Raw genomic sequence first — 72089 nt, 5'->3', positions numbered from 1 at the left:
GTGTCCTAATGTGAGCTCGGGCAGGACAGAAACCTCCCATGGAGCAGAACAGCAAAAGCTTGTTTAATTTTCATTTTCAGTACGTATACAGACCGTAAAAATGGGGCTTCTGGCTTTTTGGGTTTTAAGCAGGAAGTGTCAGAAAAGTTACCACAGGGATAACTGACTTGTGGCGGCCAAGCGTTCATAGCGACGTCGCTTTTTGATCCTTCGATGTCGGCTCTTCCCATGATTGTGAAGCAGAATTCACCAAGCGTTGGGTTGTTCACTCACTAACAGGGAACGAGAGGTGAGTTTAGACCGTCATGAGACAGGTTAGTTTTACCCTACTGATGATGTGGTGTTGCAACAGTAATCCTGCTCAGTATGAGAGGAACCGCAGGTTCAGACATTTGGTGCGTGTGGGATTATGACTGAAGGCCTCCAAATCAGAATCCTCCCGGACCCCAGTGAGCAAAGACACGTGTGAACGGACCAGGGATTCAGCTGCAAAGCATGTTTGTGGAGAACCTGGTGCTAATTGACCTTAAATGACCTGATTCTGGGCCAGGTTCTTGTGAGTGGCAGAGCAGCTACGTTGCTGCGATCCATTGAAAATTAGCCCTTGATCCAATCTAAGAGATTTAGCCCGAGGATGGGGGCTTAAGTGTGGTCCCTAAAGGGTCGGCTGGTGCGCTGCATTCCTGGAGGTCTGGAGCTCCGGAATGTAGCGTGGGACATGGTGAGGAGTGTGTCCAGGTGAGTATGTGCTGTGCTGGGCATGAGTGATGGAGCGTAGTGCCCTGGAGGTATGGATGTTCCATAAGGGGAAATGATGTGGAGTGTGTCCAGGTGAGGATGCATTTAGTCGAAGCTTTCTCTCTCCTGCCGTATACTCCCCAACTCGTTGCAGTGCCGACGTAGAGCATGTGGCCGCACGTTTGCTTGCAGCGTCCAGTATTAGTATATCCTATACACACAAACCCCATTCAACCGCCCAGCACGGCTGTCAGAGGGGGTGTGTGACTGTCAATCTACAACAGGTGGTAGTAACACTGAAAGAACTTTTTTAAAGCCAGAATTTACCGAATTTATTTTTTCACATTACATTCTATATTACATAAAGTCATTTACTTCAGATCTCAAGGCAGAGCTGTATGGCAAATAGTAAATTGTTAATACAGATTTTTTTTTGTATTATTAATAGGTTAATAATATTAGTTTATTCGATCAAGTAGGCTAACGCTGGGTATTGTTAACACCATCAACTACAATGTGTTTATTTCCTTACCTTTATTTACATTCTGAGTGTAAAATCTCATATTTACGTAAACATTCACATAAAAGATTCACAATCTTTTCATCATGACTGGGCATACAGAGAAACCGCTTTCCCAACGCGTCAGTCCGGCGGGATCCCAGAGTTTAGAGCATGGACCCCTTCAGTGCACTGGTAGCCTTTACCAGAGCTGAGCTCAAGACCTGCACCACTGGGTTGAGCTCCGGTCCCGGTGACCAGAACAATTTAATCAAATGTGTTGTGTTTTTTGTTCCTCTCCAAGATGTTTCAGACGCGGATATTCAGATTTGAGTCTGAGCAAGTTGAGAAACCCACTATGAGGGTTTCTGGGTGCTCTGGAGGAGCATTCAGAAGTACTTGTGACTAGAGAAACACAGCCAATCACATAAACAAGAAATAATGTCAGTAATGTTTGCGGCAGGTGTTTCAAATGTGCCCAGACTCATATTCAAAAATATCCATGTTTCAAAAGTTTGAAGGAGGCCATGACACTAACAGTCTGGTGGAAATTCCACAAGATATCAAACTCCACACTCACACAAACTAGTCATTCTCCCATTTGGAACAGTCCAAACTTTACCATGAACAAAAATATTAAACTTTACCTCTTGGATAGAAAAAGGCATTACACACCTTAAACATATTTATCATAAGACTTCTTTCATGTCACGCCCACAACTAGCCCCAAAATATGGTATAGAAAGCCCCAGTTCCTACAATACCATCAGCTAAGATCACCTATGTGTTCAAAAATCAATTCCGATACCTACATCCATATCAGATTTTATAAACAAACATTCTTAATACAAAAAACCTATTATCTAAGATATACAAAATAATAGTGAAATCAAATCTCACAGTTACTCTCCCATCGAGACAATGGGAGGAAGATTTATTACTAGCCCCCGATGCCACAGTTTGGATTAAAATGTGTAATAATAATTACCACATGACAGCAACACTAACCCACAATGCATTCAGTACAAAATAATACAGAGTACATTATACTACACATTGGATGTTTAAAATTGGTTTCACAAGCTCAGCAATCTGTACATATTTTACTCAAAACACAGCTGACGATTACATTCACGCCACGTGGCAGAGCACACCTATCAAGCAATTTTGGCAAGTCATCATCACCAACATATCCCATGCTTTAAATAACCATATCCATCCAACACCATCTTTATTTCTCCTAGGAGATATATCATCAACCAATATGACAGGATACTATGTATAACATTATTATATTAATATAATAAAAATATTATTGCAAAAAAACAACAAACAAAAAAAACATACTCATGAACTGGAAAACAAAAAATAATATTAGTGTCACCCATTAGAAAAATCTATTGATAGACTATGTATCAATAGAATAATTCTATTAATTATTAATCAATAACAGAACCAATCATCTAGACTGGACACCATTGAGAAAATCCATACAGAGCCAATCCATAAACGATAAATATCACACTCTAATACGTGTACATATACAATCCAACATACATGTACTCGCACATAACCATATATATATATATATATATATATATATATATATATATATATATATATATATATATATATATATATATATATATATATATATATATACATACATACATACATACATACATACATACATAAACACACACACACACACACACACACACACACACATCATTCCTGTAATGGTGCAGATGGCGAATACTTAAAAATATTCTATATACATTTTGCGTTTTTCTGTTCATCTGTCTGTCTTTTTTTTATAATAAAGCTCTAAAGGTCCTCTGATGAGGGGTAATAAATTAATATATTTATTTCTCCAGATTTCTAACTCTGAGAGAAAAAAAATGTCCTTTTACAAATTGCACCTCGTTGTGGACCTCGGCTAGGTTTACATTCCAGGTGATTATTTTAGAATTCAAGGAGTTGGAAGAATTAATTAGGAAAAAAGAAGTTATCAGAGCAATAGAGGAATGAAACCCACGCAAGAATCCTAGAGCCGATGGTTTACCTGCTGAATTTCATAAGGTGTGCGTTAGTGAAATGGCTGATCTTCTAGCTGATGTTTTTAATGAAGCATTAGATGGGGGGCAATTGCATGATTCATTTTATCATAGTGTGATATCATTAATATATAAAAAAAGGAGATCCTTGTAAGTTGGATAATTGGAGACAGGTCAGCCTATTAAACTTGGAGTACAAAATTTGCGCAAAAATAATTGTTAATAGGATGTCAGAAATATTGACTGATATCATAGAGTTGGAACAGATATGTGCGATAAGAGTAAGATACATGGGGGATAGTTTAGGAGTAATAAGGAGTTTGGTTATTGAAGGGTCTGAGAGGGATTTTTATATAATAGGACTGGATCAGAAAAAGGCCTTTGATTATATTTCTAGAGACTACTTATGGTGTAGATTGGAACATTATGGATTTCCAGAGAGGTTTGTAAATATGATTAAATTATTGTATAGTAAATCAAAAGTCCAAATTAATGTTAATGGTGTGTTAACTGAAGATTTTGAAATACATAGAGGGGTTAAACAAGGATGCCCATTGAGTGCTGCATTATATGTCATCGCTATTAGCCCACTATTATATAAAATTAAAAATGATCAGCAATTACAAGGTGTTCACATGTTAGGTATGGAAAGATGGAAAATATCTGCGTACGCAGATGATGTGACGCCTTATGTCAAGAATCAAAATGAGTTTCATATAGTTAAGAGGCACTTTGAAATGTATGAAGTTGTGGCTGGAGCAAAATTAAATGAAAGTAAAAGTGAAGGGGTATGGATAGGAGATGGGCAACCTGTACCAATAGATGTAGAAATAAAAACTGAAATTAAAATATTAGGTTTGATGGTAGTAAATGGTAGATGTAGCGAACGGAATTGGGAGAAAAAGGAGTGTGAAATTAAACTAGAATTGGGAAAATGGAGGGTGTCAAACTATAAGACTAGAATACAGGAGGTTAAGACCTTTATTTTTTCGAAATTGTTGTTTTTGGCTACGGTTTTCCCTCCGGATGAGAAATGTATTAAGAGGTTGAATAAAATGTGTGTTCGTTTTATTTGGGGAAATAACAGAGAAGTGACAAAAAGGGAAATTATGTACAAGTCAAAAGATAAAGGCGGATTAGGGGGAGTTGAGTTAGCTCAGAAATTAGAAAATGCCTTTTGCAAAAATGTAATGAAAGCTATATTTCAGAAAGCAATTTGGGTAGGAGATGTAAATCAGTGTAAAGAAAAGAGGTAAGTCAAGGAAACATGCTCCTTATTTTAAATTACTATATGGAGATTTTTTGTTTAAATATAGGCATCTTAATATTGATTGGAATAAGTCCCCAAATAAAATGATATATAAAACAATACAAGACTGTGATTTTGGGGGAATGTCAATTATAAGGGTCTGACAGTGACAGAATGTGAAACCTGTGTTAAAAATGTACAGTCTAAAAGTATCTTGGAAAATGTTCGAGATACTGCATGGCTTATATCTGTTGGAAGATTGCCTGTACGATGTAAAATTGCATAGCTGATGAAATGATAGAACATATATTACTGCAGTGCGCAAGGACTATTGAAATTTGGGAGAAAATGAGAGGTATTGGGTTTAAATGGGATCGTAACAGGAAAAGTATTATGTATGGAGTGTTTAATGAGAATTTGACTGAGAATGTGAAGGACCTTTGTTGGATGATTGTTTGTGTGCCAAATTCGAAGATTTGGAAAACACGATGTAAGATGATTATTGAGCAATGTATAATACCTGCAGAAATAGTTTTTAAACAGATTGTGTGTGAGTTAAAAAGGTTGAAGACGTTTGATATGAGAGGAAAAATTCCCTGGACTCTTTTGGACATATAAATGGATGTATACCTAATTTACAGATGTAAATTGGATTGTTAATTATTAATGTATAGAGTGAAGGTAGTCTGTGTCCTCTGGTAGATATTGTTTGTGAGGTTTTTGTGATGGAGTGTTTGTATTGAATTGAATTGAATTTTCTTAATAAAGTCAATTTAAAAATGGAGAAAGGCGGTCCTAGAAACATTATTTATTTACATGAGCTTTGAACGAGAGAGTGGGATCCATAACTCCAAGATCTTTAACCGTTAGATAAGATGTGATTGGGAGACCATTGAGGTTCATTGAGTAATTAGACAGTGGGGACCTAGCTAACTCTGGGCCTAATAGAAACACCTCTGAATGTCTCCGAATGTTAGAAATTAATTAAAAATACTAATGTCAATGTATTTACCACACATGCATTTAGGACATGTAATTTTTTCAATTATGCTTGCTACAGAATTAACAGTCAAACGTTCAGTGACTTTGCATGCAGAGTTGTAACTCTGCTTATTACTAGAACTGTGGCTAGAATCAAAATCAACGCTAGTGTCGTTCCTAAAGCCATTAGACTCCTGAACTCTGGCTAACTCCAATTCCAATTCAGATTCCAAAATGGGCACTTTTATACATGCTTATAGACAGTCACATACACACACACACACACACACACACACACACACACACACACACACACACACACACACATACATACGTACATACATATCTATACACACACTCACACATTGTTTTGCATCGGACTAGTGCTGTACTAAACCAGCACTGTACTCTGAACTGTTCTGGCTGCTACCGGTGACTGCTATGTTCAGGGTAGCATATCACTGATTGCTATGCACAACTCGCTTTACATATGCCCAGTACTGTGTACTGTACTAAATTGCACTGTCTACTCATTCTGTATGTTGTATTTGTCCTGTCCTGTATTTATTATTGTTTATTTAATGTTTATTTAATGACATTTTGCAGTATATTGGACTGTTTGCACTTGTGTAGCATGTTGTCTGTTGCACTGTTGTTTTTATGTTGCACCATGGTCCTGGAGGAACATTGTCTTGTTTTTTTTGTGTACTTGTATATAGCTGAAATGACAATAAAACCTCTTGAACTTGAACTTTTTAACAAAATGTTTAATTAATAAAATATTTTATTGTTTAATCCTTTAATGAACCATCTTGTTCTTCAGGTCAGTGAAGACCTGCCAAAAATACTGCGGGTCATTGTTAATCTGCAGCATCTTGCCACTCATGCGGTTAGCAATGTCCAGGGATCGGGCCCAGAAGGCCCCTTTGTTTTCCTCCACCAGGAAAGCTTTGGCTGGGTAGCTGATCTCCTCACACATGTAGGAGCAAGACACATACAAGCATGTGAGCAGCACGGCCTGCAACTCCTCCTTGGTGGCCACCTCAGCTGAAATGATGTCACGGCACAGCATGTAGAGAAAGACCATGGTGCTTGGAATGAGGAAGCTTTGCTCCTGCCATTCTGTCAGTGTCACGTAGCGGTCCACAATGCGCAGCCACTGCACAGGCTGGTCAGCAGTCAGGTCCTTCAGCAGGCAGCAACGCCGGCACAAGAACACACCCAGGCATGTGAGCAGCTCGTTGGTGGAGGACTGCATGAGCAGTCTAGGCATGCTTTCAGTGCTGGCCTGGCCCAGCCTTTCAGGTTTACTCGCAGTGGGGGACTGGGTTAAAGAAACATCACAAAAGACAGTTCACAACTGAAACAGTGGGCTCCATTTAAACTCAACCCAAAATTATCCCAGTGATTCCAGACTAGATCTTTTTTTTGGTACAATCAAAAAGAATTGTGGTACAGCATTAAACAGATTTAGCCCCAGTATTTATAAATTGCTTCTTTGACACACTTACCATCGCTCGACCCAAGATAAATAGATGGTGTCCTGATAATGGAGGAAGACCCATGGATGGTGTCATCTGAACTGACTGACAGGTAACTTTTTTCACACCATTGTAAGCAGTCTACAGTGCTTCAATCTCCTATGAAAATGAAAACAAGGAGTTAACCAGGATATCACAAGTGCACAAAGCCATTCTTTTATAACATAACATGAAAGTGCTAGTTAGCTGCAATGATAGTGTGTGTGTGTGTGTGTGTGTGTGTGTGTGTGTGTGTGTATGTGTGTGTGTGTGTGTTTGAGAGAGAGTGAGTAATATATCCACTTTACCCTAAGCTGATGCAGGTTTTTCATCAGTCCCTCCATTCTTTGAAAGATTCCATCCACATTTTTTATCATGCGCTGCCGTATGCTTGCTCGTGATTGGCAGGGCCTCGTTTCATGCCTCAGCATCTCCAGGTGTGAACGGCCTTTTGGTGACTGGCAAGGCATCTCCTGCCCTTCTTGCTGTGAGGACAATGATGTCACTTTCTGCTTCTGACTGGCAGCCTCTAAAGGATCCAAGGATCCAAGGATCAACAGTCTTAGTGTCCTGACTGGCAGAACACAAAGGGTGCAAAAAAGTTGGTAAATATCTGAGCCTGCTAAAATTCTATTTATAAAAACACCACCACCACCACCAGAAATATACTGTTTAACTATCATAGTGCAACAATGACTGTGTAACAGAGTGTAACAAATTCTTACCATCTTGAAGAGCAGCATCAGCCACTTTAGCTTGTCCTCCCACATAACCCTGCCCACCAGTATGCATGTAGGCTTCTGATTGGTCAGTTGGGATAGTAGGTGTGAGAACATTTTCATCATCACTCTGTGAATCTCTCTCTATCGAACCAGACTCTTCTGATAGGGAGCCATCTAGGGACCAAAGGCATCAGCCATAAGTACCACAGAGAGCAAATCCTATGACATTGTATACAAACAAAAACAAACATGGGCTTACCTAGACGACCGACATGATTACCGTGCAACCGTAGAACCGCAGACCTAGAGGAGATGTCAGGAGTCCAATCATTGTAAGTGCATCTTTGAAATTCTGCCTTCTCTTAACAGCATTACAGCAGCATTAGAAAACTTTCAAAATCCTGAGTACTTACGGAGCTGTTGATCCTTGCTCGGTGGCTTCAATGCCTCCAGAGGCCGAGGAGATGGTCTTTTCTAACAGGTTCTTCCATCTGTGGAAACATCGCTAAAGCCATCAGGTCCCAATTTCTACAACAGCACAATGTTGTTAAAATCATCTGAACATATGGGCATAGTATTCAAAGAAATACTTGCCATATTTCTGAGCTGATTTTGCGGGAAATTCAAATGGTTATCCATTCATGCACAATATCTACTTCACTTAAGGCTTGGTTTCTATACTTCTGGGTGCCTGGTTTGTCATTTAAACCATAAATGGCCCGACACCATAAATGTAATCACAATACAGACACAGCAGTGCTGACTGGTTGACCTTGATGACAAGATGGTGGGTCAGAGAGAGGAAAAAAAACAAACTCACGTGTTTTTCTCAGAGGAAGTCCCAGCCACCAGCTCGTATATCTGTCTCTCTGATGTACTGATCACATACAAGGCCTTGTTATCTGATAGAGAAGAGCAGGTTGTCAAACAATGTATTCAAAGTAACCCACATGCAATTTCTAACTGGCTTCTTAATTTTTTAAAAATAAAATAAAGACATAGTTATTCCAGGCCCATTCATCTATTCTGGCTATTCATAGCTGTAAGAATAACTACAAATATACCTGTAGCCACAGATCTGACAAGAGATGAATCCAAGCGAACAACGGGGCAAAAGGTGGTTTTGAGGTGCGTGTTCCCACCCCAAACCCCACCCAGTGAGCGCGCTGGACATCGCAAGTTCAAACGGTCACCTGGACCCCTTTGGAGTAGCACCAACAGGTCTGAGAGAAGCAGAGCATGAATGTCTGGAACACACACACACACACACAGAGTGAGAATGGACCTGTCAAGTAATCATTTGCAAGAGGAAAAACAAAAATGTATGCAAGCTTGCACACAGATCACTGAAAGCATCCATTCACATTAAAAGTCCTTGAAACATGTGCATACACACGTATGAGCATACAGGCAGATGCAGGTGCACACACACACACACACACACACACACAGTTATTCAGACCATGTCATGTGTGAGGTAGCAGGGAACCAAATAACTCCAAGTCAGCATAGCACCATGCTCTCAATAGCTGCATTCCCCAGAGTGAACAGTGATTTGTTCAGCTGTGATGATCTCTTACCTATAGCTTTATCTTTACTAACTTTCCAAGTCAACGGTCCTTCGTGGATCATTTTCTTAGTGGTCAGGTCCAGATTCTACATAGAAAAAGAATATAGTTAATAATTCATACTCTGGATCAGGTGCTCCAAGACCAGAGAAGCTGTTTGGAAGGCAGATGGTGGATACATAGTAAGGCCGTACCTTGAACTGAGCAGCGACAGGACTGGCCTGCCTCTCCAGAGGGGACAAGTCTAGCCTGCGCTGATAACGGCTGAGCAGTCGCCGGTGCTCCGTCTCCCTGACGACCTCATTGACAGCTCGCAGTATCCCACGGCAGCACGCCTGTGCCCTCACCAATGGCTGCAGGTCTGGAGAACCAGCTGTTGTGGGGGCACATACTAGTGTTAATCCAGGAGAAAGGGTGTGTGTGCTTGCCTCCTTGGTAAACTGGTATGTGTGTGTATACTGAAGTGTTTTCATGGTTCAATACATTGTGTGTGAGTGTTTCTATACATGCCTTCTGTGTGTCTGATGATGTTATCCAGCAGCAAGGGGTATTTGGTGAGTCTCTGCATCTCAGACACTAGAAGGTCCTTTAATTGTAGTCGGCGGCAGTGAGGGCTGGCTTCACATTCCTAACACACACACACACACACACACACACACACACACACACACGAATGAGCCAAGGACATCTAAGTCCAAATGTGGATTCTGTTGACAGCAACACCAATTTATACCTAAAACAGCATCACTAGAAGTTATGTGCTGCAATAAAAGTCAAATATAAAAGACTGGATAGTCTCCAATTCAAAGTATGGGTCAACCAATTCACAACCCAGCCCACTAACAAATATGGCAGAAGCTCTAGTGTTTGTAGGTTTGTCCAAAGGCTTTATACCTCTAAAAAGTGTTACCTGTATAAGGTGCGCGAAACGCGGGTCTTTGCATTTATTTTTAATGAGCTCCAGTGCCTGACTCTGCTGACTGCACAGGTGAGACACCTGCTCCTGGAACTCCTCTCCTGCAGCGTCTTCAAACTATCACGCACACACACAAACACATGAGCTACTGACATATCAAGTAAAGCAACAAGTATATCCCACACTACACAGAACAACCCCTTCATTTTAGACAGCACCAAAAGATGATGTGAACTAGAAAGGGAGTAACACTAGCCAGCTCTCACTCTAGACACCATGATATCTCCGATGCCTTGAACTATAGAAGAGTCCCTCAGCCTCTTCATGGACTCACACAGATTCGCTGAAACACAAATGCAACACCACAAAACAGAATCTGTTTAAGCAAGCCAGTGTATATGTGGTTTGTTAGAAAGTTGTGTCAGTGGGCAACAGAACTCTACTTGTGTCATGAAGGCCACGGCAGAAACAACATGTACAGCCTCCAGTCCATACCTGCTCACAGTAATGGCATGGTGCCGATAGCTGATATTGTTCTGTCATTAAATTCTCAGTTTGGGTGGGTTTTACACTTCTTTAATCTTGATTATGATTTAGACACCAAGTAGGCTTCAGAAATTTAGGTTTGAAAACACACTAAGACAAATGGAGCGGATTTGCACGCACACACACACACTCGCACACAGAGAGACTGACCATGAAGATTGTAGACCTGGGGCAGGTTGGGGAAGATACAGGAAAGTTCTTCGACGGTCAAAAGATTCCTCATCTTCTGGAAGAACACCTGATCGAGAACCCTGAGAGTCCGCAAGTGAGATGCTTCCGTTGTGAACAGCTCTGAGGAAGAGGATATAGCAAAGTCACTACAATTTCTTACAAACGTTACACAATTCAGAATTCCACATTTTCATGAGTCAGGATAGAATTATCATATTTGCATAATAAATAGAATACTGTATGTTCAAAAGATTTAGTAGCTATTTAGTTTAAGTTAGATCAGTAAATAATTTTTTTCATTTTACATGTTAACTGTGTACTGGGAGTTGTCTTTTATAGTCAGTTGCTGTGCACCACATTTGCTGTTTTACCATATATGACAGCCTGCCGTTCGATCTCCCGGGAGCCGAGAGAGGCGAGTGTGTGCGGCTCCACTGTCTCCTGCCAGTTCTGACAGTGGACCGTGTCCTCTTCCAAAGGAGGTGCATCAGGCAACAACGCCAGTGGTGTATCCACACTCCTACAGGAAGGGAAGGAGGCATGGGGAAAGAGAGAAAGAGAGACAGAGCTTCAGCAGCAACTTACTAAGATAAATCAAGGTGACGGATATGGATGTTAAAGAACTGGACGGCAGGTGTGCATGTGTGCTCATTAGCATCAGACTAATGAGGTGTATATAGTTAGAATTACATCTCAGTCATGCTCATGGATCTCTGCGTCCTGGTGCAAGGCGGTGACATACCTGTCCAGAGTAGATGCTGGAGGCCGGACATTCATGGCTCAGGAACCTCAGCAGCTCTTCCACTAGTGTGTCTACTGAAATATCTTGAATGTTGGATGATCTCTTTAGTGTTCGTTTCAGTATCTGTTCATTCAGCTGAAGAACACCTTTTCTGAACGCGTTATCAGACGCAACAATGGTCCTTAAAAATTCCACATTACCTATTATGATGTAATAAACCGAGGTGTGAGAGCTGCAGTAGTGATCTAAGCCAGTTAGCTAGCTAGCTATGTTCTTGTCCAGACACTTTAATGCCTCATGGCTGGTGCAATGACACAATATTCAACATTTCCCTCTGATTCTACTTTTAATTATGTGACATTAGCTAAGCAACTATAAAGCTACTCTTGTCCAAAAATGCTAGTGTCGTTAGACATATCAAAACGTATCAAACATAGCTTTAGCTAGGCTAGCTAATCAGACCTTCTATGAAACAATCACAACTTAGTAAATTCATAGTTGTTAATCACAGTAAAGTGTTTTTTCTTTTTGTTGTTTAAAAAGAGTTACCTTGTTACCTTGCTAGCTAACAGTTAGCTAGTAACAATGCCTTCAAAAGTAGTTCTCCACTGATACAAGATACCTAAGAGAAGTTTGGCTCGGAATGTGACTGATTGAAAAACAAAAATACATCACAAATAGCGTTATGCAATAATACCTAAAGTGCATGCATCAAATACAAACAGTCCCCAATGCAAACCTCTTTTACAAGGCAGCTATTTAGCATCTGCTACTTCTGCAAAACAAACCCAGTCTTGCATGTTAGTGTTAGCTTTCCAGCTAGCTAGGCATTGCTCCAGGACAGGTTTTAGTATAGCCAAAATAATTTGATTGCCTGTTAATTTTTTTTAAAAAGTTGATGTAGAGATGTGACATTTTACTAAGCGTGCCCTGATAAAAAGCTAATAAAATAGCTAAGGGCCAGATTCTGTTATATCATTAGTTAGTGTCATGTCCGTTGATGCAGGAAAGAAGAGACAGGAAACAGTGTGTTACCCTGTGGCCTTTTATTAATGCAGAGCTCTGGAGATGTCACTTCACAACACAGTGCGAGTGAGATCTAAAGCATAACTTTGCAACAGACAGACATATTTCTCTCGCCTTGTGCCACTTCTGCTTTTGTGTTTTTCCATCTCAGCCGTCACCTCTGTTTGACCGTCTCGTACACATGTCTTCTTGCATAATCACACATATGCACGTCTAGGGCATTTCCTGTTATGTCTGGACATACAGTAATTATTTTATTTATTCAAGCATTAGTCCTATTCCATTCTGCACATTATTCTCTACTAGTGTAAGCTTAGCATTCATTTAATTTCTGAAACTCCACAATTCCCCCTTTTGATCTCTACAAAGAGATCACCAATCACACTCCTTTATTCTGGCATCTCCTGTCTCTACGTCCCTTTCCCCCTGTATCAGTGGCATCATCGTGGTACCCTCATGCACATCTTTCCTTTCTATCATAGCTGAAATTAGTCTAACCATTAACGCCCTAATACATGGAATACAGCAGCACCCGCATGTCACAGCAATTCCCGTGAATGTGGCTAATGAAACCATCAATGACACAATTAAGTCTTTCCACTGACCGAACCGGCTCACCATTCAGGATTCCAACTGGTTGTTTATGCCTGAATTCTCATGCATTTCCTCTGATAGGGTCTTCAAACCATCCAATGCTCTACTAACCGACCCATCCGGAGCGGTATTATTAGCAATGAATGTACAACACACATCCTCAAGCATAGCGCAGACACCCCCCTTTTCCGCCAACAACATGTCTAATGCCATGCGATTTTGCACCGCCATCAGTGAGGTTGGTCCCAGCTGATCTCTAAGTCCTTCCACTGCATCCCTAGTCAGGTTGGCTAGCCTGAGGACATTATAATGTACATAGTTAATCCGATCCACATTTTTATTTGGAGTAATGGGGAATAATGCATAAAGTATCGGAATATTCTCAAATCCCCCTGCTATCTGGTCTGCTAACTTATATCTGTCCGGAACTCCGCGAGGTATTCCTATTGCATCTATGTATGTGGGGGTATTCCTTGTTAAATCAAAATGGTATGCCTCTCGCTACTGTCTTGCTGCATCAGTTACCGGGTCCCTGTGTAGTTTTTTGCCTATCAGTAATAAAGGAGCTGCTAACCTGACCATGGCGCATGTCCCCTCCGAGTTCTCTGGCATGTTAACAACCAAAGTCATCCTTCCACAATAATTATACAATCCTGCTCGTGCCCATGAACCCACAGACTCGTTCCCAGTGACCATGCGGTTACACCATTCCGCCGGGATGTGCCCCAAGCGTACTTGAGGTGTGCTTGAACTTCTAACGAAGCACGTGTAGTTCCCCTCCCCCTTTTTGGTTGAAAATAGTCCTGTCCTGGTTCTGTTACTGATGGGGGGGAAAATAACGCTCAAAGTGTCACAATTCTTAGGGTTTCTTTCCTTAGTCAGGCCAATCATGCACGCATAACCCTTGGGGTCTTTTTGTGGGAATAGGGGTGCCGGGGTGGTTATAAGTCTGGGTCTTGCGGCTGCACATGCTACACATCCACCAATCTCTACCCCCATTCTTCTTCACCGTCTTGTTGTTAATGTTTTAATCCTTTCCTACTGCCATGCTATTATTTAACCCAAGCGTGACCAAACTGTAAATGGAAACACACAACACAATACACCAACAAATAATCAAACAACACAATTGTCCAGAAGTCATCACTGGTGTTCTGTTCTTCTTACTTCGGGGTCTAAGGGTGGACTACCTTGACCCTTTTGCTCCCGGGGATTATTCTGCCCCTTCCGGCTCAGGTGAGTTAGGTGATGTTTCAGCAAGGTCCCTCGCTGTCTCTTGCAGACTCCTCTGCGGTGACTCTGCGGCGGCGCACTGGCTCAGATGAAACCACGTTTCCCCTTTACCCTTCAGGCGTACGGCGTGGCTGGTTCTTTCTGTCACCTGGAATGGACCTGTCCACCTCGGCTCACTCCATTTTCTCTTGATGACTCTCAGCAGCCCCCAGTCCGTAACGGGTATCGTCTGTGTTTGTCTGCTCCCCGTCCGGTCCCCCTCCTGCGTGGAGAAAGCTGAAACGATACTTTGCAATTCATTAAAGTATGATGTGTGTGTGAGATGTTTTTCTTTTCTCATTTATTGTTAAGGGTCCCTGGGGTCCTGGAAATCCTCAACCTGTCTGCAATTCAAAAGGGGTAAAACCAGTTGTTGCATTTACTGAACATCTAATTTGCATTAATGCCAAAGGTAAGGCATCAACCCAATTTAATTTTGTCTGTGCACAGATTTTGGCCACTTTGTTTTTCGCATTTAGATTCATCCTTTCCACCTTACCTTGAGACTGAGGATGATACACTGCCCCAAATGAATGTTTCAGACCCAGCATTTTCTCTAACTCCTGCAAATTGCGCGCTGTAAAATGAGTGCCATTATCTGATCTCACCTTTCTCTGAAACCCATGGTGAGGAATGTACTGGTTCACCAGGAACTTTACCACTGAAGCACTGTCTTCCCGTTTTGTTGGCCACGCTTCCGGCCACCCTGTGTAGTTGTCTACGCACATCAATTCGTACGTGTATCCCTGTGCTGAGTCCACCATGTCTGTGTAGTCAATTACTATCTCTTCCCCTGGTGTTAATGACAACGGATACTTACCGGGTGCCACCTTAATTGTAGGTTTGGGATTGTACTGTTGACATACTCTACATGTCCCCTGCACTCTATGATAGCTACTCTTTCTGGTCCCTGCAAGGCCTTTGCCAGCTCCCTCATTTCTGCCTCATGTTTAATTGGTTTGTTTCCCGCTGTCCTAAACCCTGCTCTCATCCATTGTCTTAGCTCCACATGTGCTGCCCCTACCGTGTAAGCAGAGTCAGTATAAATATTCACTTCCTTGCCCTTTGCTTACTTCAAGGCCTCCACTACTGCCATTACCTCAGCTCGCTGTGCTGATTGCTAACCTTTCAGCCTTTCTGCTTTCACCGTCCAAAATTCATCTACTTCTCCCTGTGTTTCTGCCACCACTGCATACCCTGCTTTTATATCCCCATCTGGTCCTCTAAATCCACACCCATCAGTGAACATGTTCCCTGCTCCTGGAATTGGTTCTCCTTCTAGGTCTGGTCTCACCTTCTCCTGCTTTTTGACTTCCTGTTCGCACTGATGAGGCTCTCCTCCTCCCATCATGTCTGCCATGTTGATTCCTTCATGTGTGTACGTGATGTGTGGTGCTTCCAAAATTTTGCTGATCCTCTGTTGCCTTAGTGCTGTCAAGGTGAAGGCTTGTGAGTTCACGTATGCTATTACACTGTGTGTGGTTAGTACCATGATTGGATGTCCCATTACCAGATGCGCTGTTTTCTGTATGGCTTTAGCCACTCCTGCTGCATGTTGGGTGTCTTTTTTCCATGTTGTTAAGCTGTGTGCTCACATGCATGAGTACTTGTCTCTCTCCCCCTTTTCTTAGCTCACAATCTGATTTAAGTTTTCCATTGCAAAATACAATCCTTGCTGTCGCGTAGGAGCCCAAACCAGCGCGAAACTCTCTCTCCTGGGGGCTACGTGTCGACATACAAGCCGACAGCAGGGCCCAAACTTCGGGAATTAAACCTTAACAAGCTTGCCTGCCTAGCTAACTCAACCAGCGAGTAGGCTTAGTTAAAATAACAGCTTTAGTGAGCAAGGCTCCGATGAAAAACGCAAGTTATGATGGCCATTCACACTCCAGACACATTTTTTCGTAACTCAACAACGACTCCTAAGTTCTTTCAAACTTCTCAGTAAGGAATTCAAATCTGAAAAAGTACGTTCAAGAATAGTTTTGAGATGTCATTCACCATCAGTTGGTTTTGAAAACTTGACTGGTAGAGAAACATACCATGCTGATGAGGTTACAGTGTCAAGTGTGAAAGTGTGGAAGCTTGACTTGGAAAAAAGACAATGAATCGGCCATCAAGTCTACAACAAAAGCATGCCAGCTAACATGAGTATGAATTTAATGCCAAGAGTTTCATTTTGCATGCTGCTTCTTTTGCACTTGCAAGGCACAACAAGAGAATGGCAAATATGTGCCAATATAACACTTAATAAGCATTTTGAGTGTGTTCAAAAAACACTACTGTGGAAGAAATGCTTTGTATTCAATAGGAAAGTCTGACCCTGCTCATTCACCCTCTCAGGTCAACCCAGTTAGCTACAAACCAGTGCAGCAAAATTCATCCTCACTTGATGCAATACAGAGCTGGTGGTGAGAAGATCAAATAGTACTTTACTGGGCCCAGGTGGGACATTTCTGAGGAAGCAGCAGTACAACATTGGTACTCACCCCAACCTGCCTTTGCACTGTGTAATTCCAGCAGTCTTACACATTGTTTTGCATTTCAAACTGTACAAGATGATGCATCTGAAACCTTGACCAAACTCCATGGCACAGTGCTACATCGATGGTTGTTCTCAATATCGGACTACATGATAAAGATTTTCTGGAAACTATCATGCTAGATCATTAAGATATTGTGCTTTTGTCACAAAAATGTGACATCAAAAAGGCAGGCTGTTCCTTATCGGTTGTTTTTATACGCGTGTTGCGTATATGGGTACTGCAAGATTTTAGAGCAAAATCTCTGACACTGCATGAGGAGACATGAGATGCCCAGTCCAACATTTCAGTAAAAAAAAAAAAAAAAAAGTCAGTCATTCATATTTTGAAGCACTATAGACTTTTTATGGTCTGAAGCTATAGTGGAATGGTTTTCCAGGCTGGACGAGGTATGAAGTGAAAACACGGACTCGATCATCTCCACGTGTGGACTCTGTGTCCAGCAGGGCCTCTCCAGGAGCCTGGATAGTGACCAATTTGTCCCCTCTGCTGTCCCTGCTCTTAGAGCGGTGCCTGTCTCTCCGATCCCTGAAACACCACCACACACGCACGCGCACACAGATGTATATAAACATTTATATACACAGTATACTCCAAGTTGGTACATAAAGCAACATAAAATGGATAATCGTTAAATAACGATACGGTGGTACCCTCAGTGTTTGCAGTAGTGTACATTCACATTTGTATGTTCTAGACAAAACATCAATGCCCGCCCACATTTAGGCAAAAGGGAAGAATGTCGGGAAATGGCATACGCACCTGTGCTTGCGAGAGCTACGGGAATGGGAGGACTTGTAGGAGTAGCCTGAGTACTGTGACTCGTTGTCCATGTCTGGGGCCAGTGCCTGGGGTTTGTGGACCTCAGCTCCGCCCCTGGAACATTCTGTTGCTCTGCGCAGTTGAGTTTTGCGCTCTGAGATAGATTTAGAGGATAGCGCCAGCGGCAGCTGCAGCAGTTCAACCTTACTCATGAGAGAATCTATTTTGAAGGCTGAAGAGGAGGAGGACTAACCTGAGGGAGGAAGAGAAATAAGTATACCTTTAAAGCAAATACCATAATCCAGAGCAACACATCTCAGAGTGAACACGCTCCCTGTTAATCAAACCAAAGACTGGTGGTGTCAGCACAAAGCTCTATCTGCTCTTAAAGGTGAGCTACAAGTGCCCACAATTTCATTACAATCTGTTCTCATTCAGAATGAACAAGTGCATATAAAATCAGAGCAACACCATAATATGTAGAGATCTATAAAGATCTCTTTTTATATATTTCAATGAATCCATTAATGTCCCGGAACAGTGATAGTATAAAATTAAGTCACATTTTGAAAATGAACATCTTGAATACACACTGAAAATTCAAACAAAGGTTGTAGTCTTCATCTATTAATTGAACTGTGCAAGAATAATGAACAAACCAGAAAATAGCATTACACACTACTTCACCTTCAAGGTATTAAATGTGTTTCACCCTAAGGAAGCAATTTACAAAAACAGGCCCATCATTCAACAACTTTGTGAATCAGTGCTTTCACAATTCTCACACTCACCACAAGGTCTCATCACACACACACACACACACACACACACACACACACACACACACACACACACACACACACACACACACACACACACACACACACACACATTCCCCAGCCATCTCCCATCATCTCCAGGGTTACCAAGCTTGGCTCTTACCAAGGGAATGAATAAGGGGGTACAGGAGCAGTGAACAGTGTGGGGGCTACGTTTCTATGGTTACATGACCTTTAACCACACAACCCTATTTCTGGGGAGAGCAAAAATATGTCAGTGAGCTGTTTGTATGTTTACCTGGGTCTTTGTGTGTGTGGTCAGCTCTAAAATAACAGCAGCAACTGTCATTGAAGAAGCTGTTGTGTGTGCCTGAGTAGGTACTAAACACATTCTTAAGAATAGTGACTCTTAATCCAATTCCTTTAATGAAGAACCACAACTTTCCTCACTTTCTATTTCTAAATGTCTGTCCCCTTCTCTCTGATTGGCTGTATATGAAGGGAACGCAAACTTGATTAGGAAGCCAAAAACACAGACCTCCTCTTTCTGCTGTGTCTATGTGCATGCACTTCTCACTCACCCACTTGTCAGGGATTGTTTACAAAACTGATAATACAGTCAAGGATACTATTTGTCGAGGGCAGACTCCCAACACATGCCACTCATCAATCTCAAATAGGGGCTCTTGGATTCTCTCACACACACACACACACACACACACACACACACACACACACGCTTCTCACAGGAATTGTAAAAACAGTAGGCCTACATTTGAACAGAATAGAATGGGACCATAACCCCATACATTTTATGATAAAGTTTAAAATAAAAACTCATATATAAAAACATAACTCTCGAAGAAAATTAAGAGATCAGTCCAAATTAGTATCTCTGCGTTTGGCAATGATTTCAATTCCACAGTCTGTTGAATTCCACCACATGTACAGCTCTTTGTATTTAATGAGATTCTGATTAGGTAATCAAAGCTTATTTAACAAGCAGTGTGAAAGACTGGTGAAGATGCATGAACAAGCTGCAATCAAAATCTGAGATATTCCACCAAATACTGATTTCTTAACTAATCCTAAGTTAAAACATTAGTACCATAATCCTTAGTCCTTAACACTGATCTTAGACTATTTCATTCTTTTTTGAACCATAACATTAGCCATTATACAACAAAGGCCAAACTGGAGTCAGTGTAAAGGAGCCACTTCTACCAACATCTTAACAGATCAAAGTATAAATCCTTTCATATGTGTCAAAAACCAACCCTGGCATCACTGAGCCATTTCAAGAGGTGAGGGACGAGCTTCACAGTATTTACACTACACAGAATGTGCCTCTTCATCGGTAATGACATGATATCAGACAACAAATATGTTCCTTTTTGTCCCCTGCAATGTTGACAGGAGTCAGTCCAGAACAGGGCTGCACAAATAAGTATACAGTAATGAGCAGTGAAGATGATGTCTTGCCACAACACAATGGCAATCCCAGTAAGCCCTGCCTTATCCATTGTGCGTAAAGAGAGGCCAAACCTTTATTTTCTATTCTGTAGAACGCTTAAAGAAATAAAATAAACTCCTTCCACACTCTTTATTCTTTGCTCTCGCATAGTGTTAATTTATAAAATAAAGGATACAACATAGACATATGATGATATTAATGCAAAATACCCTCTTGGAGCCCATGTGTCTTGCAGGGGTCCCAGTGCAAAAGAACCTGAATTTGTTTAAGTCACCCATCCACACATTCCATAAGGCGAAGAGAGATGAAGACCACCATCTTGCCTCAAGTTGACATGGGCACATTATGGGTTCTCGAGCAAAATGGCACCTGTTGGATTGCCAGTTTGTCACTGATGGCGTGAGTGAGTATTAACATACATGTATTGGGCAAAGTGCTTGGGGGGGGTGGGTCCCTTTAGTGGGCAGATTCATTTCCTCAGCCATACATTTTCAGTCTCATTTTAGTTCCATTTCTTCATCTTCACTGACTAATTTTTTTTAAAACTGTCACCTCAGTTCCCTTGTTCCAACTTTAGCTTTACCTGATAAAAAAAAACACCTCACATATCTGGACTTTCATTTGAATGCTTTTTATTCCAACTCGGTGCATGTGCTGAAGGTTCGTCTGTCCTGTCTCTCTCTTCTCAGTTGCAGACAATACAATATTTGCAGGTTTCTCCCAGGAGAAAGGCATGCTGGGATTCTAGTAAAGAGCTACACCGGATGTATGAAATGGCAGGAATGCCACACCCTTATTGTGTGTGTTCATGTTTCAATTGTGTAAATAAAACTCTTTACAATGTCTCGTGTAATAAATCAGAATCCTGTAGAATGGATCTCGGGCTGAGCTGGTTCTGTTGGCCCTTCTTCGTTACCTAAACAGGTTGGAAAGATGACCATACAATTGCCACAGTCTGCAGGGGTAGTACACCATAAGCAACATAATTACATCAACTCCAAAATCAATACTAAACATTATTCAAATACATACATAAAATTCTTAAAGTTGAAATTAGGAATTGCTACAGGTTTGAAGGCCAGTTTTCAGTCTGGCAATAGCAAGACCCAAGATCTGCGGTGATGTTTTAATATTCAACTGTGTGCTCCATTTAAACTCAACCCCAAATTATCCCAGTGATTCCAGATTAGTTCTTTTTGTTTGGTACAATCAAAAAGAATTGTGCTACAGCATTAAACAGGTTTAGCCCCAGTATTTATAAATTGCTTCTTTGACACACTTACCATCGCTCGACCCAAGATAAATAGATGGTGTCCTGATAATGGAGGAAGACCCATGGATGGTGTCATCTGAACTGACTGACAGGTAACTTTTTTCTCACCATTGTAAGCAGTCTACAGTGCTTCAATCTCCTATGAAAATGAAAACAAGGAGTTAACCAGGATCTCACAAGTGCACAAAGCCATTCTTTTAAAACATAACATGAAAGTGCTAGCTAGCTGCAATGATAGTGTGTGTGTGTGTGTGTGTGTGTGTGTGTGTGTGTGTGTGTGTGTGTGTGTGTGTGTGTGTGTGTGTGTGTGTGTGTGTGAGAGAGAGTGAGTAATATATCCACTTTACCCTAAGCTGATGCAGGTTTTTCATCAGTCCCTCCATTCTTTGAAAGATTCCATCCACATTTTTTATCATGCGCTGCCGTATGCTTGCTCGTGATTGGCAGGGCCTCGTTTCATGCCTCAGCATCTCCAGGTGTGAACGGCCTTTTGGTGACTGGCAAGGTATCTCCTGCCCTTCTTGCTGTGAGGACAATGATGTCACTTTCTGCTTCTGACTGGCAGCCTCTAAAGGATCCAAGGATCCAAGGATCAACAGTCTTAGTGTCCTGACTGGCAGAACACAAAGGGTGCAAAAAAGTTGGTAAATATCTGAGCCTGCTAAAATTCTATTTATAAAAACACCACCACCACCACCAGAAATATACTGTTTAACTATCATAGTGCAACAATGACTGTGTAACGGAGTGTAACAAATTCTTACCATCTTGAAGAGCAGCATCAGCCACTTTAGCTTGTCCTCCCACATAACCCTGCCCACCAGTATGCATGTAGGCTTCTGATTGGTCAGTTGGGATAGTAGGTGTGAGAACATTTTCATCATCACTCTGTGAATCTCTCTCTATCGAACCAGACTCTTCTGATAGGGAGCCATCTAGGGACCAAAGGCATCAGCCATAAGTACCACAGAGAGCAAATCCTATGACATTGTATACAAACAAAAACAAACATGGGCTTACCTAGACGACCGACATGATTACCGTGCAACCGTAGAACCGCAGACCTAGAGGAGATGTCAGGAGTCCAATCATTGTAAGTGCATCTTTGAAATTCTGCCTTCTCTTAACAGCATTACAGCAGCATTAGAAAACTTTCAAAAATCCTGAGTACTTACGGAGCTGTTGATCTTTGCTCGGTGGCTTCAATGCCTCCAGAGGCCGAGGAGATGGTCTTTTCTAACAGGTTCTTCCATCTGTGGAAACATCGCTAAAGCCATCAGGTCCCAATTTCTACAACAGCACAATGTTGTTAAAATCATCTGAACATATGGGCATAGTATTCAAAGAAATACTTGTCATATTTCTGAGCTGATTTTGCGGAAAATTCAAATGGTTATCCATTCATGCACAATATCTACTTCACTTAAGGCTTGGTTTCTATACTTCTGGGTGCCTGGTTTGTCATTTAAACCATAAATGGCCCGACACCATAAATGTTATCACAATACAGACACAGCAGTGCTGACTGGTTGACCTTGATGAGAAGATGGTGGGTCAGAGAGAGACAAAAAAACAAACTCACGTGTTTTTCTCAGAGGAAGTCCCAGCCACCAGCTCGTATATCTGTCTCTCTGATGTACTGATTACATACAAGGCCTTGTTATCTGATAGAGAAGAGCAGGTTGTCAAACAATGTATTCAAACTAACCCAAATGCAATTTGTAACTGGCTTCTTAATTTTTTAAAAATAAAATAAAGACATAGTTATTCCAGACCCATTCATCTATTCTGGCTATTCATAGCTGTAAGAATAACTACAAATATACCTGTAGCCACAGATCTGACAAGAGATGAATCCAAGCGAACAACGGGGCAAAAGGGGGTTTTGAGGTCCGTGTTCCTACCCCAAACCCCACCCAGTGAGCGCGCAGGACATCGCAAGATCAAACGGTCACCTGAACCCCTTTGGAGTAGCACCAACAGGTCTGAGAGAAGCAGAGCATGAATGTCTGAAACACACACAAACACACACACACACACACACACACACAGAGTGAGAATGGACCTGTCAAGTAATCATTTGCAAGAGGAAAAACAAAAATGTGATTTGTTCAGCTGTGATGATCTCTTACCTATAGCTTTATCTTTACTAACTTTCCAAGTCAACGGTCCTTCGTGGATCATTTTCTTAGTGGTCAGGTCCAGATTCTACATAGAAAAAGAATATAGTTAATAATTCATACTCTGGATCAGGTGCTCCAAGACCAGAGAAGCTGTTTGGAAGGCAGATGGTGGATACATAGTAAGGCCGTACCTTGAACTGAGCAGCGACAGGACTGGCCTGCCTCTCCAGAGGGGACAAGTCTAGCCTGCGCTGATAACGGCTGAGCAGTCGCCGGTGCTCCGTCTCCCTGACGACCTCATTGACAGCTCGTAGTATCCCACGGCAGCACGCCTGTGCCCTCACCAATGTCTGCAGGTCTGGAGAACCAGCTGTTGTGGGGGCACATACTAGTGTTAATCCAGGAGAAAGGGTGTGTGTGCTTGCCTCCTTGGTAAACTGGTATGTGTGTGTATACTGAAGTGTTTTCATGGCTCAATACATTGTGTGTGAGTGTTTCTATACATGCCTTCTGTGTGTCTGATGATGTTATCCAGCAGCAAGGGGTATTTGGTGAGTCTCTGCATCTCAGACACTAGAAGGTCCTTTAATTGTAGTCGGCGGCAGTGAGGGCTGGCTTCACATTCCTAACACACACACACACACACACACACACACACACACACGAATGAGCCAAGGACATCTAAGTCCAAATGTGGATTCTGTTGACTGCAACACCAATTTATACCTAAAACAGCATCACTAGAAGTTATGTGCTGCAATAAAAGTCAAATATAAAAGACTGGATAGTCTCCAATTCAAAGTATGGGTCAACCAATTCACAACCCAGCCCACTAACAAATATGGCAGAAGCTCTAGTGTTTGTAGGTTTGTCCAAAGGCTTTATACCTCTAAAAAGTGTTACCTGTATAAGGTGCGCGAAACGCGGGTCTTTGCATTTATTTTTAATGAGCTCCAGTGCCTGACTCTGCTGACTGCACAGGCAAGACACCTGCTCCTGGAACTCCTCTCCTGCAGCGTCTTCAAACTATCACGCACACACACAAACACATGAGCTACTGACATATCAAGTAAAGCAACAAGTATATCCCACACTGCACAGAACAACCCCTTCATTTTAGACAGCACCAAAAGATGATGTGAACTAGAAAGGGAGTAACACTAGCCAGCTCTCACTCTAGACACCATGATGTCTCCGATGCCTTGAACTATAGAAGAGTCCCTCAGCCTCTTCATGGACTCACACAGATTCGCTGAAACACAAATGCAACACCACAAAACAGAATCTGTTTAAGCGAGCCAGTGTATATGTGGTTTGTTAGAAAGTTGTGTCAATGGGCAACAGAACTCTACTTGTGTCATGAAGGCCACCGCAGAAACAACATGTACAGCCTCCAGTCCATACCTGCTCACAGTAATGGCATGGTGCCGATAGCTGATATTGTTCTGTCATTAAATTCTCAGTTTGGGTGGGTTTTACACTTCTTTAATCTTGATTATGATTTAGACACCAAGTAGGCTTCAGAAATTTAGGTTTGAAAACACACTAAGACAAATGGAGCAGATTTACACGCACACACACACGCTCGCACACAGAGAGACTGACCATGAAGACTGTAGACCTGGGGCAGGTTGGGGAAGATACAGGAAAGTTCTTCGACGGTCAAAAGGTTCCTCATCTTCCGGAAGAACACCTGATCGAGAACCCTGAGAGTCCGCAAGTGAGATGCTTCCGTTGTGAACAGCTCTGAGGAAGAGGATATAGCAAAGTCACTACAATTTCTTACAAACGTTACACAATTCAGAATTCCACATTTTCATGAGTCAGGATAGAATTATCATATGTGCATAATAAATAGAATACTGTATGTTCAAAAGATTTAGTAGCTATTTAGTTTAAGTTAGATCAGTAAATAATTTTTTTCATTTTACATGTTAACTGTGTACTGGGAGTTGTCTTTTATAGTCAGTTGCTGTGCACCACATTTGCTGTTTTACCATATATGACAGCCTGCCGTTCGATCTCCCGGGAGCCGAGAGAGGCGAGTGTGTGCGGCTCCACTGTCTCCTGCCAGTTCTGACAGTGGACCGTGTCCTCTTCCAAAGGAGGTGCATCAGGCAACAACGCCAGTGGTGTATCCACACTCCTACAGGAAGGGAAGGAGGCATGGGGAAAGAGAGAAAGAGAGACAGAGCTTCAGCAGCAACTTACTAAGATAAATCAAGGTGACGGATATGGATGTTAAAGAACTGGACGGCAGGTGTGCATGTGTGCTCATTAGCATCAGACTAATGAGGTGTATATAGTTATAATTACATCTCAGTCATGCTCACGGATCTCTGCGTCCTGGTGCAAGGCGGTAACATACCTGTCCAGAGTAGATGCTGGAGGCCGGACATTCATGGCTCAGGAACCTCAGCAGCTCTTCCACTAGTGTGTCTACTGAAATATCTTGAATGTTGGATGATCTCTTTAGTGTTCGTTTCAGTATCTGTTCATTCAGCTGAAGAACACCTTTTCTGAACGGGTTATCAGACGCAACAATGGTCCTTAAAAATTCCACATTACCTATTATGATGTAATAAACCGAGGTGTGAGAGCTGCAGTAGTGATCTAAGCCAGTTAGCTAGCTAGCTATGTTCTTGTCCAGACACTTTAATGCCTCATGGCTGGTGCAATGACACAATATTCAACATTTCCCTCTGATTCTACTTTTAATTCTGTGACATTAGCTAAGCAACTATAAAGCTACTCTTGTTACCTTGCTAGCTAACAGTTAGCTAGTAACAATGCCTTCAAAAGTAGTTCTCCACTGATACAAGATACCTAAGAGAAGTTTGGCTCGGAATGTGACTGATTGAAAAACAAAAATACATCACAAATAGCGTTATGCAATAATACCTAAAGTGCATGCATCAAATACAAACAGTCCCCAATGCAAACCTCTTTTACAAGGCAGCTATTTAGCATCTGCTACTTCTGCAAAACAAACCCAGTCTTGCATGTTAGTGTTAGCTATCCAGCTAGCTAGGCATTGCTCCAGGACAGGTTTTAGTATAGCCAAAATAATTTGATTGCCTGTTAATTTTTTTAAAAAGTTGATGTAGAGATGTGACATTTTACTAAGCGTGCCCTGATAAAAAGCTAAGAAAATAGCTAAGGGCCAGATTCTGTTATATCATTAGTTAGTGTCATGTCCGTTGATGCAGGAAAGAAGAGACAGGAAACAGCGCGTTACCCTGTGGCCTTTTATTAATGCAGAGCTCTTGAGATGTCACTTCACAACACAGTGCGAGTGAGTTCTAAAGCATAACTTTGCAACAGACAGACATATTTCTCTCGCCTTGTGCCACTTCTGCTTTTGTGTTTTTCCATCTCAGCCGTCACCTCTGTTTGACCGTCTCGTACACATGTCTTCTTGCATAATCACACATATGCACATCTAGGGCATTTCCTGTTATGTCTGGACATACAGTAATTATTTTATTTATTCAAGCATTAGTCCTATTCCATTCTGCACATTATTCTCTACTAGTGTAAGCTTAGCATTCATTTAATTTCGGAAACTCCACAATTCCCCCTTTTGATCTCTACAAAGAGTTCACCAATCACACTCCTTTATTCTGGCATCTCCTGTCTCTACGTCCCTTTCCCCCTGTATCAGTCGCATCATCGTGGTACCCTCATGCACATCTTTCCTTTCTATCATAGCTGAAATTAGTCTAACCATTAACGCCCTAATACATGGAATACAGCAGCACCCGCATGTCACAGCAATTCCCGTGAATGTGGCTAATGAAACCATCAATGACACAATTAAGTCTTTCCACTGACCGAACCGGCTCACCATTCAGGATTCCAACTGGTTGTTTATGCCTGAATTCTCATGCATTTCCTCTGATAGGGTCTTCAAACCATCCAATGCTCTACTAACCGACCCATCCGGAGCGGTATTATTAGCAATGAATGTACAACACACATCCTCAAGCATAGCGCAGACACCCCCCTTTTCCGCCAACAACATGTCTAATGCCATACGATTTTGCACCGCCATCAGTGAGGTTGGTCCCAGCTGATCTCTAAGTCCTTCCACTGCATCCCTAGTCAGGTTGGCTAGCCTGAGGACATTATAATGTACATAGTTAATCCGATCCACATTTTTATTTGGAGTAATGGGGAATAATGCAGAAAGTATCGGAATATTCTCAAATCCCCCTGCTATCTGGTCTGCTAACTTATGTCTGTCCGGAACTCCGCGAGGTATTCCTATTGCATCTATGTATGTGGGGGTATTCCTTGTTAAATCAAAATGGTATGCCTCTCGCTACTGTCTTGCTGCATCAGTTACCGGGTCCCTGTGTAGTTTTTTGCCTATCAGTAATAAAGGAGCTGCTAACCTGACCATGGCGCATGTCGCCTCCGAATTCTCTGGCATGTTAACAACCAAAGTCATCCTTCCACAATAATCATATAATCCTGCTCGTGCCCATGAACCCACAGACTCGTTCCCAGTGACCGTGCGGTTACACCATTCCGCCGGGATGTGCGCCAAGCGTACTTGAGGTGTGCTTGAACTTCTAACGAAGCACGTGTAGTTCCCCTCCCCCTTTTCGGGTGAAAATAGTCCTGTCCTGGTTCTGTTACTGATGGGGGGGAAAATAACGCTCAAAGTGTCACAATTCTTAGGGTTTCTTTCCTTAGTCAGGCCAATCATGCACGCATAACCCTTGGGGTCTTTTTGTGGGAATAGGGGTGCCGGGGTGGTTATAAGTCTGGGTCTTGCGGCTGCACATGCTACACATCCACCAATCTCTACCCCCATTCTTCTTCACCGTCTTGTTGTTAATGTTTTAATCCTTTCCTACTGCCATGCTATTATTTAACCCAAGCGTGACCAAACTGTAAATGGAAACACACAACACAATACACCAACAAATAATCAAACAACACAATTGTCCAGAAGTCATCACTGGTGTTCTGTTCTTCTTACTTCGGGGTCTAAGGGTGGACTACCTTGACCCTTTTGCTCCCGGGGATTATTCTGCCCCTTCCGGGTCAGGTGAGTTAGGTGATGTTTCAGCAAGGTCCCTCGCTGTCTCTTGCAGACTCCTCTGCGGTGACTCTGCGGCGGCGCACTGGCTCAGATGAAACCACGTTTCCCCTTTACCCTTCAGGCGTACGGCGTGGCTGGTTCTTTCTGTCACCTGGAATGGACCTGTCCACCTCGGCTCACTCCATTTTCTCTTGATGACTCTCAGCAGCCCCCAGTCCGTAACGGGTATCGTCTGTGTTTGTCTGCTCCCCGTCCGGTCCCCCTCCTGCGTGGAGAAAGCTGAAACGATACTTTGCAATTCATTAAAGTATGATGTGTGTGTGAGATGTTTTTCTTTTCTCATTTATTGTTAAGGGTCCCTGGGGTCCTGGAAATCCTCAACCTGTCTGCAATTCAAAAGGGGTAAAACCAGTTGTTGCATTTACTGAACATCTAATTTGCATTAATGCCAAAGGTAAGGCATCAACCCAATTTAATTTTGTCTGTGCACAGATTTTGGCCACTTTGTTTTTCGCATTTAGATTCATCCTTTCCACCTTACCTTGAGACTGAGGATGATACACTGCCCCAAATGAATGTTTCAGACCCAGCATTTTCTCTAACTCCTGAAAATTGCGCGCTGTAAAATGAGTGCCATTATCTGATCTCACCTTTCTCCGAAACCCATGGTGAGGAATGTACTGGTTCACCAGGAACTTTACCACTGAAGCACTGTCTTCCCGTTTTGTTGGCCACGCTTCCGGCCACCCTGTGTAGTTGTCTACGCACATCAATTCGTACCTGTCACTGTTAAAGCTGGAGACTATGTACTGGTGAAGGTGAGCTCTTACTTCAGTTTCCTACTCCTACATGTATATCTGTCTGTGTTGAGACTAAAACAGGAGCATGTTTTTACACACACACACACACACACACACACACACACACAGAGATATATATGAGCTGTATGTGTGGAATATTTATTCTGGTAAGCCTGGTCTGTGATATGTAATATACATGGCTGTGAAATATACTGTACAGTTATGGCTACATTTCCATGATTATTGGTGACTACTCTCTCCTTTAGAGATTACCTCAGCCAGCTCTCAGAGTCTGCAAGGCCACGCCTTCAGCCACGCCTCCCTGAGTGATGGACACCCCAGACGCCTATTGATGCACAGGCAGCTGCATATTAGCCTGTAGGTTCCACCTTCTTAGTATCAGGACTGGGTGGGAGTGTGTGTCACAGACCTATAGGTCTTCCCAGCTCCAGCTCTTGGAAGCCAGTATGCTCAGTGAGGAGTGTTCACTGCCTCAGTCACCCTGTCTCCTCATTATCAAGCTCATTATGAGGTGATTCAGGCATGGTGAGGCAGAAAACCCCTGAAAATATGCAGGGAAGTTTCCTCAGAACTTGAGCTCAGTGTTCCTGAAGTGCAGTTTGAAATGAAATAAGGCTTTTCATTTTTTCATTCATTCATTTATTCAGAATCATGTCTGACTCATGTATGACTCTGTGTTAAAGGAAAGTTTTAACACAGATTTTGTCTGTGTACACACTTTGCAAACTTCAAACTGCATGATTAGCAGACAGTATTGTAGCTATTCAAGTTTATGATCAATAATGTAAGGTAAGTGTGTGTTAACTCTGGGTGGGTCAGGGTGTATTCTCCCCTAAACATACTTCTGACATAATGATTTGTTTAAACACTACAATTCTCTATATCCTAATAATTACTGCCACATTTTAATAACCTGCAATACACTGTAAATACAGCATTTGTAAGCTTTAAATTTACAAACATGAACAATCATACTATATCAAATACATGATACTCATACCTGTGACATAGTGTTTTGAACAGACATTTGCTGCCACACCTGCTATTTTAGCAGGCTAAATAATCTGCCTTCTGAAATGCTAATATGCTTAATTTCATGCAAGTGCTAGTGTTCCTATTTGCTTGCTGATGTGCATGGAAGCGCCATATTATTATTATTATTATTATTATTATTACTATTATTATTATTATTATTATTATTATTGAGTCACACTGCTATCAAGTTAGCTGGTTGCTCTTAGCTAGTAGTGTGAACAGGACAGGGGACTTGGGGAAGACCCAAAGGGTGAGGTTTGTGTGTGTACATTCACAAGTACTGGTGCACAGCCACTGACATACATAAACACTGCTATCTGGATCTGGAATTTTTAACATTAATGTACAGACTATTCTTTCTCCTTAAAAAATTCATTATGGTAATAATTATGGCAGTGTATGTTCCCCTGCAAACAAATGCTAGGCTGCAGGCTGCACGATGCTGCAATCAACCAGCTGATGGCAAATCCAGACAGTGTTGTTATTGTGGCAAGAGACTTATTGTAAATGCATTGCCATTAATTGAGAGTCATTTTAAAAGATATTTACTCTCCCACTGCGCATACTCCCGTTTTCATAAATTGGCAAATATACATGTTGCTGCTTGTCACACAAACTTTTGTTGTACACAAGTAATAATGAGAAAAGGACTCATCATATGTTTTATGATATAGCTAAAGCTATGCATTTATCGAGAGGATTTAACACATTACAGAACACATCTAATTAATCCTTTCCATGATTGACCCAAGGGCAGATAGCAATTATTTAAGTATTACTATGTTTTAATTTAATAATAAAAATGACCATATGAACCTTTTTGCTTTATATTTGTTTATATTCAGCTGCCTTTATAATGACAATTATTTATGACAATGACAATTTACAATACATTATCAGTGAGTGGTATAATTAAAGTAAAATCATTGTTAAATAAGTCTCATTCTTGTCTCAGATTCAAACACTACAAAATCTTGGTCTTTGCTTGAATGATTTTTTAATGGTCCTGACTACAACACTATCCTTTGATAAGCTTGGAAGTTGTACACTACTGTGAGAGGAAGTTACATTCAGCTAGGAAAGAACCAACAATCAAATAATATACACAGATTAAGATGGTCATTAAAGATCCCAAACTAAGATTAATGCACTAATTAATAAACTACAACTTGTTTGCAGGAGTTCATCAGTGTTTTATCATTGGCATAGGTAAAGGGGTTTTCAGGCACAAGTTAAAAAAGGCACAAGTTGTCAAAGCATAAGAATAATGACCATAATGATCATAAGAAAGCCTTTCTGAGCCAAAGATCTGAATTAACAGGGAATAACAGGAGCACTTGCAAAACTGTGCCTAAGTGTATCCAGAAAGCACTGTTGGGCTTTTGTAGGAAAAAAAGGTTACACAAAGGTTACACTGATAAAACAGTTTAATCTGAACGAAGAATCAAGACCCAGGAGCTGTAAAAGAATAAGTTAATCTCTGCATTGCTCTCTATATAGGGGGAGTTTTACAACATTGGAGTGCACAAGAAACCCGCTTTTGCCCCGACACCATTTTCACTGCCACCTGATGAAAGCAACATGCTGTATATGGGCATCTCTGCCTTCACTGCCAACTCAGCAGGCTTTGTGTACAAAAATGCAGGAGCACTCACACTCAGAATCACAGATGACATGGTGAGTTTAAACCACTCCTTGCCATCACTGAGGGAAAGGTGTGCATGTGGTTACCTTACAAGACCAGGCTATTTAGTTAGAAGACTGATAACTTTATACTGTTCTCCCAGTGCACATTAATAATCCCTTAATAGTGTAATAAATGAATGGACAAATAAATGATCAACAGTCCCTGACAATGAAACAAACGTTTATCCTTCCAGATTCCCAGAGCCTCTCCATATCGTCTGAACACCAAGACATTTGAAGCCTTAATTCCGCAGGTATAAGAGATCACTTTCTGTATTCATCACACAAGCATGCAGAAACTGCTGATTTTATATTCTCACATAGGTTTCCTAACACAGTAGACTTTGAATCTTAAAGGAATAATAAGGTTTAAAGAGTAACAAATAATATGATCTCATTAGCAACACAACCATATTTAGATGAAGAATTTCCGAAAAGAACAACATTTCACATGATGATGCTTGGATGAAATGTGTTGAAAACACTGAGTTCTTTTGCTTTTGGTGCTAAAGGCACTTGCAAGTACACCTTACACAGATTGATGGTGGTAGTATAGTTGGCATTCAGTTAAATCAATTAAACTTTGGACAGGGGTAGATTTGTCCTTCATACTGTTATTCAGCACAGGTAATAGCCATTTTGGGACTTTGTATCACTTTTGGGAGGCTGCCGTGTTCTCCTTAAAGTACCCAGGTTGAAGAGTGCTGGGCCCAGGAGTATTATCACCTGCTCCTGCATTTCTGCCGATGAAATAGTGAGACGGATCCACATCCTGCCTGCTTATTGGGGACGTACTGTTCTAGCAGCTCTTCCTCATCTGTCCATGCTCATACCATGGGTTGCTGTACTGTTTCCATGCTTATGTGGTACTCTTTCCGCAGGATGCTATGGAACTTTTGGTGCTCCCTGCTCCTCTCTGGCATTTGTAGCTTGACCTTCCTGGTGATTTTTTTGCAGTCCACGTCACTTTGCCAGGAGCTTCCTTTTGCTGATTAGCAGAAGCAGGAATACCTCCTGTCCTGCCAGGCTTTTGCAGTCATATTAGGCACATTGACTGCTCCGCTCTTACCTGCTTTCTATATCTTATGTTTGGGCTACTTGTGGAAGTGACATGAAAGCAGTGTTATGTTTATGTTAGTGTGGAGTTTGATATCTTGTGGAATTTCCACCACGCTGTTAGTATCATGGCCACCCACAAATTGTTGATCATGAATGTTCTTTAATTGATTTGACTGATAAATGGTAAGTCTGACTTTTAGATCATATAGAAAACCACAGACAACTGTTTGGCACATCACTGTTAAACCTCCTGATTGCAACCCGGGGCATCGTGAACTGTACAACATGACCCTCAGACAATGATCTCTGAGTGAATGTGATAAACATAATCATCTTCATATCATCACTTTCTCTACAAGTTCAGTGGAAGAGACGTCAGTGAAAGGGAGTTTTAATACCCTATCCATTTTTAACTTTAATAAAAACACAGACGGAAAAATTCCAGAAAGTGAGACAGAGAAAGGAAACTAGACTTTAAAATGGTGCTGCCCTCTTGACTTACAACTGTAGATTATTGAAATTATTACAAATGTCTGACTTCCAAAAGGGATTGTGTCAGTGTTTCACTACTCAGTATTGCATTTGTTAGACAGTATAAACAAGCAGACTATGGTTAAAAAAAACACAGAAATAAAGCAAACACCAATATAATCTTGAACCACCTAGTGCCAGGAAACATTAGATTACTGGAACAAAATCAGACAACTAGCAGAACAACTTTTTAACCAATGATGCAGATGCACTTTTAGTGGATTTATTTATCTGTATTTCAATCCACTAAAGTTTTTCATTTGATCTAACATTACATTTAAGACCGACGTCCTGTTACGTCTCACAGAAGATTCCACTGATCAAGCTGCTACTTACCCATCCTGGTCCTGGAGTACCTTTGCTCTGTACACTTTAGTGATGTCTTTGCTACCAACAAGCCTATTTTAATCCATCAGATAGTAACCAAACGCTCCTTTGCTGCAGAGCAAAGAAATCATTCAAATTTGCAGTCAACAGATACATCTGGGCCAGATTTTGGATCAGTGGACTAGGCTGGAACTGCACATATACTGTATATGCAAAATTCAAAATACGGGGAGTGGTTGGTCTCTTTTGCAATCAAATCTGAATACTATGGAATTCGTTTCACATTTGTTTAATTTGACAGATTTTAAATGGATAATGGACATCACTAGACAAAAAGGAATAAACAACTATATGAAAAGGAACAAAACCAAAAACAAAGGAAGACTTTAACACACTTGCCCAAACAAGCACTAAATCTGACAAAAATAGATCAACCAATGACATAGCTGTGAAGGAACATATTAGCCATTGTTTTCTTGTCATCAACAGTAATTTTAACTGATTGTTAACATACTGTTCAAGTCTTCAACTGATTTGCTCCCAACATACGAATGGGTACAAATATGGTTCATTACCCAGCTGCACAAATTGCTTCTGACATACTGGGCAGCTACAGGGTTCTTCTCGCGTGTGGATTCTGACATACTGGGCAGCTATGGGCTTCTTCAGTTGTGTGGATTGTCTTCTGCTCCTCCATGTGGCCTGTTTCACCAAAGCCCTTCCTGCAGTATTTGCAGCACTATGGCAAGCGGACACCCTTGTGTGAGCGTTTAGGTGCTTCTCAAGAGTCTGGGCAAGTTTGAAACACCTGCCCCAAACATCACTGACATTATTTCTTGTAGGTGATTAGCCACGTGTCTCTCTAGCCACAAGTACTTTTTGATTTATTTGTTTTTTTTAAATAGGTAATTTTATATATAATGGCAACAAATGACATTTTGAGTTTTATGACAAAACGTGCAAACAAGCTGGCCTGAGAGGTGTGTAGCGGGATATGACTCAGTGCGTCTCTGGTGCTGCTTTTGATGAGTACAGTGTCATGAGTGTGTCTGTCCAGCGGTGCAAAGAGGGGATACAGCAAGGCATGGCATGGTGTTTATTCATTCGTTTGCATAGAAAATGACGCCTTTTCACATTGTGGAACTACAAATATGGCGGTCTTTTTTGTGCGGCGTAGTAATGACATATGTTGTGGAATTTTGAACAAACAGCAAGTCAGACGTGATTAAGAGAGTAATTTAATAAGAAAAAGAATAAAATAAATGTTTGGCTCTCCTCAGGTAGGGAGCCCCGAGTATACAAAACCGTGGCTAGTTATACTACTCCTGTGCTGTCTTTAACCAATCATCTTTTCTTAAGCAGCTCTTCTTTCCTTTGTTGCTGTGGCTATAAGCCAATCAGCTCTCAGCTTGGTTTTTTCCACAAACCAACCCAAACTGTCTCCAAACAGTGTGGGTTGTGTGTCAAGTTGACCTTGATGTTAACAGTTCCTGATACATGTTCAACTTAATCAGCAACAGGCGGATACAAATGTGCAAACAGCATTATTAATTTAAGAACAAAAGGATCAGTGTGATTTTATATGAATCACATAATACATAGTTTCGTATCATTTTCCATCACACGTAAAAACAGAGTCTCACCGTATTGTCGGGCAGGAGGATCTGGACTCATTTATTACTTAATATCTTCCCCCATCTAGCGGTCATTAGAGGTTAGTCTTGAATTGATTTCTGTCGTGCAATATTTTAGATATAAATGTTTACATTTTCTATTACAGAACACGGCAAAGTATAGTCAACCAGTTCTAACCTTTTGAGAAAAACTTTAACTTCAAAGTAGGTGAATCTATTTACTTAGATTGAACCAATCGGATCACAGTTTATTTACATAGCATCAATGCTTTGAGTGCTTTAGATATAAGGACATCATGGCGATCTTTCTGCTCACACCTCAGTCAGTCTATAATTCTGTACTATGTGTTTCTATAGCTTCCAACTTTCACGAGTTTCTTGAATCTGTGGAGAAAAGTGCAGACTCAGGTACTTTCTTATTTGTGAACTTTTATACATTTTATGTAATTTATTTATCATCTATAATGTTTTATTACTTTTCATTTATAGATATAAGGACACAAAAACAGTTCATATACTCAATGAATTGTTACAAGATAATCTTTTCTAGAGAATGTTTACCATTTGTTAAAAGACTGATTTATTTCTAAAAGTTTATGCAGTGTGTTAATTTGTCACATGGAGGCAGAAGGGGTGAATCTGATATACCCCTCTTCCATCATCAACTATTCATCGAGTCCTCCAGTGGAGCTTGTACAACCAAAGAAACGCATACAGCGGTCACCGGCGGTTCTAAGTTACATCTAAAGAGGTCTAGGCCTATACACACTGTTCCACCTGAGGTAATAAAATGTTTTGGGGTAAAGGTATTTTCATGAGGCGATCTGTGATCTAATTATAATAGGCTTTGAAGCTCTCTGCAACAGGTGCAGAGTGGTGCAAGACTGTGTTTGAAAGCATAAAGAGGAATAATGTTTCTGGGGTATCTTAAGGCCTTTTTGGGTCTGTAAGTGCAGAGCAGAGGCTCTGATGCAGGTGGTTTCAAGGCCTCTGTGGAAGTCTACGGCAGATGACTCTGGACTGTTCCCGTGAGAAATAGCTTCCTAAGTATTGGGAAAGATCCCGGCTTTTAAAAGACGTGAAAGCCTCTTCGAGAGTTCTGTGGCTAAGCAAGGTTCATTATCTTACCATAAGAGCAGGGTGATACTGACCTGCAACATCATCTTGCAGGTGTTTGATGGTATGAGTTGAGATCATCTTTGTTAAAAACAAAAAAAACAACAACAAAAAAAAAAAAACAGGAAAATCTTCCAATAGGATATACTGGGGTCAAGCTTCAATTTGTACAATGATAGATCTCAATTTGCATATATTGAATAATGTATGGTTGAACACAGTGGTGGAGATTTCAAACACCAGTATGTAGAGAAGGTCTGGCAATCACATAATCAGTTGTGAAAACTGGATAAAAATGTGTGTTCCTTGTGTGATTATTAGACATATTCTGGACTATGCCTCGTTTGTATGTAACGCTGAGCTCAAAATAAATAATGGACCTACTACTCTCTTCAATTAATTCTTGAGTCTGCATCTTTATTTTTTGTTTAAAGAGGACTTAATAAAATTACTGGAATGTGGGCAATATCTAGTAACACAGTGCCGAGTCTGCTAAACGTAGATCCCAGCCTTTTATATGGCCTCTTCCCTTTAATTCTACTGACTATAATTAATGTAAACCTTGTCGATTCTGGTGTTTGCTGTATAGAGGTAGCGAAAACTTTGCTAAAACAATGAAAAATATGCATCCGGTGAAAAGTTTATTGAACAATATAACATTGTTCCTTACCCAGAGCCATAACACGTCATTGATGGAAATCACACTGATGTGAGGGCGGTATGGGCCAACTCAACTGTATTTCCTGATTGTTTTATTCTGCAGGAGGATGTGGTCCAAATATTTAAAAAATCACAGGTTTGTTTAAGAGGACATAGTCGAACAGTTTGGGCTTACTGTTATTTTAATACTAGTGGTAACTATTAGTAAATACAACAATCTGACCATCCTCATACTGCATTGAGGGGTGATGGGGTGATGGTACCAGATGATGTTTAGGTATGTGGTTATGTTAATTTATTTTTGTTCCTTTATATTCACATATTTTGCAAGTGCGTATGTTATTGAGTTTAAAACCATCCATATATTAAGCAATTATAGAAAATACAGAAACTGCATGAGACTTCTCTTGACTTGCTAGAAGTTCAGACTGTAGCAAGCTTAGCATTAGTAAATGGAATAGGTGTCATTTTAAGGATTCATTTAAAGTATTCATGAGGTATTTCTCCTAACATCGATGTATCGACAGTACCAATAAAATAAATAGCATAACAAGAATTACAGGTGTATAATAGTGTAGTTACCCACAATGGTTGAAGTGTTTGAAAAGAGTTGTATAAAAGAATAGTTGGTTGGTTCGTGGTATAAAGTCATGAAACGGTGAAATGAGGTCATAAAAAGAGTGTTTACAGGGGAAAGTGCTTTAACATTGAATTAGACAAACTAATAACATAAAACAAGGGAGTTTAGAGATTCTGTGTCCTTTCGTAATGATTTGTGCATATGGCAGGCTGCTGCAAAGGATCCTGGGTAAGCTTCAGCAGACCTCAGTGTAAGATATATTAATAATATTAATCATAATAATACTATTCAGAGGTTACTTGACTAGTAATCAGAATGTTGCTAGTTCAAGCCCTACCACTGCCAAGTTACCACTGCTGGGTCCCTGAACAGCAATGAATCCTCAATTGTATTATTAATACAATCCAATACACATGCCTAATGCTCAGCTGTCAACTGCAAAAACTGACATTCTGAGCATTCGAACAGTAAGAGGAACAAAAAGAAAGGAGTCACCGACTGTACACGTGTCAATCATTTAGCCTTTTTACATGTTGTTTTAGTTTACTGTAATCAAGGCCTGAAACTGGAGTCTATGGACCAGGCAAAAATATTTCAATTTTTAATGCGTTTTTATTTTTTCAGTTTCAATGTTTCAATGAGACTCAGGAGACTCCAGCATAAGCAGAAGCTACAAGTTGTCGATCTCCAGGAGCAAACCCGTCCCTGCAAGGTTGGGGTGCATGTTCTGGATCACGGGAAACAGACCATCGATCACCCAACATCTGCTTCTGCTCCTGCGGAGGTTCCAGATCCAGCACGGAGGCAGTGAGAGGTTCCTGGCCCAGAGATTGGTCTGCCGCGGGCCTGATGGTACTCGGCATGTATTGGAAATGCTGTGGCTGAATGCTGTGCGTAGCCCAGCGGGTGCTGGGGTGGAGCTGTGCCAGTTGCCTGCTCGGGTAGCAGGTAGCCCAGTTCTGAGCCTGTGGAATGGCCATCATGAAGTAGCCGGAGGGCGGGGCGGGCTGGTAGGGGTTGAGCACTGGGTTGCGCACGGCACTCACGCTGGCCATGCGCTGCATGTACTGGTGGGTGAGGTGGGCCTGCCGCTCCTCCTTGCGCTGCGCCAGGGCCACGTACAGCGGCTTGGTGCCTACGATGCACCCGTTCATCTCCTTCATTGCCTCGGTGGCCTCCTCCGGCGAGGAGAAACACACAAAGCCGAACCCTTTGGAGCGGCCTCCCTCCGTCATCACCTTGGCACTCGTGAATGTCCCGAATAGAGAGAACTCTTTACGCAGACGCTCGTCGTCCAGACTGTCGTCTAGGTTTTTAACGTACAGGTTCACTCCCTGGTAGCGAGTCGTGCCGTCCTGCTTCATCTGCTCAAACTTGCGTTTGAGCTCTGTCTGCCTCTCGCCTTTCTTCTGGGCACGAGCCACATACAGCTGCTTCCCATTCAACTTCTTCCTGTTCATCTCATCCACAGCCCTTTTGGCATCCTCGTGCCTCTCGAAGCTCACAAAGCCAAAGCCCTTGGACTTGCCGCTCTCGTCTGTCATGACGCGACGGCTCAGCGTTGGGCCGAACTTGCTGAAGATCTCATTTAGCTTGTTGTCGTCCATGTCCTCCCAAGTATGAGATATTATTTCCATCAGGCTCAGGACCATCTCTTTAGGATAAGGTCAAGAGAAATCTCTTGGAATGTGGTGTTAACAGGTTCCAACTGGTGTGGGTGTTTTATATTACTTTGCATATATTGACAAATGTATGGTTTGGATGCAATGGACGTGAAGACAAACGCAAATATGTAAAGGAATGTGGGGTGAATACATAACCACTACTGAAAAATGTATGAAAATGTGGGTTCTCTGATTTTTAGACATTCTCCAGAGGGTGCCTCAATAATGCGTGTTAATGTTAACCTACAATAAAGTACGTGCACAGTTATGCTATTTAACCAATTCTGAAGTCTGCATTTTTATTTAATATTTGAATTGAACTTTAAAACTAGCCGACTGGGCACCTAGGAACCACATACTGTTGCTATGTGCAGAGATGTGGGCTTGCAGCCCATTGTTGGGCAGAGTCCATCGCACTGCTCCAATAGACCTGCTCTGACTGCTACTTTCCCACGTCGGCAGTCGAAGTCGTTTCTCCTTCACAATGCTTTTCACCTGGTTGGCCAGTTTCACCGTCTCAGTAGACAAGCTAAAAGAAACTGTTGGCAGCCTCTCGTTGCTCCTGTAATATGACCGTCGCCAGACCAGAGAGTGGAACTGGATGGCAGTGTGGCACTTGCAGCTGCAGTTTGTTTGCTTCAAGATTTAATACGTGTAAGTGACCTTTGCTTCTCGTCCTGTCTTTACTGGTTTGTTAATAAGGTCATTTGAAATTGTGTTGTACATAAAGGAATATTACAGAATTATTCTCTATTTTAAGCTACACTGTGGGGTTTTGTTTTTTTGATCTTTACATTTATATTAATGCAACCCAATACACTTATCTAATGATCAGCTATGACCTGTAAGAACTGACAATCTGAACATTCAAACTTTAAGAGGAATAAAAACAAAAAAATGATCAGCTGTTCATGTCAAAATCTGTAATATGTAATAGAAATAACTGTAATATGTTCAATATAACTGTAATATGTTCAATTACCACCATGTAACATATAACTGTAAATATGTCAATTGCAAGATGGGACTGTACATTCTGTACATACATATATAAATATCCATATATACATTGTACATATAAACATTATATATATATATATATATATATATATATATATATATATATATATTGTACATGCACTATTAATATATTTTTGTATATATATAGAATATATTTCTCTATGCACCCCTGTTTTTCTTTTTCCTCAGATTGGACAGAGCACTCAACCATTTCACTGTGAGTTATACTGTGTATGACTATGTATGCGACAAATAAACCAAACTTGAAATGATTTTACCTTTTTCTGTCGTTTTCATTTTAAGCTTAGAATAACCAAGGCCTGGACTTTGTAAGGTGGTTTTGAATCCAGGTCAGCTAGGTGAGGACACCAATAGCTTACTGGGTAAGCAGCCACACTCTAACAATGGTGGGCTCGTGTGCAGAACAGTTAGAGCTTGGATCAAGCAAAACAAGAGGAAAAAACGAAACACCTCGGTGAGCGTGGAAAAGGGGAGAACAAAGAACGCCACGGAAAGAAATGGCAACCCCGATGCACTGGGGAAAACTCGAACTAAAAGCTCCCAAACAAAACCAGAAAACGGGGAGAAACTTGAATGGCTAAGGGAAGCCTCAGGAGAGAGACAGACTCGAGAGGGGAAAACTGGAGAAGGGAGGGGACGTGTAAAAACACTGACACCCTCGCAGAACAGAAAAGAGGCATAGCACAAGGGCTCACACACCTCAATACCCAGAGTTACCGGCTAGGAGCTTGGCTCAAAACTTTAACAAAAACCCAGCACTGAATGACTGGGTCACTGGGCTTATATAAGGTCTAGCCCAGCTGTTGGGTGTTGATCCTGATCAGTGGCGTGGTTGACTCGACGCCTCCCTCTGGTCGAGGGGGCCTCGGCCTGGTGCCAACCCTTACAGGCTTGATGTCTACAGACATGGCAAAAATATTTCAATGTTCAATGCATTTCAGTTTCAATGTTTATTTTTTTCAGTTAAAATGTTAATTTTTTTTACTGCTTATTCTTCCATTAGACAGCCAGAAGCGCAGCACTGGTTAAAGTTTTTGAGCGGCTTCCTGCGCGCACTGGTCCTGGAGCACAGCGACTGCCTCATCCACCTTAGGGTGCAGAGACTCAGGAGACTCCAGCATATGCAGTAGCTCCGAGTTGTCCAGTTCCAGGAACAGACCCGTGATCTTCCCTGCAAGGGTGGGCTGCATGTTCTGGATCAGGGGAAACAGACGCTCACCCAGTATCTCCTTCTGCTCCTGTGGAGGTGCAGCAGCCAGCATGGAGGCACTGAGAGGTTCCTGACCCTGCACATGGACCGCAGCCAGCTGCACGGGCACCTGGAGCTCTGCCCCCAGGTGCTGCTGTGGGTTGAGAAACATAAATGTTTTATAATTGATTTGACTGATAAATGGTAAGTTCGACATTTATATCTAAGGGCTGTGTGCCCAGGTGTTGCTGTGGGCTGTGAACGCCTGAGGTGGTTTTGTACTGTGGTACTGCTCTCACCAGCGACGCCTTGTTGGCAGCTTCCGCGCTGGCCATCCCTGTCCCCGGAGCCTCAGATGCCATGGTCTGATAGGCCATCGTGCGTGGGACCTGGCAGGCGGTGGTTGGTCGGATGGCGCTGAAGGCCTGCGGGCAGGATGCGGCTGGACCGATGGCACTCGGCATATCCTGGACTTGCTGTGGGTGGACGCACTGCATGGCCCAGCAAGGGCTGGGGAGGAGTTGTGCCAGCTGGCTGCTTGCGCAGTAGGCAGGCCAGTTCTGAGCTTGTGGAATGGCTTCCATGTTGTAGCCGGAGGGCGGGGCAGGCTGGTAGGGGTTGAGCACGAGGTTGGGCAAGGCACTCACGCTGGCCGTGCGCTTCATGTACTTGTTGGAGAGGTGGGCCTGCCGCTCCTCCTTGCGCTGCGCCAGAGCCACGTACAGCGGCTTGGTGCCTACAACGCGCCCATTCATCTCCGTCATGGCCGTGGCGGCCTCCTCCGGCGAGGAGAAACACACGAAGCCGAACCCTTTGGAGCGGCCGCCCTCCATCATCACCTTGGCACTTGTGATGGTCCCGAACGGAGAGAACTCCTTACGTAGACGCGCGTCGTCCAGACCGTCGTCTAGGTTCTTGACGTACAGGTTGTCTCCCTGGTAGCGAGTCATACCGTCCTGCTTCATCTGCTCAAACTTTCGTTTCAGCCCTGTCTGCCTCTCGCCTTTCTTCTGGACATAACCCACATACACCTTCTTCCCATTCAGCTCCTTCCCATTTATCTCATCCACAGCCCTCTGGGCATCCTCGTGCCTCTCGTAGTTCACAAAGCCAAAGCCCTTGGACTTGCCGCTCTCGTCGGTCATGACGCGAGTGCTCAGCGTTTGGCCAAACTTGCTGAAGATCTCCTTCAGCTTGTCGTCGTCCATGTCCTCTCCAAAGTTCTTGACGTACACATTGGTGAACTTTTTGGCCCTGGCCCCCATCTCAGCCTCTCGCTCCTTGCGAGACTTGAAGTGGCCAATGAACACTTTGCGGTCATTGAGCAACATGCCATTAAGTCTCTCAATTGCTCTCTCCGCAGCCTCACGGGTCTCAAAGTGCACAAAGCCGTAGCCCTTAGAGCCATTCTCGTCACACACCACCTTGCTGGAAAGGATGTTCCCAAAGGCAGAGAATGTGTCGTAAAGAGCTTCGCTGTCAATAGACTTGTCAAGGTTCTTGATGAAGATGTTGCCAACTCCACTCTTCCTCAGAGAGGGGTCTCTCTGGGACCACATAATTCGCACAGGTCTGCCTTTGATGATGTTAAAGTTCATAGTGTCCAAAGCACGCTCAGCATCTGCCTGCTGCTGAAAGTTCACGTATGCGTATCCAAGTGAGCGGAGGGTCATCGCGTCCCTGCAAATCCGTACGGAGACTATTGCGCCAGCAGGACTGAATTTCTCGTATAGCATGGCCTCGGTAACGTCTGGATGAAGGTCACCCACGTACAACGAAGTCATCGGCGAACTTGGAGCACTTGGATTCATTTTCGTGAGGATCGTCGGTCAACCTTTCTGGAAATCGTAGTCGAAAGTAGTAAATGAATAAAATAAAATCGTAAATGATTTAACCAAATGATCTAACTGCACGAATTATAAAACAGTTTGAAACAGCAATTCAACAGAGCCAGGCAAGTGTCGACCGACCAAAGCGATCAAAGCAACACTTTAGCTTTAGATTCAAATACATGACAACTTGGTTGTTACGTAAGAGTGCTTTTACGTAAATGTTTATTTTTAAATATTATACAAACGCTATTTATTTATTTATGAATTATTCAATTATTTTAACTTATAACGTTAATAGCGTGAATGAGAGGCTTTAACAACGCCTTATATTTCAAAATATTACCTAGTCACAGCATTTTCCAAAAATCGTCCATATGCTGCTCACACTGAATCATTTACCGCATGGCTCAAAATAAATACTTTTAGTTTGATAAACGCAGCAACATTCATTTTCTTTAGCCTAATGCTCGGCAAAAAACATCGCATTAAAGTTAATTAATGGGATGAAATCAGTTTGCCTTGGAGCAGGCCTATGTTCTTTGAGGTTAAAAATAATCGCCTGGATTGTAAACCTTAGTAGAGTTCCACAACGAGGTGCGATTTGTAAAAGGACGTCTTTTTCTCTCCGAGTTAGAAATCTGGAGAAATAAATATATCAATTGATTTCCGCCCATCGGAGGACCTTTAGAACTTTATTATTTATTCATTATTTATTTCTAACTTCTCACTGTGTCCAACTATATCGGGTGTATAAAACGTATGAACAGACATAAATAACGTGGGGGAAACGGGAATAGGGGAGAGAGGAAAAATAAGACGAACAGAGACGAAACAGACAAACGGGAAATGCAGATAGAGTATTTTAAGTATTAGCCACCTGCACCATTACGGGAATGTGTGTGTGTGTGTGTGTGTGTGTGTGTGTGTGTGTGTGTGTGTGTGTGTGTGTGTGTGTTCGTGTGTGACTGCTTGTGTGCGTCTGCCTGTGTGTGTGTGTGTGAGAGAGAGAGAGAGGCTATGTGCGAGTGCACTGTATATGTACACGTACTAGATTGGGATATTTATCATTTATGGATTAGCTCTGTAAACTTTTTATCAAAGGAGTCCAGTCTAGGTTATTGGTTCTTATTGATTCATTCTGAGATTTTTTTCCATTGATATGTAGTCTATCAATAGATTTTTCCATTCGGTGACACTAATATTATTTTTTGTTTTCCAATTCATGAGTATGTTTGTATTTGCAATTAATAATGTTATATATATATTATCCTGTTTTTTTTCTATTGACACATTGGTTGATGACATGTCTCCTAGGAGACATAAAGATGGTGTTGGATGGATAGGGTTATTTAAATCATGGGACATGTGTGTGATGACCTATTGCCAAAATTACTTGATAGGTGTGCTCTGCCACACGATGTGAATGTAATCGTCAGCTGTGTTTGGAGTAAAGTATGTACAGATTGCTGAGCTTGTGAAACCAATTTTAAACATCCAATGTGTAGTATAATGTAATCTATGTATTATTTTGTACTGAATGCATTGTAGGTTAGTGTTGCTGTCATGTGGTAATTATTATTATACATTTTAATCCAGACTGTGGCGTCGGGGGTTAGTAATAAATCTTCCTCCCATTGTCTCGATGGGAGAGTAATTATGCGATTTGATTTCATTATTATTTTGTATATCTTATGTGATAGTTTTTTTGTATTAGGAATGTTTATAATACTGATATGGATGCACGTGAGTTTAATGTCTCTGAACTGATAGTTGCTCTTACCTGCTTTCTATATCTTATGTTTGGGCTACTTGTGGAAGTGACATGAAAGCAGTGTTATGTTTATGTTAGTGTGGAGTTTGATATCTTGTGGAATTTCCACCAGGCTGTTAGTATCATGGCCACCCACAAATTGTTGATCATGAATGTTCTTTAATTGATTTGACTGATAAATGGTAAGTCTGACTTTTAGATCTTTGCATAATGTTTGCTCTATGTCTATCCATATTCTGTCTGATATACTAGGTTTTATCCATTTTATTCCATATTGTAGTTGATTTGCAATAATCAACTACAGTTCTGTAATGTTGTGAGTTTGATTCTATGTGATTTATTTTTCCAGTAGAATCAAGTTATGATGTTGTCCAAAGATTTTAGACAGGTTGGTGGCACTGGAATAATTGAAAACAAACAATTTCGTTTAGGTAATATTCTCATTTTAATTATTGCAGTTTGTCCGAAGAGCATAAGGGGCAAATTTGTCCATCAATGAAGTTTGTCGCTTATTGTTTTAATAATTGGATGACTATTTATTTTGAATAACAGACAACTGGGAAGAGAATTTAGTACCCAGATATGTAATATGATTGGTATTCAGGGGGATGGGGAATGTTTTTAATTGCATCATAAAGATATGCTGCTAATATATAGTATAATACACAAATATACTACTGGAGATACAATTTGACCAGTTATGTGTGATGTTCTGTGATGATCATATAGAACACCACAGACAACTGTGGCACATCACTGTCAAACCTCCTGATTGCAACCCGGGGCATCGTGAACTGTACAACATGACCCTCAGACAATGATCTCTGAGTGAAAGCGATAAACATAATCATCTTCATATCATCACTTTCTCTACAAGTTCAGTGGAAGAGATGTCAGTGAAAGGGAGTTTTAATACCCTTTCCATTTTTAACTTTAATAAAAACACAGACGGAAAAATTCCAGAAAGTGATACAGAGAAAGGAAACTAGACTTTAAAATGGTGCTGCCCTCTTGATTTACAAGTGTAGATTATTGAAATTATTACAAATGTCTGACGCCAAAAGGGATTGTGTCAGTGTTTCACTACTCAATATTTGGTAGACAGTATAAACAAGCAGACTATGGTTAAAAAGATCACAGAAATAAAGCAAACACCAATATAATCTTGAACCACCTAGTCCACAGGAAACATTAGATTACTGGAACAAAATCAGACAACTAGCAGAACAACTTTTTACCAATGATGCAGGTGCACTTTTGGTGGATTTATTTATCTGTATTTCAATCCACTAAAGTTTTTCACTTGATCTAACATTACATTTAAGACCGACGCCCTGTTACGTCTCACAGAAGAGTCCATTGATCAAGCTGCTACTTACCCATCCTGGTCCTGGAGTACCTTTGCTCTGTACACTTTAGTGATGTCTTTGCTACCAACAAACCTATTTTAATCCATCAGATAGTAACCAAACGCTTCAAGGACACTTGCATAACCATTTTTATTTTTTCATAATACTTGTCCAGGTTTCCACTATTATGTTCAAACCATACATTATTCAATATATGCTAATTGATATTTAATAGTTACACCAACAAGTTCTTGGTACTATTATGTTCAACCTGAACTACTTCTATTTTTTTAAAAGACGATCCTATTCTATATCACCGGATGCCCATATTGTTTCTTTTGGTGATCTCCATATTGTTTCTTCCAGTGCTTGGCCGGGATGTCCCATCCTTGAACCAAGGCTCTCCCTTCAACGGAATCCCCTAGAGGCTTTTTCAAAGAGGCCTCCTGAAGATTTATGCTGAAGCCTACACTGGTCTTTCCTGCATGAAACCAGTTTATTCGGGACCATCCATACTTTTCTGCTTACAATATCATTTTATTACCTCAGCATTTTCATTACTAATTTAAAAATCAATCACTTTATACTTCTAAAGCTTTCACAGACACATTTAGACTTTTCAGCACTCTCAATGTCCAATGCTAAATGCTACAAACCACTCATACCCAAACAGAAGAAATAGCCCAAATATAGCCACACATATTCCTCCAACCTCTACATACTTCTAAGCTATATATAACGTTTAAAGCCATTAAAAGCAAAGTTATGAACATTTAAAATACACCTTGATAACACAGTTTATAGCTCTTCAAGAATGTTTAGTTGTCATGGCAACTATTCCTTTCTCGACTGTTTTGTTTTGGGGTTTTTTTTGGCATACCTTTCTTTTTCAGTCATGAATTCCCTTTTTTGTTAAAATCTCCTCACCTTTTCTACAGCGCTTTCTCTCTCTCTAATTTCACAGGTAATTGTCTCTTTCCTCCAAGGGTCTGCATCTCACCTGGACCTTTTCCTCTTTGCTACTTCAGCTCCTGTCGTAGCTGAACATCAATAGTTTAATAGTTATTAGGAAATATTACTTAAAACAAAACAACAAGAAAACAGCAAAGAAGGTATATGCAAGTATATGTTCACTGTATTGTGCAACTGTCATGTCAGCAGGTGGACAATTTTAGCTAAAGTTAGCATTTCAAACATATATTTTGATATTCTAAAATAATGTTTATTAACTCAATATTTCATCACAATGGGGTGGACATTTTTAGCTTTAACTCATCTGAGTATGGGGACAAAGTGAGAAATTCAAATGAACTGACATACTATAGGAGCATGCAGTTTATGCCTTTAGGCGAATGAAGATAGACCTTTTTTAAAGTTGTGAGGTCTCTGATGTCAAAGGTCGCATTTTTACCAAGATGGTTATCCAAAGATGAGAGAGTGGACAGCAATTCTTGGACATGTTTAAATAACTTGATTTTTAATTTTATTTATTTATTTATTTTTAATCAAAATTGCAAAATGAATAATCAAAATACCTAAAATATTAATGAACGTATTTACAACCTTACGGTAATATTTAAAAGTTTAAAAGGTTAAAACATGTTTAAAAGGTTAAAACATCCAAAATACCCATTTCCTCATCAAAGACAATGTAATAAGGTTAACATTCCTATATATTCGTAAAATGTGTTCATTCAGAGTAAAACTTTAATCAGTTAATTAAAAACATTAATTGTTTCACAATCTTTGTATCAGCACATTTAAACGAGTATGTTGTACTGACCCTTAGGTAACAGAACGAAGTGTGAAGTCCACTTATAAAATAAATTACGCATTCGTCATTAGATCAGAGTAGGTGAGGGACAGAGAGCCATGTGTGAAAACGAACAATCATCTCACAAAACACTACTTATGACTAACAAGTAAACACTTGCAAAATAAAAGTAGCCGTTTATGTTAAATATAAGATTTCACAAAACTATTAATTAAAAAAATATTAATTAAAAAATATTAATTACAAAAATATGAATTAAAAAACGTAAATCGATATTTTTGCGATTGATCTCCCTCCCAAGTTACACCGTTTACTTGTCTTAGAACTGAAACACGAGTATCACTGTTACGTTTTAATGAAACCGTTATTTTGAAAATTACAAAACTGCATGTCAATGTTAACCGTGTGGGGTCATACGTGAGTGTATGTTACAGCTGAATTATTAGGTTACCTAACTAAGCTACAGATATTTTTATATTTATTGGCTGCTTGTACAGATTTGTTAGCTCGCTGATAATATACTTTTGTATATAAAATTGTTCTGCGCAAACCACAGCACCATTGCTAAGTTAGCACTTAGCCTTAGCTAACGTTACTTTTAAAGTTAAATTGAGTTTCTTGTCTTGTTCATGGCTTTGTAGCCGAATCTCCCGTTTAGACATGATGTCTGCCCGCAGGCTTAGACTTCTAGTGTTTTCTGTTCAAAAGTGTTTATCTCGACTCGCCGACAAATGCAGAGGTTATTGCTCAGTGTCTCTATCTAGCACTCCTACTAATGAGACTGATGAGACGAGAGTGAGCACATTTAAGACCAAGCTGTCGTCATTAAGAGTTCTTCAGGCAAAAGTTCAACTGAGACGCAACAGGAACATGAGGAATCGTATCTTCCTGAAGAAAGTGGTCTGGCGCAGCTACGGAAAGGTATGTAACTGCATTTGTTGCCATGATAGTTCAGGCTTTAGGATTTTAATTCCCATGTGTCAGTATGCCGGTAGTCGTTGCCAATTTTATTTTGGTGTTTACATCTTGCAGTGTATTTCGAAACATACGGCTGTCAGATGAACGTCAACGACACTGAAATTGCGTGGTCCATTCTTCAGAAGGGTGGATATGTTCGGACCCACGAACTATCAGAGGTAAGTGTCAATGCCTTGACCTTTGACCCTTGATAAACACAGCGCTTCCTTTATTTGAAAGCTTTCATTCTCATCTTTCCTAATTTTTTTTTTTTTTATACAGGCAGATGTGGTGCTTCTTGTCACATGCTCCATAAGGTAGGAAAAGCCTATTTCTGTTTGTATTTTACACAGTGAATCTATACGTTGCCAATCTTGTGCAACTTGACAGCAGTCCTTGACTTCAGTGACATTTTTTGCTTGGATGTAATGCTATTTTCTGTTGGAAAAAATAAAAATCATTGTGACAGGGAAAAGGCAGAGCAGACCATCTGGAACAGACTCAAACATCCAGCAGTTCTGAAAAAGAAGTGTCTAAAGAGCAGCACTCCATTAAAGATAGGAGTCCTGGGTAACTTCTCACTTCACCATAGTTCTTCATTCACGTTCAAATGTATCTCTCAGTCTGAAATGTTCGTATGTGCGCATGTATGTTTGTGTGTGGGTTCACGTGCCCGTATACGCATATGTGTGCTTGCTCTCTTGTAGGTTGCTTGGCAGAGAGACTGAAGACTGAGTTGCTGGAGAAGGAGAGGGTGGTGGATGTTGTAGCAGGGCCAGATGCCTACAGAGATCTTCTCCGACTCCTTGCACTGGCCCATGGGGGTCAGAGGACCAGCAATGTCCTGCTCTCCCTGGAAGAGGCATATGCTGATGTCATGCCCATTCACCATTCAGGACACAGTGCCTTTGTGTGAGTGCCATAATAATATCTGGCTGATTTATAAGGGAGGAGTTCCTACTAAACACTAACTCTTAAATTAACTTTGCACTGTGTGATTTTGTAAAGATGGTAAAGAGTAAAATAACAGTCTCACATGTACAGTTCAATTTTTAAGTTAACATGTATAGACAGTTTTTGGTGTTTTCATATTCAACTCTAATACACTGAATTTAATCTGAACAGCAACTGTTAGATTAAAATACAGAAAAGTCAGCTATAATTTAAAGGCATTTGCTACCATATTGGATGAAACATGGGACTTGCATCTACAATAAAGCCAAAAACAGCAAATGCTCATAGTTCAGTTGTTTATTATTATCATTTTACTGAACACTTGTCAATCTGCATTTTTTGGTTAAATATTTATACATGACTGACCCTCCTACACTTATGAAGGGATATAAAACTTCAAACACCGTGGTGGCTCATCTTCAGCTCCTTCATGCTTTTAGATGTAGCACTTCAAACAATGGTTTGATATCAGGGGGTCGATACTTTTAAAGTCCTTTCACGCTGTTGACAGTACAGACCTTGTGTACTGCAAGCCTTGTTGGTGGCACCTTGTCTTACAGTGGGATTATCCAGTATATTTTGTCCCTCTTTGACTGCTGTAGGTCTATCACGCGGGGCTGTGACAACATGTGCAGCTACTGCATTGTGCCGTTTACCTGGGGGAAGGATAGGAGCAGACCTGTGTCCTCCATACTTGAAGAAGTGCGCATGCTGTCTGACCAGGTTTCTTCCCTTCAGCGACTATGTGTGCAGTCTGGCTTTACTAGTTTCTGTGTGTGAAACTTGGCCAGATGTGAACACTAAGTATATGAAATGATCATGGCCATAGGGGGTGAAGGAAGTGACCCTGCTGGGTCAAAACGTGAACAGCTACAGAGACGTGTCTGGGGACGGGGCCAGCAACTCGGAGCTTGGTTCGCACCTCAGCCGTGGTTTCAGCACCGTGTTCCCGTGATGAGCAAGGAGGCCTACGATTCTCTGACCTGCTACACCACGTCTCCCTCGTAAACCCTGACAAGGATTCGCTTCACCTGGCCACATCCTAAAGACTTTCCTGATGAGGTAGAAACCCCAGAGTCATGGATGTGAGCATGTGGTTTTTGGTTGGGATACCCATGACTAGTGTGGGGAAGGTACTTTTAAAATGTATTTCATTGCAGGTGACAAAATACAGAACACAGAATACATGCTGTTAAATGTAATTTAAATGTAATTAAAGTGAGTTATATTTGAAATAGTCTTGGACAATGTTGACGTATTCCAAAGTTTTTAAAGTATGTTCCTCGTTTGAGTAATGTAATGGAATATGTTACCAATTACATTTAGGGGCATGTACATGTACACTGCCTACAGTGGCAGATTAAACCCTGTGGAGGCCCCTAGGCAGTCATAATCTTGGGGCCTCCCTTGCAAATTATCTCCTAATATGTTTGTTTTTTTTAATTCCTTGTTGCATGGCCCCTAAAAGGTGTGGGGCCTACAGGTCACTGCCTGCTCCGGTAATCTATTGGTAATCCGGCCCTGACTGTTTATGGCTTGTGTGGTGTAGTGGATGTTCAAAGAGTTTAAGTATTTAGTTGAACGGTTTCTTATAGTCTGAATTCATGTGCAGATATTGCTCATAGGCCATTTTAAGCAGCAGATTGGATAATAATTTAGGATTCGCAAATTTGGATGTGAGCAGTAGAAGAGATCATTAATAGATTATCAGATTGAAAAAGCCTTATGCTTATCAGATATGTGAAATAAGGTTTGACTGCCATAGTCAATTTGTGCTGTTTTCGTTTGACCTGTGCTGGGGTGGGTGAGTATGTTTCCTGAAGGTGTTATAGCTAATCCAAGAGCGGAGGAACATCTGTAAGCAGATCCACTTGCCAGCTCAGAGTGGCAGCAGCAGAGTCTTACAGACCATGAGGCGTGGGTGAGAAACGCTCCTAGAACGACAGCACTCACCACAAGCACAGTAGAGATTAGCCTGCTTATCTCAAATCTCTTGATGTCTCATGTGTTAAAACTTAGTTCTCACTTTAAGTCATCATGCTCTGGGATGTTTTCATAGGTATACTAGGGAAGCCTACCTTGAGCTTGTGGAAAACATTCGAAAGATAATACCAGGTGTCCTATCATTACCAAACATTCAGTATGTAATTATAAAATTATTGTAGCTATAATAGGTCTTGTGTGAATAAATATCTATGTATAATTTCTTTTTACAGGGGTCAGTCTGAGCAGTGACTTCATCACAGGCTTCTGTGGGGAAACAGAGGAGGACCACCAGCAGTCGGTCTCTTTGATCAGGGAAGTGGGCTATAATGTAGCCTTCCTGTTTGCCTACAGCATGAGGAAGGTGAGATCCTATTTTGTCATTGTGTTTAACACTATCAAAAAACAGACATTCTCCCTGGTTCATGTGATGGTTCTATCAAGAAATTCACCATTGTCTATTATCATTTGGAGAATTGAAAGGGTCTTGTGGCTGCCAGTTGGGCTTTACCTTCTGACATGAAGATGTGTGTACCACACCCACAGAAAACTCAGGCATACCACCGTCTCGGGGACGATATCCCAGCTGAGGTGAAGAAGCTGTCGCCTGGAGGAGCTTATCTTTACATTCCGAGAAGATGCGGCTAAGGTCAACACCAGTTTCATCGACAGCAAACAGCTTGTCCTAGTGGAGGGAGTGAGTACTGCAGTGGGTTGAAGCCATGCTGTGTTACAACTGTGTTTGGAGCACTTCTGCTGTTAATAATTTGGGATTGCTGCATCTGTGTGTCTTGGTCATCATGTTTTGCATATCGATTTAACTAGATTTCTGCAAGAAAATAAATAGTTGCAGTAAATTCTCCTCCCTTATCTTATTTAGACCTGCTGGATCAACATCATGAGGTCTGTCTGACAACGATGATGAACAATGGCATTGTCTATCAGCTCAGCCCTAGCACCTTTTGGCATTTCATTTTGGTTTTGGCTTTGTTCTTTTCTGGAGGGCAAATAGAGTTTATGTGTTTATGTATTTAGGGCATTGTTTGGTCTATTTTAGTCTATTTGAGTTGTATGGTCACTTTCCCGTTTGTGGTGTTAGTTTGCGATTGCCGCATGGGTTTCTGTGGCCCTTTCATTTGAAACCCTTCCCTGGTTAGGCATAGCATTGTGTCTGTTTTGGATGCTTTGAGCTTTTTGTTATTTTTGAAGTGTTGAGAGCAGTTCACATCTTTGGTACCGGGAAATCCCAATGACTGGTTTCCCTGTGCTTGTGGTCTTTAGTGTATTACCTGCCATCAATAACTGTTTGAAGATTGGGGTCTTAGTTAATTTTGATTCTTGTTAGTGTCCTTCTTTTGAGGACATGCCTGGCGAATGCACAGAAAACTACCACAAGGTGTTTGCCACTTGTGTGTTAATATGCGCTACCAGTCATGCTGAGATTGGATCTACCGATATACACACTGATAACAGAATTTTATGACCATCTACATAACAGTGGGAATAACCACCCTTGGTTTGGATAACACTAGTGAGACGTTGTGGCATGGTATCTGGAGGCAATGTAAGAGCAGGAGAGAATTTCTGTCTGCTACAGTGCTTAGTCAAGCCTTTTATATTGTACAAATGTTATCTGCTGTTTTTGCTTGACTGAGTCTGTTTTCTGCAGGAAAGTAAGAAGTCATCTCAAGATCTTTGTGGTCGGAATGATGGGAATGTGAAGGTTATTTTTCCAAGAAAGGATTTGCTTTCTTATCCCACGGATACCAACCCTGTCACTGTTAAAGCTGGAGACTATGTACTGGTGAAGGTGAGCTCTTACTTCAGTTTGCTACTCCTACATGTATATCTGTCTGTGTTGAGACTAAAACAGGAGCATGTTTTTACACACACACACACACACACACACACACACACAGAGAGATATATATGAGCTGTATGTGTGGAATATTTATTCTGGTAAGCCTGGTCTGTGATATGTAATATACATGGCTGTGAAATATACTGTACAGTTATGGCTACATTTCCATGATTATTGGTGACTACTCTCTCCTTTAGAGATTACCTCAGCCAGCTCTCAGAGTCTGCAAGGCCACGCCTTCAGCCACGCCTCCCTGAGTGATGGACACCCCAGACGCCTATTGATGCACAGGCAGCTGCATATTAGCCTGTAGGTTCCACCTTCTTAGTATCAGGACTGGGTGGGAGTGTGTGTCACAGACCTATAGGTCTTCCCAGCTCCAGCTCTTGGAAGCCAGTATGCTCAGTGAGGAGTGTTCACTGCCTCAGTCACCCTGTCTCCTCATTATCAAGCTCCTTATGAGGTGATTCAGGCATGGTGAGGCAGAAAACCCCTGAAAATATGCAGGGAAGTTTCCTCAGAACTTGAGCTCAGTGTTCCTGAAGTGCAGTTTGAAATGAAATAAGGCTTTTCATTTTTTCATTCATTCATTTATTCAGAATCATGTCTGACTCATGTATGACCTGGTGTTAAAGGAAAGTTTTAACACAGATTTTGTCTGGGTACACACTTTGCAAACTTCAAACTGCATGATTAGCAGACAGTATTGTAGCTATTCAAGTTTATGATCAATAATGTAAGGTAAGTGTGTGTTAACTCTGGGTGGGTCAGGGTGTATTCTCCCCTAAACATACTTCTGACATAATGATTTGTTTAAACACTACAATTCTCTATATCCTAATAATTACTGCCACATTTTAATAACCTGCAATACACTGTAAATACAGCATTTGTAAGCTTTAAATTTACAAACATGAACAATCATACTATATCAAATACATGATACTCATACCTGTGACATAGTGTTTTGAACAGACATTTGCTGCCACACCTGCTATTTTAGCAGGCTAAATAATCTGCCTTCTGAAATGCTAATATGCTTAATTTCATGCAAGTGCTAGTGTTCCTATTTGCTTGCTGATGTGCATGGAAGCGCCATATTATTATTATTATTACTATTATTATTATTATTATTATTATTATTGAGTCACACTGCTATCAAGTTAGCTGGTTGCTCTTAGCTAGTAGTGTGAACAGGACAGGGGACTTGGGGAAGACCCAAAGGGTGAGGTTTGTGTGTGTACATTCACAAGTACTGGTGCACAGCCACTGACATACATAAACACTGCTATCTGGATCTGGAATTTTTAACATTAATGTACAGACTATTCTTTCTCCTTAAAAAATTCATTATGGTAATAATTATGGCAGTGTATGTTCCCCTGCAAACAAATGCTAGGCTGCAGGCTGCACGATGCTGCAATCAACCAGCTGATGGCAAATCCAGACAGTGTTGTTATTGTGGCAAGAGACTTATTGTAAATGCATTGCCATTAATTGAGAGTCATTTTAAAAGATATTTACTCTCCCACTGCGCATACTCCCGTTTTCATAAATTGGCAAATATACATGTTGCTGCTTGTCACACAAACTTTTGTTGTACACAAGTAATAATGAGAAAAGGACTCATCATATGTTTTATGATATAGCTAAAGCTATGCATTTATCAAGAGGATTTAACACATTACAGAACACATCTAGTTAATCCTTTCAATGATTGACCCAAGGGCACATAGCAATTATTTAAGTATTACTATGTTTTAATTTAATAATAAAAATGACCATATGAACCTTTTTGCTTTATATTTGTTTATATTCAGCTGCCTTTATAATGACAATTATTTATGACAATGACAATTTACAATACATTATCAGTGAGTGGTATAATTAAAGTAAAATCATTGTTAAATAAGTCTCATTCTTGTCTCAGATTCAAACACTACAAAATCTTGGTCTTTGCTTGAATGATTTTTTAATGGTCCTGACTACAACACTATCCTTTGATAAGCTTGGAAGTTGTACACTACTGTGAGAGGAAGTTACATTCAGCTAGGAAAGAACCAACAATCAAATAATATACACAGATTAAGATGGTCATTAAAGATCCCAAACTAAGATTAATGCACTAATTAATAAACTACAACTTGTTTGCAGGAGTTCATCAGTGTTTTATCATTGGCATAGGTAAAGGGGTTTTCAGGCACAAGTTAAAAAAGGCACAAGTTGTCAAAGCATAAGAATAATGACCATAATGATCATAAGAAAGCCTTTCTGAGCCAAAGATCTGAATTAACAGGGAATAACAGGAGCACTTGCAAAACTGTGCCTAAGTGTATCCAGAAAGCACTGTTGGGCTTTTGTAGGAAAAAAAGGTTACACAAAGGTTACACTGATAAAACAGTTTAATCTGAACGAAGAATCAAGACCCAGGAGCTGTAAAAGAATAAGTTAATCTCTGCATTGCTCTCTATATAGGGGGAGTTTTACAACATTGGAGTGCACAAGAAACCCGCTTTTGCCCCGACACCATTTTCACTGCCACCTGATGAAAGCAACATGCTGTATATGGGCATCTCTGCCTTCACTGCCAACTCAGCAGGCTTTGTGTAGAAAAATGCAGGAGCACTCACACTCAGAATCACAGATGACATGGTGAGTTTAAACCACTCCTTGCCATCACTGAGGGAAAGGTGTGCATGTGGTTACCTTACAAGACCAGGCTGTTTAGTTAGAAGACTGATAAAGAAGACTGATAACTTTATACTGTTCTCCCAGTGCACATTAATAATCCCTTAATAGTGTAATAAATGAATGGACAAATAAATGATCAACAGTCCCTGAAAATGAAACAAACGTTTATCCTTCCAGATTCCCAGAGCCTCTCCATATCGTCTGAACACCAAGACATTTGAAGCCTTAATTCCGCAGGTATAAGAGATCACTTTCTGTATTCATCACACAAGCATGCAGAAACTGCTGATTTTATATTCTCACATAGGTTTCCTAACACAGTAGACTTTGAATCTTAAAGGAATAATAAGGTTTAAAGAGTAACAAATAATATGATCTCATTAGCAACACAACCATATTTAGATGAAGAATTTCCGAAAAGAACAACATTTCACATGATGATGCTTGGATGAAATGTGTTGAAAACACTGAGTTCTTTTGCTTTTGGTGCTAAAGGCACTTGCAAGTACACCTTACACAGATTGATGGTGGTAGTATAGTTGGCATTCAGTTAAATCAATTAAACTTTGGACAGGGGTAGATTTGTCCTTCATACTGTTATTCAGCACAGGTAATAGCCATTTTGGGACTTTGTATCACTTTTGGGAGGCTGCCGTGTTCTCCTTAAAGTACCCAGGTTGAAGAGTGCTGGGCCCAGGAGTATTATCACCTGCTCCTGCATTTCTGCCGATGAAATAGTGAGACGGATCCACATCCTGCCTGCTTATTGGGGACGTACTGTTCTAGCAGCTCTTCCTCATCTGTCCATGCTCATACCATGGGTTGCTGTACTGTTTCCATGCTTATGTGGTACTCTTTCCGCAGGATGCTATGGAACTTTTGGTGCTCCCTGCTCCTCTCTGGCATTTGTAGCTTGACCTTCCTGGTGATTTTTTTGCAGTCCACGTCACTTTGCCAGGAGCTTCCTTTTGCTGATTAGCAGAAGCAGGAATACCTCCTGTCCTGCCAGGCTTTTGCAGTCATATTAGGCACATTGACTGCTCCGGTCTTACCTGCTTTCTATATCTTATGTTTGGGCTACTTGTGGAAGTGACATGAAAGCAGTGTTATGTTTATGTTAGTGTGGAGTTTGATATCTTGTGGAATTTCCACCACGCTGTTAGTATCATGGCCACCCACAAATTGTTGATCATGAATGTTCTTTAATTGATTTGACTGATAAATGGTAAGTCTGACTTTTAGATCATATAGAACACCACAGACAACTGTTTGGCACATCACTGTTAAACCTCCTGATTGCAACCCGGGGCATCGTGAACTGTACAACATGACCCTCAGACAATGATCTCTGAGTGAATGTGATAAACATAATCATCTTCATATCATCACTTTCTCTACAAGTTCAGTGGAAGAGACGTCAGTGAAAGGGAGTTTTAATACCCTATCCATTTTTAACTTTAATAAAAACACAGACGGAAAAATTCCAGAAAGTGAGACAGAGAAAGGAAACTAGACTTTAAAATGGTGCTGCCCTCTTGACTTACAACTGTAGATTATTGAAATTATTACAAATGTCTGACTTCCAAAAGGGATTGTGTCAGTGTTTCACTACTCAGTATTGCATTTGGTAGACAGTATAAACAAGCAGACTATGGTTAAAAAAAACAGAAATAAAGCAAACACCAATATAATCTTGAACCACCTAGTGCCAGGAAACATTAGATTACTGGAACAAAATCAGACAACTAGCAGAACAACTTTTTAACCAATGATGCAGATGCACTTTTAGTGGATTTATTTATCTGTATTTCAATCCACTAAAGTTTTTCATTTGATCTAACATTACATTTAAGACCGACGTCCTGTTACGTCTCACAGAAGATTCCACTGATCAAGCTGCTACTTACCCATCCTGGTCCTGGAGTACCTTTGCTCTGTACACTTTAGTGATGTCTTTGCTACCAACAAGCCTATTTTAATCCATCAGATAGTAACCAAACGCTCCTTTGCTGCAGAGCACAGAAATCATTCAAATTTGCAGTCAACAGATACATCTGGGCCAGATTTTGGATCAGTGGACTAGGCTGGAACTGCACATATACTGTATATGCAAAATTCAAAATACGGGGAGTGGTTGGTCTCTTTTGCAATCAAATCTGAATACTATGGAATTCGTTTCACATTTGTTTAATTTGACAGATTTTAAATGGATAATGGACATCACTAGACAAAAAGGAATAAACAACTATATGAAAAGGAACAAAACCAAAAACAAAGGAAGACTTTAACACACTTGCCCAAACAAGCACTAAATCTGACAAAAATAGATCAACCAATGACATAGCTGTGAAGGAACATATTAGCCATTGTTTTCTTGTCATCAACAGTAATTTTAACTGATTGTTAACATACTGTTCAAGTCTTCAACTGATTTGCTCCCAACATACGAATGGGTACAAATATGGTTCATTACCCAGCTGCACAAATTGCTTCTGACATACTGGGCAGCTACAGGGTTCTTCTCGCGTGTGGATTCTGACATACTGGGCAGCTATGGGCTTCTTCAGTTGTGTGGATTGTCTTCTGCTCCTCCATGTGGCCTGTTTCACCAAAGCCCTTCCTGCAGTATTTGCAGCACTATGGCAAGCGGACACCCTTGTGTGAGCGTTTAGGTGCTTCTCAAGAGTCTGGGCAAGTTTGAAACACCTGCCCCAAACATCACTGACATTATTTCTTGTAGGTGATTAGCCACGTGTCTCTCTAGCCACAAGTACTTTTTGATTTATTTGTTTTTTTTAAATAGGTAATTTTATATATAATGGCAACAAATGACATTTTGAGTTTTATGACAAAACGTGCAAACAAGCTGGCCTGAGAGGTGTGTAGCGGGATATGACTCAGTGCGTCTCTGGTGCTGCTTTTGATGAGTACAGTGTCATGAGTGTGTCTGTCCAGCGGTGCAAAGAGGGGATACAGCAAGGCATGGCATGGTGTTTATTCATTCGTTTGCATAGAAAATGACGCCTTTTCACATTGTGGAAGTACAAATATGGCGGTCTTTTTTGTGCGGCGTAGTAATGACATATGTTGTGGAATTTTGAACAAACAGCAAGTCAGACGTGATTAAGAGAGTAATTTAATAAGAAAAAGAATAAAATAAATGTTTGGCTCTCCTCAGGTAGGGAGCCCCGAGTATACAAAACCGTGGCTAGTTATACTACTCCTGTGCTGTCTTTAACCAATCATCTTTTCTTAAGCAGCTCTTCTTTCCTTTGTTGCTGTGGCTATAAGCCAATCAGCTCTCAGCTTGGTTTTTTCCACAAACCAACCCAAACTGACTCCAAACAGTGTGGGTTGTGTGTCAAGTTGACCTTGATGTTAACAGTTCCTGATACATGTTCAACTTAATCAGCAACAGGCGGATACAAATGTGCAAACAGCATTATTAATTTAAGAACAAAAGGATCAGTGTGATTTTATATGAATCACATAATACATAGTTTCGTATCATTTTCCATCACACGTAAAAACAGAGTCTCACCGTATTGTCGGGCAGGAGGATCTGGACTCATTTATTACTTAATATCTTCCCCCATCTAGCGGTCATTAGAGGTTAGTCTTGAATTGATTTCTGTCGTGCAATATTTTAGATATAAATGTTTACATTTTCTATTACAGAACACGGCAAAGTATAGTCAACCAGTTCTAACCTTTTGAGAAAAACTTTAACTTCAAAGTAGGTGAATCTATTTACTTAGATTGAACCAATCGGATCACAGTTTATTTACATAACATCAATGCTTTGAGTGCTTTAGATATAAGGACATCATGGCGATCTTTCTGCTCACACCTCAGTCAGTCTATAATTCTGTACTATGTGTTTCTATAGCTTCCAACTTTCACGAGTTTCTTGAATCTGTGGAGAAAAGTGCAGACTCAGGTACTTTCTTATTTGTGAACTTTTATACATTTTATGTAATTTATTTATCATCTATAATGTTTTATTACTTTTCATTTATAGATATAAGGACACAAAAACAGTTCATATACTCAATGAATTGTTACAAGATAATCTTTTCTAGAGAATGTTTACCATTTGTTAAAAGACTGATTTATTTCTAAAAGTTTATGCAGTGTGTTAATTTGTCACATGGAGGCAGAAGGGGTGAATCTGATATACCCCTCTTCCATCATCAACTATTCATCGAGTCCTCCAGTAGAGCTTGTACAACCAAAGAAACGCATACAGCGGTCACCGGCGGTTCTAAGTTACATCTAAAGAGGTCTAGGCCTATACACACTGTTCCACCTGAGGTAATAAAATGTTTTGGGGTAAAGGTATTTTCATGAGGCGATCTGTGATCTAATTATAATAGGCTTTGAAGCTCTCTGCAACAGGTGCAGAGTGGTGCAAGACTGTGTTTGAAAGCATAAAGAGGAATAATGTTTCTGGGGTATCTTAAGGCCTTTTTGGGTCTGTAAGTGCAGAGCAGAGGCTCTGATGCAGGTGGTTTCAAGGCCTCTGTGGAAGTCTACGGCAGATGACTCTGGACTGTTCCCGTGAGAAATAGCTTCCTAAGTATTGGGAAAGATCCTGGCTTTTAAAAGACGTGAAAGCCTCTTCGAGAGTTCTGTGGCTAAGCAAGGTTCATTATCTTACCATAAGAGCAGGGTGATACTGACCTGCAACATCATCTTGCAGGTGTTTGATGGTATGAGTTGAGATCATCTTTGTTAAAAACAAAAAAAACAACAACAAAAAAAAAAAACAGGAAAATCTTCCAATAGGATATACTGGGGTCAAGCTTCAATTTGTACAATGATAGATCTCAATTTGCATATATTGAATAATGTATGGTTGAACACAGTGGTGGAGATTTCAAACACCAGTATGTAGAGAAGGTGTGGCAATCACATAATCAGTTGTGAAAACTGGATAAAAATGTGTGTTCCTTGTGTGATTATTAGACATATTCTGGACTATGCCTCGTTTGTATGTAACGCTGAGCTCAAAATAAATAATGGACCTACTACTCTCTTCAATTAATTCTTGAGTCTGCATCTTTATTTTCTGTTTAAAGAGGACTTAATAAAATTACTGGAATGTGGGCAATATCTAGTAACACAGTGCCGAGTCTGCTAAACGTAGATCCCAGCCTTTTATATGGCCTCTTCCCTTTAATTCTACTGACTATAATTAATGTAAACCTTGTCGATTCTGGTGTTTGCTGTATAGAGGTAGCGAAAACTTTGCTAAAACAATGAAAAATATGCATCCTGTGAAAAGTTTATTGAACAATATAACATTGTTCCTTACCCAGAGCCATAACACGTCATTGATGGAAATCACACTGATGTGAGGGCGGTATGGGCCAACTCAACTGTATTTCCTGATTGTTTTATTCTGCAGGAGGATGTGGTCCAAATATTTAAAAAATCACAGGTTTGTTTAAGAGGACATAGTCGAACAGTTTGGGCTTACTGTTATTTTAATACTAGTGGTAACTATTAGTAAATACAACAATCTGACCATCCTCATACTGCATTGAGGGGTGATGGGGTGATGGTACCAGATGATGTTTAGGTATGTGGTTATGTTAATTTATTTTTGTTCCTTTATATTCACATATTTTGCAAGTGCGTATGTTATTGAGTTTAAAACCATCCATATATTAAGCAATTATAGAAAATACAGAAACTGCATGAGACTTCTCTTGACTTGCTAGAAGTTCAGACTGTAGCAAGCTTAGCATTAGTAAATGGAATAGGTGTCATTTTAAGGATTCATTTAAAGTATTCATGAGGTATTTCTCCTAACATCGATGTATCGACAGTACCAATAAAATAAATAGCATAACAAGAATTACAGGTGTATAATAGTGTAGTTACCCACAATGGTTGAAGTGTTTGAAAAGAGTTGTATAAAAGAATAGTTGGTTGGTTCGTGGCATAAAGTCATGAAACGGTGAAATGAGGTCATAAAAAGAGTGTTTACAGGGGAAAGTGCTTTAACATTGAATTAGACAAACTAATAACATAAAACAAGGGAGTTTAGAGATTCTGTGTCCTTTCGTAATGATTTGTGCATATGGCAGGCTGCTGCAAAGGATCCTGGGTAAGCTTCAGCAGACCTCAGTGTAAGATATATTAATAATATTAATCATAATAATACTATTCAGAGGTTACTTGACTAGTAATCAGAATGTTGCTAGTTCAAGCCCTACCACTGCCAAGTTACCACTGCTGGGTCCCTGAACAGCAATGAATCCTCAATTGTATTATTAATACAATCCAATACACATGCCTAATGCTCAGCTGTCAACTGCAAAAACTGACATTCTGAGCATTCGAACAGTAAGAGGAACAAAAAGAAAGGAGTCACCGACTGTACACGTGTCAATCATTTAGCCTTTTTACATGTTGTTTTAGTTTACTGTAATCAAGGCCTGAAACTGGAGTCTATGGACCAGGCAAAAATATTTCAATTTTTAATGCGTTTTTATTTTTTCAGTTTCAATGTTTCAATGAGACTCAGGAGACTCCAGCATAAGCAGAAGCTCCAAGTTGTCGATCTCCAGGAGCAAACCCGTCCCTGCAAGGTTGGGGTGCATGTTCTGGATCACGGGAAACAGACCATCGATCACCCAACATCTGCTTCTGCTCCTGCGGAGGTTCCAGATCCAGCACGGAGGCAGTGAGAGGTTCCTGGCCCAGAGATTGGTCTGCAGCGGGCCTGATGGTACTCGGCATGTATTGGAAATGCTGTGGCTGAATGCTGTGCGTAGCCCAGCGGGTGCTGGGGTGGAGCTGTGCCAGTTGCCTGCTCGGGTAGCAGGTAGCCCAGTTCTGAGCCTGTGGAATGGCCATCATGAAGTAGCCGGAGGGCGGGGCGGGCTGGTAGGGGTTGAGCACTGGGTTGCGCACGGCACTCACGCTGGCCATGCGCTGCATGTACTGGTGGGTGAGGTGGGCCTGCCGCTCCTCCTTGCGCTGCGCCAGGGCCACGTACAGCGGCTTGGTGCCTACGATGCACCCGTTCATCTCCTTCATTGCCTCGGTGGCCTCCTCCGGCGAGGAGAAACACACAAAGCCGAACCCTTTGGAGCGGCCGCCCTCCATCATCACCTTGGCACTCGTGATTGTCCCGAATAGAGAGAACTCTTTACGCAGACGCTCGTCGTCCAGACTGTCGTCTAGGTTTTTAACGTACAGGTTCACTCCCTGGTAGCGAGTCGTGCCGTCCTGCTTCATCTGCTCAAACTTGCGTTTGAGCTCTGTCTGCCTCTCGCCTTTCTTCTGGGCACGAGCCACATACAGCTGCTTCCCATTCAACTTCTTCCCGTTCATCTCATCCACAGCCCTTTTGGCATCCTCGTGCCTCTCGAAGCTCACAAAGCCAAAGCCCTTGGACTTGCCGCTCTCGTCTGTCATGACGCGACGGCTCAGCGTTGGGCCGAACTTGCTGAAGATCTCATTTAGCTTGTTGTCGTCCATGTCCTCCCAAGTATGAGATATTATTTCCATCAGGCTCAGGACCATCTCTTTAGGATAAGGTCAAGAGAAATCTCTTGGAATGTGGTGTTAACAGGTTCCAACTGGTGTGGGTGTTTTATATTACTTTGCATATATTGACAAATGTATGGTTTGGATGCAATGGACGTGAAGACAAACGCAAATATGTAAAGGAATGTGGGGTGAATACATAACCACTACTGAAAAATGTATGAAAATGTGGGTTCTCTGATTTTTAGACATTCTCCAGAGGGTGCCTCAATAATGCGTGTTAATGTTAACCTACAATAAAGTACGTGCACAGTTATGCTATTTAACCAATTCTGAAGTCTGCATTTTTATTTAATATTTGAATTGAACTTTAAAACTAGCCAACTGGGCACCTAGGAACCACATACTGTTGCTATGTGCAGAGATGTGGGCTTGCAGCCCATTGTTGGGCAGAGTCCATCGCACTGCTCCAATAGACCTGCTCTGACTGCTACTTTCCCACGTCGGCAGTCGAAGTCGTTTCTCCTTCACAATGCTTTTCACCTGGTTGGCCAGTTTCACCGTCTCAGTAGACAAGCTAAAAGAAACTGTTGGCAGCCTCTCGTTGCTCCTGTAATATGATCGTCGCCAGACCAGAGAGTGGAACTGGATGGCAGTGTGGCACTTGCAGCTGCAGTTTGTTTGCTTCAAGATTTAATACGTGTAAGTGACCTTTGCTTCTCGTCCTGTCTTTACTGGTTTGTTAATAAGGTCATTTGAAATTGTGTTGTACATAAAGGAATATTACAGAATTATTCTCTATTTTAAGCTACACTGTGGGGTTTTGTTTTTTTGATCTTTACATTTATATTAATGCAACCCAATACACTTATCTAATGATCAGCTATGACCTGTAAGAACTGACAATCTGAACATTCAAACTTTAAGAGGAATAAAAACAAAAAAATGATCAGCTGTTCATGTCAAAATCTGTAATATGTAATAGAAATAACTGTAATATGTTCAATATAACTGTAATATGTAACATATAACTGTAAATATGTCAATTGCAAGATGGGACTGTACATTCTGTACATACATATATAAATATCCATATATACATTGTACATATAAACATTATATATATATATATATATATATATATATTGTACATGCACTATTAATATATTTTTGTATATATATAGAATATATTTCTCTATGCACCCCTGTTTTTCTTTTTCCTCAGATTGGACAGAGCACTCAACCATTTCACTGTGAGTTATACTGTGTATGACTATGTATGCGACAAATAAACCAAACTTGAAATGATTTTACCTTTTTCTGTCGTTTTCATTTTAAGCTTAGAATAACCAAGGCCTGGACTTTGTAAGGTGGTTTTGAATCCAGGTCAGCTAGGTGAGGACACCAATAGCTTACTGGGTAAGCAGCCACACTCTAACAATGGTGGGCTCGTGTGCAGAACAGTTAGAGCTTGGATCAAGCAAAACAAGAGGAAAAAACGAAACACCTCGGTGAGCGTGGAAAAGGGGAGAACAAAGAACGCCACGGAAAGAAATGGCAACCCCGATGCACTGGGGAAAACTCGAACTAAAAGCTCCCAAACAAAACCAGAAAATGGGGAGAAACTTGAATGGCTAAGGGAAGCCTCAGGAGAGAGACAGACTCGAGAGGGGAAAACTGGAGAAGGGAGGGGACGTGTAAAAACACTGACACCCTCGCAGAACAGAAAAGAGGCATAGCACAAGGGCTCACAGACCTCAATACCCAGAGTTACCGGCTAGGAGCTTGGCTCAAAACTTTATCAAAAACCCAGCACTGAATGATTGGGTCACTGGGCTTATATAAGGTCTAGCCCAGCTGTTGGGTGTTGATCCTGATCAGTGGCGTGGTTGACTCGACGCCTTCCTCTGGTCGAGGGGGCCTCGGCCTGGTGCCAACCCTTACAGGCTTGATGTCTACAGACATGGCAAAAATATTTCAATGTTCAATGCATTTCAGTTTCAATGTTTATTTTTTTCAGTTAAAATGTTATTTTTTTTTACTGCTTATTCTTCCATTAGCCAGCCAGAAGCGCAGCACTGGTTAAAGTTTTTGAGCGGCTTCCTGCGCGCACTGGTCCTGGAGCACAGCGACTGCCTCATCCACCTTAGGGTGCAGAGACTCAGGAGACTCCAGCATATGCAGTAGCTCCTAGTTGTCCAGTTCCAGGAACAGACCCGTGATCTTCCCTGCAAGGGTGGGCTGCATGTTCTGGATCAGGGGAAACAGACGCTCACCCAGTATCTGCTTCTGCTCCTGTGGAGGTGCAGCAGCCAGCATGGAGGCACTGAGAGGTTCCTGACCCTGCACATGGACCGCAGCCAGCTGCACGGGCACCTGGAGCTCTGCCCCCAGGTGCTGCTGTGGGTTGAGAAACATAAATGTTTTATAATTGATTTGACTGATAAATGGTAAGTTCGACATTTATATCTAAGGGCTGTGTGCCCAGGTGTTGCTGTGGGCTGTGAACGCCTGAGGTGGTTTTGTACTGTGGTACTGCTCTCACCAGCGACGCCTTGTTGGCAGCTTCCGCGCTGGCCATCCCTGTCCCCGGAGCCTCAGATGCCATGGTCTGATAGGCCATCGTGCGTGGGACCTGGCAGGCGGTGGTTGGTCGGATGGCGCTGAAGGCCTGCGGGCAGGATGCGGCTGGACCGATGGCACTCGGCATATCCTGGACTTGCTGTGGGTGGACGCACTGCATGGCCCAGCAAGGGCTGGGGAGGAGTTGTGCCAGCTGGCTGCTTGCGCAGTAGGCAGGCCAGTTCTGAGCTTGTGGAATGGCTTCCATGTTGTAGCCGGAGGGCGGGGCAGGCTGGTAGGGGTTGAGCACGAGGTTGGGCAAGGCACTCACGCTGGCCGTGCGCTTCATGTACTTGTTGGAGAGGTGGGCCTGCCGCTCCTCCTTGCGCTGCGCCAGAGCCACGTACAGCGGCTTGGTGCCTACAACGCGCCCATTCATCTCCGTCATGGCCGTGGCGGCCTCCTCCGGCGAGGAGAAACACACGAAGCCGAACCCTTTGGAGCGGCCGCCCTCCATCATCACCTTGGCACTTGTGATGGTCCCGAACGGAGAGAACTCCTTACGTAGACGCGCGTCGTCCAGACCGTCGTCTAGGTTCTTGACGTACAGGTTGTCTCCCTGGTAGCGAGTCATACCGTCCTGCTTCATCTGCTCAAACTTTCGTTTCAGCCCTGTCTGCCTCTCGCCTTTCTTCTGGGCATAACCCACATACACCTTCTTCCCATTCAGCTCCTTCCCATTTATCTCATCCACAGCCCTCTGGGCATCCTCGTGCCTCTCGTAGTTCACAAAGCCAAAGCCCTTGGACTTGCCGCTCTCGTCGGTCATGACGCGAGTGCTCAGCGTTTGGCCAAACTTGCTGAAGATCTCCTTCAGCTTGTCGTCGTCCATGTCCTCTCCAAAGTTCTTGACGTACACATTGGTGAACCTTTTGGCCCTGGCCCCCATCTCAGCCTCTCGCTCCTTGCGAGACTTGAAGTGGCCAATGAACACTTTGCGGTCATTGAGCAACATGCCATTAAGTCTCTCAATTGCTCTCTCCGCAGCCTCACGGGTCTCAAAGTGCACAAAGCCGTAGCCCTTAGAGCCATTCTCGTCACACACCACCTTGCTGGAAAGGATGTTCCCAAAGGCAGAGAATGTGTCGTAAAGAGCTTCGCTGTCAATAGACTTGTCAAGGTTCTTGATGAAGATGTTGCCAACTCCACTCTTCCTCAGAGAGGGGTCTCTCTGGGACCACATAATTCGCACAGGTCTGCCTTTGATGATGTTAAAGTTCATAGTGTCCAAAGCACGCTCAGCATCTGCCTGCTGCTGAAAGTTCACGTATGCGTATCCAAGTGAGCGGAGGGTCATCGCGTCCCTGCAAATCCGTACGGAGACTATTGCGCCAGCAGGACTGAATTTCTCGTATAGCATGGCCTCGGTAACGTCTGGATGGAGGTCACCCACGTACAACGAAGTCATCGGCGAACTTGGAGCACTTGGATTCATTTTCGTGAGGATCGTCGGTCAACCTTTCTGGAAATCGTAGTCGAAAGTAGTAAATGAATAAAATAAAATCGTAAATGATTTAACCAAATGATCTAACTGCACGAATTATAAAACAGTTTGAAACAGCAATTCAACAGAGCCAGGCAAGTGTCGACCGACCAAAGCGATCAAAGCAACACTTTAGCTTTAGATTCAAATACATGACAACTTGGTTGTTACGTAAGAGTGCTTTTACGTAAATGTTTATTTTTAAATATTATACAAACGCTATTTATTTATTTATGAATTATTCAATTATTTTAACTTATAACGTTAATAGCGTGAATGAGAGGCTTTAACAACGCCTTATATTTCAAAATATTACCTAGTCACAGCATTTTCCAAAAATCGTCCATATGCTGCTCACACTGAATCATTTACCGCATGGCTCAGAATAAATACTTTTAGTTTGATAAACGCAGCAACATTCATTTTCTTTAGCCTAATGCTCGGCAAAAAACATCGCATTAAAGTTAATTAATGGGATGAAATCAGTTTGCCTTGGAGCAGGCCTATGTTCTTTGAGGTTAAAAATCATCACCTGGATTGTAACCCTTAGTAGAGTTCCACAACGAGGTGCGATTTGTAAAAGGACGTCTTTTTCTCTCCGAGTTAGAAATCTGGAGAAATAAATATATCAATTGATTTCCGCCCATCGGAGGACCTTTAGAACTTTATTATTTATTCATTATTTATTTCTAACTTCTCACTGTGTCCAACTATATCGGGTGTATAAAACGTATGAACAGACATAAATAACGTGGGGGAAACGGGAATAGGGGAGAGAGGAAAAATAAGACGAACAGAGACGAAACAGACAAACGGGAAATGCAGATAGAGTATTTTAAGTATTTGCCACCTGCACCATTACGGGAATGTGTGTGTGTGTGTGTGTGTGTGTGTGTGTGTGTGTGTGTGTGTGTGTGTGTGTGTGTGTGTGTGTGTGTGTTCGTGTGTGACTGCTTGTGTGCGTCTGCCTGTGTGTGTGTGTGAGAGAGAGAGAGAGAGGCTATGTGCGAGTGCACTGTATATGTACACGTACTAGATTGGGATATTTATCATTTATGGATTAGCTCTGTAAACTTTTTATCAAAGGAGTCCAGTCTAGGTTATTGGTTCTTATTGATTCATTCTGAGATTTTTTTCCATTGATATGTAGTCTATCAATAGATTTTTCCATTCGGTGACACTAATATTATTTTTTGTTTTCCAATTCATGAGTATGTTTGTATTTGCAATTAATAATGTTATATATATATTATCCTGTTTTTTTTCTATTGTCACATTGGTTGATGACATGTCTCCTAGGAGACATAAAGATGGTGTTGGATGGATAGGGTTATTTAAATCATGGGACATGTGTGTGATTACTTATTGCCAAAATTGCTTGATAGGTGTGCTCTGCCACACGATGTGAATGTAATCGTCAGCTGTCTTTGGAGTAAAGTATGTACAGATTGCTGAGCTTGTGAAACCAATTTTAAACATCCAATGTGTAGTATAATGTAATCTATGTATTATTTTGTACTGAATGCATTGTAGGTTAGTGTTGCTGTCATGTGGTAATTATTATTACACATTTTAATCCAAACTGTGGCGTCGGGAGCTAGTAATAAATCTTCCTCCCATTGTCTCGATGGGAGAGTAATTATGCGATTTGATTTCATTATTAGTTTGTATATCTTATGTGATAGTTTTTTTGTATTAGGAATGTTTATAATACTGATATGGATGCAGGTGAGTTTAATGTCTCTGAACTGATAGTTGCTCTTACCTGCTTTCTATATCTTATGTTTGGGCTACTTGTGGAAGTGACATGAAAGCAGTGTTATGTTTATGTGAGTCTGGAGTTTGATATCTTGTGAAATTTCCACCAGGCTGTTAGTATCATGGCCACCCACAAATTGTTGATCATGAATGTTCTTTAATTGATTTGACTGATAAATGGTAAGTCTGACTTTTAGATCTTTGCATAATGTTTGCTATATGTCTATCCATATTCTGTCTGATATACTAAGTTTTATCCATTTTATACCATATTATAGTTGATTTGCAATAATCAACTACAGTTCTGTAATGTTGTGAGTTTGATTCTATGTGATTTATTTTTCCAGTAGAATCAAGTTATGATGTTGTCCAAAGATTTTAGACAGGTTGGTGGCGCTGGAATAATTGAAAACAAATAATTTCGTTTAGGTAATATTCTCATTTTAATTATTGCAGTTTGTCCAAAGAGCATAAGGGGCAAATTTGTCCATCAATGAAGTTCGTCGCTTATTGTTTTAATAATTGGATGACTATTTATTTTTGAATAACAGACAACTGGGAAGAGAATTTAATACCCAGATATGTAATATGATTGGTATTCAGGGGGATGGGGTTTTTAATTGCATCATAAAGTTATGCTGCTAATATATAGTATAATACACAAATATCCTACTGGAGATACAATTTGACCAGTTATGTGTGATGTTCTGTGATGATCATATAGAACACCACAGACAACTGTTTGGCACATCACTGTTAAACCTCCTGATTGCAACCCGGGGCATCGTGAACTGTACAACATGACCCTCAGACAATGATCTCTGAGTGAAAGCGATAAACATAATCATCTTCATATCATCACTTTCTCTACAAGTTCAGTGGAAGAGATGTCAGTTAAAGGGAGTTTTAATACCCTTTCCATCTTTAAATTTAATAAAAACACAGATGGAAAAATTCCAGAAAGTGAGAGAGAGAAAGGAAACTAGACTTTAAAATAATGCTGCCCTCTTGATTTACAACTGTAGATTATTGAAATTATTACAAATGTCCGATGCCAAAAGGGATTGTGTCAGTGTTTCACTACTCAGTATTGCATTTGGTAGACAGTATAAACAATTAGACTATGGTTAAAAAAATCACAGAAATAAAGCAAACACCAATATAATCTTGAACCACCTAGTCCCAGGAAACATTAGATTACTGGAACAAAATCAGACAACTAGCAGAACAACTTTTTAACCAATGATGCAGATGCACTTTTAGTGGATTTATTTATCTGTATTTCAATCCACTAAAGTTTTTCACTTGATCTAACATTACATTTAAGACCGAAATCCTGTTACGTCTCACAGAAGATTCCACTGATCAAGCTGCTACTTACCCATCCTGGTCCTGGAGTACCTTTGCTCTGTACACTTTAGTGATGTCTTTGCTACCAACAAGCCTATTTTAATCCATCAGATAGTAACCAAACGCTCCTTTGCTGCAGAGCACAGAAATCATTCAAATTTGCAGTCAACAGATACATCTGGGCCAGATTTTGGATCAATGGACTAGGCTGGAACTGCACATATACTGTATATGCAAAATTCAAAATACG

Source organism: Electrophorus electricus, unplaced genomic scaffold (genome assembly GCF_041902795.1).
Source record: "Electrophorus electricus isolate QZ-2024a unplaced genomic scaffold, ASM4190279v1 Scaffold50, whole genome shotgun sequence".
NCBI classification, from domain to species: domain Eukaryota; kingdom Metazoa; phylum Chordata; class Actinopteri; order Gymnotiformes; family Gymnotidae; genus Electrophorus; species Electrophorus electricus.
The sequence above is the reverse complement of the archived record's forward strand: the minus strand, read 5'-3'. Positions refer to the sequence as shown.